Here is a 72,089-nt window from a genome sequence, read left to right on the forward strand (position 1 = left end):
AAGCCAAATTCACTTCGGCAGTTTGCTACCAAATTACTTTTTGCTAACTTTGTTTTCTTAACTTTGTTTGCTGTTTTGTTGTTTGCTGTTTTCTTTTATAAATGGCTTCATATTACAGCAGTGGTTCTTCCAAACAACATTCTTCTAGCAAAGCTGCTGCTCTTGATGAATTAAAAAAGGCAAAACAAACCATTAATCTCAATGATGAAGCTATAAGAGAGTTGGAGGAAAGATTACAAAGACTTGAAATGAAGCAAGCTAGGTCCTCATATTCTACTCATGGACAACATCATTCACATAGCCCTTTAACAAGAGGCTCTTCCAATGATCATGGACGTGAAGAAGAACATAGAAGAAGGAGACCTCAACCCAACTTTCATGGATTTAGACCACCTCATGCTCATGAAGATAAACGTGAAGATGGCTACTACCGAAATGCAAAGGCTAGGCTACCTTCGGTCCAGCTTCCTTGTTTCAATGGCTCTAGTGATCCTAATGTATATTTAGATTGGGAGGCTAAGTGTGAACAAATATTTGAGACCCATAAGATCCTTGATGAGCACAAATATAAGCTAGCCACCTTAGAATTTAGTGATTATGCCAAAGAATGGTGGCGTACAATTGTAATGGACATTATGTATCGCAAGAAACCTCCCGTGGTTTCTTGGAATATTTTGAAAGAGTATATGCGCGCGAGGTTTGTTCCTCCTTCCAGGAAGGAACACTTGTTGAAGTTCTAAAGGCTTCCTCAAGGACATAGGATGGTAGATGAATATTTTAAAGATTTTGAAACAACTTTGACTAAAATGAATATGCATGCTAATGAAGAGTCAAAGATAAAATGGTTTATACATGGTTTAAGAAGAGATATTAGAGAATTTATAGAATTAAATGAGTACTCTTCTTTGAAGCAAGTGCTTCGCATAGCCATCAAGATGGAATTATATCTTTTGAAAACCACGTCTACAAAACAAGTTTCTACTACAAATTCTTCTACTCCTAAGTCACCTACCAAAACTTCACATATAAAATGTTTTAAATGTTTAGGTTTTGGGCACATAGCTCTTCATTGTCCACAAAAAACCTTAATGACAAACAAGGTAAAACAAGAGCTACCTCACCCACCTCCCTCACGTAAAAATGAAAAAGACAAAGAAAGCCAAGTTGACATGAGTCTTATCCTTTCACCTCCAAGGTGTTTTCCTTCCTTACCTTTTTCATTACCTAAGGTTTCTATTACAACACCATCTTGGTTAAAAAGTGTTAGGGATGATTTCATACCTCCTAATGGTTTTCACCATTTACGAGGTCTTTTTCCAAAACATATCGTCATTCCCAAACAAATTTTTCCAACTTGGTCGATTTCTAGAACCTCCTTTTCTGAAATTCCTTTGTTTCCAAATGCTAAGTCATGTTTACCTTTTTCTTCCACTTTTAAGTGTAAAAATAAACTGACTTTGTTATATGCAGGAATTCAGAATTCGTGGACGAATTCTCTCCAACTCGAGGAGTATGATGAGAATCCAATAAAGGAGGCTTTTATTAATGAGCAATTCTCTTCTCCTTCCTTTCTTCTCTTTTGTTGTTCATGTTTTGAGTTGGTGTTCTTGAGATTTTTGGTTCGGCTTTAAGTTTTCTAGCAGCTGTTCTTATTCTTCTTTGTGTTTGGTTCGGTACATTTCTGTTTCCAGCTTTCCTATTCAGTTTTCTTGGCTTTAATTTCATTTTGTTCGGTTCAAAGTTGATTTCATTCAATTCTATTCGGTGCCTTTGGTTTTTACCTCTTTTTGTTGGTTCAATTTGACAATAATTGGAACTTCTATATGAGTTTGTGTTTTGGCACTAGTTTTGGTGAGTTCTTGTTCATAGAACCTTGATCCATTTCTATGATAAAGTGTCTAGCTCTTAACCAACTCAAGATGATTCCTAAGAATGTCAAGAATCATTCTAATTGTGCTAGTGGAATCATATCAGCCACCGACGCTTTGTTCACCGTTGGATAGAGCTGAAATTTTGTCAACAGGTTCATACTTCGAGTGAATTCAATATGACCGTTCAGATCTTTCTGAAGTTGTTTGAACAGAGAGAAATGCATCTCACACTGCAGCAGCGTTCTCAGCGTTTCTAGTGAGGACGAAAACTTTCGGATTGCTGCTGTTTCGTCCACCGTTGGATTGGGCTGAAATTTTGTCAACAAGTTCATACCTCATGGTGCTTCAATTGGACAGTTCGGATTGTTTGAACGTCAACAGAACAGTGATATATAGGTCGCGTACGGTAACTGCACTTTGTGAATTTTTCAGGTTTTGTTTCATCTCTGTTGTATTGCTATTTGGCTGGTTATTGAGCACAATTTGTGCTGTGATTTGAGACTCTCTTGTAACCATAACTTTGATCATAGTGGAGCTTGATTGACTGGCTTGTGCCCGTGGTTTTTACTTCTCACATTGAGAAGGTTTTCCACGTTAAAATTTGTGTGTCTTCCTGAAGTGTGTTTTGTGTTGCTGCCATTATTTGTTAATGCTCCTCACAAATTCTTGCAAGTTGGGGAAATTATTATCTGCTGTTTATTGCTCTTGTTGAGATATTATTGTTATTTTGTTGAATTTCCCATCATCCACTACTATTACTTTTTAACTTGGATGAGGTCATCGAATCAAGCAATCATTTATAAAGTTATGTGATTTCGTGACAAACAACATCAAAAAGATAAGTCCATCTACCTATTCCTCCGGTACATCACATGAATCAAGTCTGTGTTATCCTATAGCTTATTATGTAAATTGTGACAATTTTTCTATCATTTTTGTCAATTTATTATAGCAATAAGTATAGTAGATCGAGAACCAATGTATTTTTATGAACCATACAAGATGATGATGGTGGGAAGCAATGACAAATGAAATTTAGGCTCTTTTAATAATGGTACTTGGACTCTTACCAATCTACCTCAAAGAAAATGAACTCTTGGCTACAAGTAAGTCTACAAAATCAAGTATTACTCAAATGGTACCACTGAGGAATTGAAAGTGATTTTAGTCATTTTAGGGAGGCATTAGACCACATAAACCTGTGTCCCAATGATAAAAATGGTTACTTTACATACTAGGTTGGTTATCACTGTTGCTGAAGATTAAGAACTTCACCAAATGAATATTCACAATGTCTCTTTGCATGGAGACCGTCAGAAAGATGAGTACATGAAAATGCCTCTTAGGTTCATGGTGCAACCAAGCCAATGTTTAGACTTCTTAAGGAAAATCATGGCTTAGCATTAACCAAGGGTCCTTTGTTTCTGATTAGGCGCCACATATAGGTTTTTTTACCAAAATGGTGTACTTTTTTTGAGATTTACCTAAATGGGCAAAAGATGAAAAATTATAAGAATGGACAATTCTTAGTCAAAGTTCTCAATGGTGTAGTCAATATCAATTAAATTCATTAATTCCCCTACTTTTCTTCTTTTAATTAGAGTTTCCAACCGGATTGACAACTTCAGTTTAAATAAAATTATACATTGGATTGACAACTTAGGTATATTTTATCTCAATTGAAATTTCCAATTCTGATGCAAGTTTAGTTGATTTTTTGAAATAATTAATATTTTTTGAAATTAAAAGATTTGTATAATTGTACTGACCAGTCCTTGGGCGTCGTTGACCGCTAGTAATGATAGGGCCACGTAAGTGGGTCCCACGAGCGGCGTGAGCTAGTGTCTCACAAAGCATGTGAGCCAAGGTGCCGAAGAGTGGTCAGAGATCGATCATCAGGATGTGCTGATGTGTCCTCGGCAACATAGTGATAGCGATGAGATATCGAACATCGGTGACTCAAACAGGAGAGTTGGGCCACGAGAGGTGGGTCCCAGACCATACACCAGTTATCAGTTAGGGAGAAGCCTAGATCACGAGGGGTCCATGCATGTGGTGTGGATGACGTGTTCGGGCGTAACATGAGTTAAGAACCACTGGAAGAGATACGACCTGTGAGGGTCACGTTCCAGGGTGAAACTACAAGCATGACACGTGAACAGCTAGGGCACTCCCAGGATGGATGGCCCCAGAGATTAGGTGCACGAGGTGGTACCCAGGTGGTCATCCCGTCAGAGGTTGCACTCTAGTAAGGGAGCCTTATGCATTAGATTGCCCTAAGAGTGGGTGATAGCAGCGCTAAGGCACATCCTCAGTAACCCTAATTGCGGTTAGCGGAAACAACGGAAACCCTAGAGTATATAAAGGGTAGTATTAAACCTAATAAGGCACGCAAGTTTTACACGAATACACAGACAAATTTCACAGAGCTTTTTACAGCTAAGTTTCGATGCTTCCTAGCCCTATACTGACTTGAGCGTCGGAGTGCAAATGGACTCTAGGACACCCTTTGTCTTTTCATTTTCAGGTGTTTGATCGAAGAAAGGCACGGACGAAAACAGGGATAACTGGGCGTGTGATAGTCGTAGACGATAATCGAGTCAACCGGTAGGAACAATAATAATAATTTAAAAATTATTTAAAATTACATGAAGTGAATAAGAATAAGAATATTGAGAAAATTTTTATTTTTATAGATAATTAATATTAAAAAATTAAACTAAATTTTGTTTTCACAAAAAATAAAGTTACCTAAAACTAAGTTGGATTTAAAATAGGTTGTGTAATAAATGTAAAATATTTAGTACTTTTTAAATATTATTAAAATTAAAAATATTTTTGTTGTTTTTAAAAAATTGAAATTATGTTCGTGAAATAACGTTTATAGTTTATACATTTATAAATAAAAAGGGTAGCATTTAAACAATATTTATAAAAATGATATTATACATTATTAGAAAATAGAAATATAGGAAAAGTTGTCCTCTATGAGAAGTTGTGCCACATGGTCGTCTTCTTCGTTGTCTTCGTGGTCGTCCTTGTGGTTGTTGTTAGTGCCTTCGATTTCATTGTCATCACTCTAATTTGCGGACACTTGTGAAGACATTGTTGGTTGATAATACTGCATAGATGACATTGGATTGTAGGCAGATGGGGGGTCATGGTAGAGGTTGCAAAAAGGGATTTGACGGGCCAACAAAAAATTGTTGTTGAGATGGAAATGTTGAGTAGTTGAAAGGTGGTTGACGGAATGATGATTGGAATGACATGTGAGATTGATCCCTATAACATGCATCTTATGCATCCTCCGAGTCCACCTAACGTAAGCAAAGGAATATTAAGAACTTTGTTTTCTTATCTCGAAAATTAATACAAAAATAACATACCTTTTCCCGAGTGGGAAACCAACTCCTTGTTGAACTTCTTCATCAGTCAATAGTTGAAGTTGTGGAGAAATGCATGTTAGGCGTTCCCATGCCAACACTGTAAAAGCAACGTACAACCTCCAATATTATCTTGATTAAAGTCTATTACGTGATCGAGCGCACGATACAGAGAAGCCAATACAGCTGACCCCCACCACTAGTAATCCCCGTGACAACCTGTCCATCAATAGGTAAAGCCAATATTAATTCCACATCTTCCAAAGTAACAATTGTTTCACCGAGAGGAAAGTGAAAGGTATGAGTCTCTATTCTCCATCTTTCCACTAACGTTGTAATTAGTACGTGGTTGAAGTCAATGTGCTTAAATTTTAACAAATGTCCAAAACCAGAATGATCAATTAACTATTTGACTCGTTGGTCAAGTATATCCTCATGCTTTAGTACCCAACTTGCATGTCTTATGGGTCTCAATAGTCTTTCATTACCTTCCCATACATATTTAGTAACATGTTTGTCTTGGAGTTGAAATATAGTCATATTCGCGGGAAGACGATGAGATGCCATAAAATTCTAATAAAATGATTCCTGAAAATACAACCAATTTTTAGAGTACCTTTATAGATAATTCCTACTAAAATCAATAAACATTAATTTTCTTAAATTAAAGATAAGAAAAAGATATTTACATATATTAATTAAAGAGTACTGAATATAACATATTAAAGAGTACTGAATATAACATATTATAAAAAAATTATTGAAAGTAATAAATTATGTACGAACAATAAAAATATAAGAAAAATAAAATAAAAATATCTTTTTAGCAATTGTTTGTCAATGTTTGAATTGTTAGATGGTTTTTTTTTTCACTACCGGCTCGAAGGAGAAAAAAATTGATAGAGGGATTTGATATCAATTAATTATATTAGCTTTCTTTTTTTATAAGTTGATATTGATTAAATTTCATGTTTTAAACTATAATTTTTAAATTCCTTTAACAGAATATAAGTATTCAAATAAAAGTATTAAAATATAACATATATTACATATTAAAATTAAAGTTTCTGCATGGATAATATGTGGCCACCTTACACTTTGGTCTTCTATGTTAGGTCAAGAACTAGGCCTCTTCTGCCCATTGCCTATATCCCACTAAATGGAGAACAATTCATTATTTATGCTTGTCTCTGTTCCATCGTCAGAGATTCTTATTCTACACCTTACTATTTATAAAATACTCATACTCATTCTCTATTCTTTAAACTTAATCATCAGCTATAATGGAAGACATTGTATGAAAATAAAAAAAATATTAGTTGAATTTTGTTAATGTTTTAAAAACAAATTTTAAGTAGTTAACTTTGTTTACAAATTTAAAAATATCAGTACATTAGAACTAAATTATTATAACTAAATTCTTTTACATGTAATTTTCCCTCATATATATATATAGAACTAAATTTTAGTCAAAACCAAGATATAATTTTCTTTTGGAATGAAGAAGGGTTCATGAGTAATGTCACCATGTAATACAAAAATACATACAGATCCATCCACAGAAAATACAAAAACAATTTATGAGAGCTAAAATATACTGATAATCTTTATTAGCATGTGTTTGCTACTACAATTAATTAAATAATTAAAATATTAGAGAGAACTTACCTTTGTGATTCAATGCCACCCTTAAGCACTTTGGAACAGACTCTATTAAATAGATTTGCTTGAGAGTTTGAATAAATGAAAGTTTGAATTCAAACTTCATTTCCAAAAAGAATCTCTGCCATGAAAACTATAGCCATGTGAGCGTAAAGCTGGAGAGAAAATAAAGCATTGCTTGGTGGTGCACGAAATTGCAATTGAAGTTGCCAATGGTGTGTGAACTTTTTTCATTTGGTGCCTATGCAAAGTTATCAACCATGAAGGCAACTTTCAATATAAGTTGCCAATGGTGAATGCAACTTCTTCCAAAGTTGCCAATGATGAAGTCAACTTCTTTGTTATGAAATTGGAAAAAAAACATTAAACAAAGTGTAGCGTGGAGTGATGGCTTTCTGTCACACACTTGACTTATGAATACAAATTTCAAAAATTATGTTAAAATTATATTGTACTCATACAGAACATTTGTTATATAATGAAACAACAATGCAGCTCTGTAGCCTTGCACTCCTTCTTTGTTTTACACTTTTTCTTGTCTTAATTCCTGCATCCAAGTAAAAAAAAAATTAAGGACAAGATTTGTGAGATATATTATTTTCTCCTTCTAGTATAAAGTTCAAAGAAAGTTGTAAAGGTAATGTAAATTTTCCGTAACATTCTTCTTTATCATGTTTTTTAAAAATGCAGATGGACATGTGGAATGTCGGTGGAACGTCACTAAGCCGACATGAAGAACCAATAATTAGAAACATCGTGGACGACATAAGTGAAGACGAAGATAACTACGATTTTGATTTGGATGATGAAGATCAGTTCAATAGATCTTCACAATATATTTCGTCTGGCAGTCAATCCGGACATAACATTGATTGCGACCTCAATGAACACATATCTTTCATGTCAAAGGAGGAGACATTGAATGCCATAAAACGATACCACATAGACAACAGTTACAAATTTGTTGTCGTGGAATCAAAGCCAGATAGATATGTGGCTCGGTGCATACATCATGATGGAGGGTGCGAATGGAGATTACGTGCATCTTTTAGTAAAATCCGAAGTCAATGGAAGATAAAAAAAAAATTGATGCACAACATAATTGTTTGTCAACAAATCTTACGGCAGACCATGTTAATTTGGATTCAACCCATATTGCGTCCATGGTGCTGACTTCAGTAAAAGCAAACCCTTCCGTCCCAATTAAAAGCTTAATTACAGAAATAAAAAATCTGCATGGCTATACTATCACATATAGAAAAGCTTGGTTGGGAAAACAAAAAGCTCTTGCTTTAGCATTTGGCGATTGGGAACAGTCCTACAATGATCTTCCTAGATGGTTGGAAGCAGTAAAAGAAAGCAATTCGGGGACAATTGTGCAGTATATTGCTTCTCCTTGTATGGTTGATGGTGTTCAAGACAATTCTTGTTACACGTTGGATCACGTGTTTTGGTCTTTCAAGCCTTGTATCAATGGTTTCAATTTTTGCAAGCCCATTGTACAAGTTGATGGGACATTTCTAACCGGAAGATACCGTGGAACATTGTTGACTGCAACCGCTCAAGATGGGAATCGAAACATATTTCCATTGACGTTTGCGATTGTTGAAGGCGAGACGCCAATTATTGCGACAATATGTGACACCTTAGCCGAATTTGTGCATGATTACTGATAGAGGAACCAGTATAATTTCAGCATTACAATCCGAAGAAGTTGGATGGGAAGGAGAAGACCTTGTTTCTGTGTATTGCATACGCCATATCGCATCGAATTTCAACAAAAAAATTCTAAAATGTTGAGCTCAAACGACAGTTAATTAACATGGGTAATGACATTCCTTACCTTCTTTCACAGATAATTACGACCTTTTACCATTTAACTAATTTCATTTACTTCTTTATGACAGCTTATGAGATGAAACAACCCATAGTATAGAAAAAGCTATCAGTTATGCGATCTGAGTTCAAGCAAGCATTTTTCTGGATAGATCGCATACAATTAGAGAAATGGACTCAAGCATATGATGGGGGAAAGAGGTATGGTCATATGACCACAAATCTAGCGGAATGCATTAACTTCGTGCTTAATGGAGCTTGTTCCTTACTGATATCCGCTTTGGTTAAGGCAACTTTTGAAAAAATAAAAACATGGTTTGTTGAACGAGTCTTCAAAATAGACACCATGTTACGCGCATGTCATAATTATTCAGAAGATATCACAACCTTACTTAGAAAAAATCAACAACATTCGACTATGTGTGTTTGTGGAAAGGTTTAATGCAAAAAATTCTGAATTTGATGTCCAAGAATTAGTCACCCCCCAACATGGTCGGTGACCTCAATCATATACAGTTAGATTAAATGATTGGTGGTGTGATAGTGGCCACTTCCAAGCTCTTCGACTTCCTTGTCGTCATGTTACTGCAGTTTGTTCCTCTTGTCATTTACAAATGATGACATTCATTGATCCAGTTTACAACCTCCACACGATTAGAAAGGCATATCAAATTGAATTTCACCCTGTTCGAAACGAGGATTATTGGTCTACTTATACCGGGCCAAATTTCATACCAGAACCCCACATGCAACGTAAAAACTTGGGACGACCAATTACAACTCGTTTGCATAATGAAATGGATCAATCAATTCAGAACAAGACAAAAAAATGTTCTTATTGTCGCAATGAAGGTCACAACAGAGAAAAATTGTCCATTTAGACAGTAAAGTCATCCTTTGTAATGTTGTTCTCGTCAAATATTTTAATATCATCTTCTTTTAATGACATATATTCAATAATTTAATTTATTTTTAATACATTTATTTTATATAAATACATGTATATTATTACTTTTTACATATTATATAATTTATACTTTCATATATTATATAATTTAAAAATTTATACATAAATTATATCACATTTTTATAAGTGTATTTTTATCTTTAACAATATTTTTAAAATACTAAATATTTTTAATTTATCAAACAAATATTTTTAACCCAATTTATTTAAAATTATTGTAAAAAATATTCATTTTAATTATTCAACTTTATATATCATTTTCTTAAATAAAAAAATAAATAAATTTTGGTATTATTTATAAAATAATTTTTTAATTATATATTTTTATTTTTAAAATATTAATTATCATTTGTTTAAACCCTAAAAATAAAATCAAGTGAATTTGCCAATTGAATTGACAACTTTAATTGAGATAAAATACACTAAAGTTGTCAATCCTGTATTCAATTTTATTTAAACTAAAGTTGTTAATCCGGTTGTCAACTTTAATTAAAAAGATAAGTGCGGCAGGATTAATGAATTTAATTTGTGTTACCTACACCATTGACAACTTTGAAAAAAAAAATTGCGTAAATCTAAAAAAAAACTACTCCCTTTTTGTAAATTCCCCCGCATATACTTATGTTTTACTATAGGTTAGCTTTCTTATAATGTTCATACATTATCTCATTAGGTAACCCCGGACAGAACATTGAGATGTTACATCATGTGTGGTTCATTACTTGAAAGGAACCTCGACCAAGGTATTCTCCAGCGTCGAGAATGTGATTTGAATCTATATGGTTGGTGTGAATCAGATTAGACAAGTTGCCCACTTAATCGAAGATATCTACAGGTTGGTTCATATTTCTTGGTATATGAAACATGTCAATGATTGTTGGAACAAGGTTGGTCTGTGATTGCAATTTGCATTTGTACTGGTAGGCACCGGACGAACACACGTGGCCGACCGACCGAATGCATAATAAATGTAAGGGCATTTATGTGACAAGCTAAGGTGGTTAAGATACACCTCCGAAAAATAAGGAATACGCGTTTAGAGAAGATATGTTCTCCGGATATTCCGGGGCACGACTGGCAAGACTCATCCATAACCATTATGAGCCCAAGGGACAGAAAGCCCATTAGGCAATCCTATAAATACTGTGCTCAAGCCGCCAAAGAAAGGTACGTTTTCATCCACTTACTGAATCACACTTAGAATCTCTCTCACTTACTTGAGCGTCGGAGTGCCTTCGCAGGTACCCTCCCCGCCCGACTGAAGGAGACACCAAGAAGTAACGACCGACCGAAGGAGAAGAAGATCGACACGTCAACAATTATATTACGTCAACCGACCGTGCCTGGATCCATCTCTCCACTCAGGTACATCACTCTCCCTTTGACTACTCCATAGAGATGTGGAGGTCATGCCACAGATCCTTGCATCTTCTCCTTCTAAAATTGCAGACAAGACAACTACGATGGTTAGTTAAGATTTAATAAGTTTCAGCCTGTTGATTATAATAATTTCATATCATCATCAAACACTTTACATGAATTTTAAAATATTTTGTTACAGACTTTATTCTTAGAAAATAGTATATAACCTGATTCTTATTCATTTATGTCCAGAAAAAGGGCCATAGGTGAAAGCAGAACATACATTCACATGAATAATAAACTACTTTCTAGAAACAATAATCCAATTATAACCAAATTATATATTTAGATATCACATAAACAAAGATAGGAATACTATATCTTCAATTTACAACATATATGCGCATTATCCCCTCAAGTTGAAGTTGGTGTGTGCAAGTTTTGGAATAAGAACTTTTTTGTTTCAAGATTTTTTTTTTATATGGTTTTAACCATGGAGGTATTCTATTTCAGTAAAGAATCGAAACATTGTGAATTGATTTTTAGTTTTTGGTGAAGAAAAATGATACATTGAATATACGATTTTTTTTTTAAATTTCAAATTTTGTATATCTATTTTTATATTATCAATTAGAGTGTTAATATATCATTTCTCTCTCTAAAAAAAATAATATATTGACAATTTTGTTAGTATACAATTTTTTTTTTCTAAAATTTTAATTTTTATATGAAATAACAAAAATACTCTTCTTTGTATCACCAATTAGTATCATCAATTAGAGGTTATATAATTGAAATAGAGTATAATATATCATTAGTTTTTTCCTAATTGACAATTTTATAATTTTATTAAAGTATACCATTTTCATTTTATTTTTATCTCTAAAATTTCAATTTTTTTATATAGTGAATATATCATTCCTCTTCATTGAAACCTCACTCTACTCTGACTTCAACCAAATTATTTTCTAAGCTCACACTTCGATTCAAGGTTCAGCTTCAAGCGCTGCTGAACCTCTGTACGTCCAGAATCTGCAGCTTCAGGGTTGATCCACTTAAGTGTTGCAATTCGTCGAACGGGTACGGCGGGAATGAAGGTAGAGGTCTTCAGGAATGGATTGAGCAGGTTGGTGAGGCTCTATCAACGGCATTTCCATCGTGGGTGACAATTGGGTGCATTTTGGGGTTCTTTCGACCAAGTTACTTCAGTTGGGTCAGTCCAAAATTGAACATTTTTGGTCTCACCATTATCATGCTTAGTATGGGTATGACCCTCACTCTTGATGATCTTCGTGGGGCTCTTTCCATGCCTAAGGAAGTCCTCTCGGGTTTTATTCTTCAGTATTCGGTTAGTGTCTTTATTTGCTGAGGTTATATCTGCAAGTAGAGGACATTTTGAATAGCCTGGAATTTTTCTTTAACTAATCATATCATACTACTACTTAAAATTGGAAGTGAATGGTTATTGAACTTCTGAAAGTGGCTTATGAAGTTATGACCCTTTATAAACTCTTTTCATCAAATGATATTGAAGTTTGTCAAAAAAATCATAGCAAGTAACCTCTTGTGTGATGATTAATCTGTATACTCAAACATGTTACTTAAGGGGTTGTTTGGTTTGAGAAATTGTTCTCTTTTTCTTTTTACTTCATCACCTCTGTCAAAAATTTGTATGGAAAACTATGAAACAAATTAAAAAAATGTTCTGTTTCACTTTTTCTTCGGAAAATAGAAAATGTTTCCTCAAACTAAAAATTTGGTTATTTATTTGCATTACCATTCATCTTGATGAAGCATCTTTGTGTGAATTGCGTACAATTTTCAGGTGATGCCAATATCTGGATTTCTTGTAAGCAAAATCTTGAATATTCCGTCACATTATGCAGCAGGTTTAATACTAGTTGGGTGCTTTCCAGGCGGTATGAATTTTAATCTAATGAATTATATGCTTTTTCTGTCCACACTTGACCTACTCTAACCAGTCTTTATTTGGTTGCAAGCACTGCTAGTAATATTGGCCCTCAGAACTGCTGTTCCAATTAATGCTTTTAATGGATTTGATGAGCTAGGCAATCTGATTACCTATTTGTTTTGCTAGTGGAAATGTGGCGCTTTCTGTGATTATGACAGCTGCAAGCAGCATTTGTGCCCTGGTTAGTGTATTATAATTTTAGTCCGATTGTTGGTTTCTATTACCATATTATTGAGACATACTTTTGAAAATATGTTGAGGATATATATATATGTCTTTCAATGTGTGAATGAGAACAACAAGAGGAGTTGATGGAGTGTTTGTCAAGGTATCAAAGTCTAGGGGGATTTTAGGGTAAACAAACATTTTTGCAGCACTTTAGCCTCCTTAAGAGATCGTGGTGAGCAGAAAAGGAGATGGTGACAAAAGGGTAGATATATCGTACCAGGTGTTTCAGGAATTCAACTGCAACAATTGTTGGAATATTTGAACTTAACGAAAAGGTTGACCACATTGTTAGAACAGTAATTTTAGTTGGATTATCTATACAGGAGCCTCAAACCTTGTGATGGGTGACTTGTGTATTTTTGGGAAATGTGAGAAAAATTAAATACTGCCCAGTGGGATTGTCATGTGGAAAACAACAGCAACAAACCAAGAGGAGAGTGCTCTGTTGTCAAGTAGATTGAAACTTGACAATGTGCTTTATGTCCCACAATTAATACGCAATTCAATTTTTGTAACTCAATTAATTGATCTAGGAAATTGGGTTGTACAATTCACTACTGATATTTCTGTCATATAAAATCAACTAACGAGGAAGGTGATTGGAGTGGGTGAAATATTGGATGAGCTATAGTGATGAAAGAGAAGGTCTTCACAATGAAGGGTAATTCGTCGTTTGAGTTATGACATCAACTAATAGGGCATCTGTTGGAGAAAATATTAAAGATGATTCCGTCTAAGTCATTATTATGGGAAAAATAATAATGCTTGTGATGTATGTCTGCGTGCACAGCAACTTAGATCTCTGGTTTGTGAATAGTGTTAATAAAACTGGTAGGACTTTTGAACTTGTTGATTTGGATTAGTGGGGGCATTACAAGGCTTATTATTCGTGTGGTGATACCTATTTTTTTTAGTAGATTTTTCAATAGGAGTTTGAGTTTATTTACTATATAATAAAAAGGAGTTGAACTAGGTTACTCACTTTTGTTATTCATAATAAGGAAAATAAATCCATCTGAGAACTCATCAGCTCCTTCATCTTCCTCAAATAAACAAAGTTTTTGAATTGTGAACATTTTTTTGTGCGACAGGAATTTTCTTTTAGCAGTGATAGTGGGAAATACGAGTTCATGAGAAAAGATCTAGGATGAGGAGAGTTGATGGGTAAGGAAATACGAGTCCTAGAAGACAATGAGACTTGGGTAATGGAGACTCTTCCACCCAGAAAGAAAACTCTAGGGAGCTTGTGGATATATAAATTTAGGTATAAGTCCGATGACAACATAAAGTGACTCAAAAAACAAGACTTATGATCTATGGAAATCATCATGAAGGAATTTATTTTTGTATTGACATGGATTATGTTGTTGCTTTATTTTTTGTATTGTTGTTTATGTACAAACTTTGGTTAAGAACTAGGCTTTTTGTACATGGGTTGGAGTACCCAAGTATTCCCATTTATATTATTCTTTATCGCTGATTAAAAAAAAAAAAAAATCATGTGGAAGGAATTACATTTGCTCCGGTGGAAAAAAATAGTGTCAGTTTGTTGTTGTTGTTGGAAATACAGAGGTACATCAAGTGGATATGCATAATGTTTTCTTCATGGTTACTCAAGTGAAGGGTTTTATATGAAAGTTCCTCCAGGTTTCAAAAATACAAATCCTAACATAGTTTAGAGTTTGAAAAGTTGTTGCACGGTGTGAAACAAGCTCCCTGTTGGTTTGCAAAACTATCAACAACATTGAAGTATTATGGATTTGTGCAATCCTATTTAGATTATTCCTTATATGGGTTGTGCAAGGAAAGAACTCATATCAACATGTTAGTTTATATTGATGACTTGATTATTACATGATAAGGTTGCATTAACAATCACCTTGGCAGGTGCTTTCATGTGAAAGAGATTTGAAATATTCTTACAGCTAGAAGTAGCCTGTAATCCAGAGGAATTTTTCTTTTCCAAAGAAAATACAAAATCGAGAAAATTTCTGAAACGAGTTTATTGGGAGCAAAGCTTGCAACATTTCTATGGAACACAATCTCAATTTTGGCCCTTAAAAAGGGTGAATTCCTTGCGAATCCAACGTCTTATAGGTGATTTTTCGGGAATTTGATTTACTTATCTGTCACGAAACTTGATCTTGTTTATTTGGTTCATATTTCGTCCCAATTTATGCAATAATCTCATACGGATCATTGGTAGGAAGCTCTCAAGGTTGTGAGATATTTGAAAGAGGAGTCTAGGACAAGGAATATAGTTTGTATTGATAGTGACATAAGTCTAGATGGAAGACCAAGTAACAAACAATGTTTAGTGAGTATAAATCAATAGCGTTTAGTGACTTAAAACAACTTTTAGAGGGCTTTGGGACCGAAGGGTATAAAATTGTATTGGGATGGTCAACTTTCGTTGTTGTACGCTATTTAAGATCTAATTTTTTCATAAAAGAACAAAGCATACAGAGGTTGACTATCATTTTGTTTCAAAATGTGATGACTAAAGGGATAATTTGTTTGCCATGTGTTTTCAATAGTGTTAAATTGATGGACATCTTTACAAAAGGATTGGGGAAAGTGACAAGTGCTAAATTGTACTAACTTTTATAATTAAAAAGGCATGTAATTTGTGTAGAATATGTACAAAAACTAGTGAAAAACATATCAAGAAGCCTCCAACTCTAGCTACACATGAAGGTAAAGGGGGAAAAGAAGGAATTTGCAGAAATTCTTGCAAAAGAGTGAAGAAAAACAAGCAAACAAGGATGGAGCAAACGAACCAATCTTCTCGGCGCATGAAGAATGACTCAACAGATTGAGTCCAGAAAACAAGCTCAATGAAAAAACACTCAAAATGTTGACCACGTCTACATATGCTGAGCGGATGAGGCCAGTACAATCACAAGATTCCAAAGACCAAAAGGTTGAGTGGGAACCAAAAGGACTGAGCAAATTAGCTTACTTAACCATGAAAAAAAACCCAATTTCGCTCAAAAAGGGCTCAAGCCAACATGAACCAAGTTTGGGAAGGACATTTCGCTTGAAGCCTAAGCCAAGCCAACCTTGCTTCATGCTTAAGAAACCTCAAGGTTGGAGAGGATTTGGAGCGAATCTCTAACAAATCCCTGACTAAGGAATCTCAAGTAGCCCAAGAATTGAAGATTGAGGTCCAAAAAGATTGCTTAAGGATGAAGAAAGCCAATCCGCAGATTGGCTTGTGTTGAGCGGATTATGAATCCCCTTGAATCCCTAGATTCCCATTGAGACATTAAGAATCAAGAGGCCTTGAGACACTTAGGTGAGTGAGATCCTTAGAGAGACTTAGATAAGGAGGTTTTGCTCAGAGAGTCTGAACTTCAGAATCTAGTCAAGTCAAGAAGGCCAAAGCCTCTAAAGAAGTAAAGACCAATCTCTAGAGAAGGGAGTCTAGAAGCCAAGCTAGCTACAACATTCAAGGATCCGTGTTTATTGTAATTTAGTTTCTCATTCTGAAATGATAGGTGCCTTCAACCGAATTCATGTTTTTTTGAATTTTAGGTGAACTTTGCAGAAGCTTTGTGGAAGGAATGGATTAAGGAGAGCTCCAATGAAGCTATGGTTTCCTTGTAGGTGCATGAAGAGTAGGGAGAATGATTGGTTTGGCCTCATCACTAGAAGAGATGAAGTAGACCAAAGATATTCATCCTAGAGAGGTTTAGACAAGGTAGTGTTTAGGCTAGCAATTTGGCAACATAACACTCATAAAATGTTCTTACTTTTCATGAGCCAAGCACCTCAATTTATAGGAGAGAGAGCCGAACATTTTGGAGCTAAAATTTGAAAATTCAAAATAAAACTCTCCAATGAGAATGTGCCATATGGACTCATGCTTTCCATGTATAGCTCACACCTTCCATGCTAAATCCTCTCCACTCCTATGCTGCCATGTGGACGTCCATGTGCTCCATGCAAGATAATTTTCATCCTCTAATATACCCTAGACATTTTAGGGTTACATTGAACTCAAAAAACCCAATTGTTATCCTAACTAGTCACTTTTAACCCTAACTAGACCTATTTTACTATTGGCCCAAATACAAACGCAAAAACCTATCCTATTTGGCCCAAATATTTGGTCCGATTATTTTATGCTACTAGGCCCAATACATGGCCCATGAAATCCTAAACAACTTTATACAATTTATTTAAGCTAAAGTTTGGCCCAAAAATAATGTTGACTAGTCATCCGAAACTCATTTTTTTGTGTTCTTTTGACCAAAACTTTAGTTTATGTTTTGATGAGTTGGAGGTCTTATTGGATATGTTTGTACATTCCTTCATCCTAGAGTTGTCCTCTTGACTGGGCCTACAAAAATAAACAAAAGCCCAATTAGACCCATATTTGCAAATAAATCCATCAACAGATTCTAGGTTTTCATCCTCCTTATTATGTGGTTGGGGACTCTGCTATCATGAACTATATTGTATTATTGCTATTTACAATTCATACATGAAAACCAACTTTTAAACATGTATCACTTCATTATAAAAGATAATCATACTGTGATATGATTACTTTCCTGTGAATACAACAACCCACTATAATACAGTTGACTCGGTCCGCTTGCCAAGTAAAAGTGGGAAGATTTAACCGAGCTAAGAATTGATTTATACAAATAGACCCCACCAGAAAGAAAAGAATGTGTTTCACATTATTCTGTTGGGTTTAATAGTGCCAAAGTTCAAGAGGGGGGTGAATTGATCTTTTAGATGTTTCTCGCAGAATCAGTATTTATCACAGTGTACAGAAAATAAATCGATTTATTTGAAATTGAACAGATTTATTTTGGCACTGTTTGTGTTTGAAAAAACGTTTATATAGTCAAGTTAATCACAAGATTATGCAGATCGATTTTCCAGATTCACACACACTGATATAATGAAGAAAAACAGTGAATCACAACACAGCAAGCTTCAATTTTAAGCAAGTGATTAAGGTTCAATTGATAGCTTGACAATTACTTGAGTAACCTATTACAATTAACCTGTTCCAGTGGCTTTTAACAAATTATAGATGTTCTTTTCAGCATCAACCAGTTTTTCCAGAAATTAAGAACAGTATGAACCGAGCCCAGAAATAACAGATTTATTATTGATTGAACAGATTTATTTCTTGGCAGTTTTAACAGATATGCAGAAATTTAAGTGCAGAGATTAAGGGAGAATGAACACAAGGCAATTATACTGGTTCACTCAACTGAGCTACATCCATTCTTCACCTAAACCAAGGTGAAATTCACTAAATCACAATTCAAACAAACACAAATCCCACTGTTCTTGAACCCTACAAGAACTTAGGTACACTTGCTGAAAAATCCTATTTCAGCACACACACTCTTCAAGAAACCCTATCAAGAAGAGTGTACAACCAAACTTTACAAGAAAAGAAAAGTGAAACGACTACACCTGATTGAGGATGCAGAAATCTGCCTTAAACCAGTAGAACAGATTGCTAGAACAGTAGCAACACCTCTCACCAAGCTTTTGGAACCAAACAAGAACAAACACTTTGAGATTTTCGAAATCTTTGAAGAACATATGCTAATTCCTTGTAATCCTCAATTCTCTGATGCAAAACTTGTTTTTACAATTGTATGATCGATTCTTAAACTCAGAAACAAGTTTTCATTTTATAGAAAACCAACTTATAATAGATATTTGAAAAACAGTTAAAGCTGTTATAAAATGAACAGATTGAAAATAAAATGAACAGATTTATTTTCAAAAACAGTTAGAGAATTTGTTATGAGAGGAGACTTAGTGATGGAGATCAAGCTCAAGAGAACATGATCAAGAAGATCAAGAAGAGGTAGAGGCACAAATGGAAGACGCCCATGGAGGTCAAAGCCCACCTCAAAGGCTTACAAGAAGCATGTTCAAAGCTTTAGGAGCTAGGGGACATTTATTTTCTCTTTTTGTAATTTCTTTAGTTGAAGGTGCTTAGAGGGAAACATTAGAAACCTCTATTGTTATAGCATCTTTTAGTCTTTAGTTAGGAGCTTTAGAGGGGGGGGGGGGGGGGTGTTAGTAGATAGGTGTAGAAGTAGAATAGGAGGTGCCAAAGTGAAGGAAGGAGTCACACCTTCCTCATGCTTGGGTTTTGGCGCCGATTCTAGATGATTCTTATGAGGGAATTTTTGAATTTGTGTTGCTTACATTTCAGCACCTTAGGCTATAAATAGAGGTGCTCTCTTTGTAAAATTCAGATTTGAATTTTAGAGAAAAGAAACTATACTCAAATTTTGAGTGATCATTGGAGAGCTTTTGAGCCTTCTTCTCTAGTCTCATCTTGAAGGATTCATGGTGTCCTCAAGTGGCGGCAGCACACTCATCTAGGAGCAACCATCCTTCTAGTGGCGTGATCATCCAACCATACATCCATCTTCATGAGCACTCTCTTCTCCTTCCTTTCTTCTTTTGTTATTTCCTTGTCTTAGCTTGTTTCTTTGCTGTTTTTGGTTCGGTTTTTAAGTTTTCCAGCAGCTGTTCTTATTCTAAATTGTGTTTGGTTCGGTTCTTTTCTTTTTCCAGCAAGTATTTTCAGTTCTATGCCTTTCTTTTACATTTTGTTCGGTTCAATTTGCTTCCCTTCCAATTCTATTCGGTAGATTTAAGTTTTACCTCTTTTTGTTGGTTCAATTTGACAATAATTGGATCTTTTATATGAATTTGTGTTTTGGCACTAGTTTTGGTGAGTTCTTGTTCATAGAACCTTGATCCATTTCTATGATAAAGTGCCTAGCTCTTAACCAACTCAAGCTGATTCCTAAGAATGTCAAGAATCATTCTAATTGTGCTAGTGGAATCACATCACTTAGTCAGCCATTCTGGTGCAGGGACAAAACTGAAAATCGTTTAAGATAGCCATGGCACCAGAGTAAAAAAGAATCTATTCATTTACAGATGAACAGATTTAATTTTTCAAAACGAAAACAGAGAAAGCTTAACTATTTAAAATACAGTCGTTTTGAAAGGTAGAAGACTTAGTCAAAATACTTGATGCACAAAATCTAATTTTCTCAAGACTTAGCCAAGGCATCAGTTTAAAAATGAATCTGTTTATTTAGAAAAGAACAGATTTATTTTTATGCAGTAAACGTGTTTTTTGTAAAACATGTGAAAAACAGTTTAAGAAACCTTATGCTTGTTCTTATCACATGGCCAGGGTAGGAGGTGAGCTACTCAGCAAAAAGCTCACTCTTAAACAACCCCAAAACACTACCTAAGACACACTTAAAGCAAAAGGAAATATACATGAATTGTACATAGAAATCTTCATCAAACACATGACTTGAAGGGGCAGCAACCATCTTCAACATATTCGAGTTCTAGATCTCCAACTTAAGGGAGTGTAATGATATTATTCAGACATTCTTTCAAAAATATTTTGAGAATATAGTGCATATGTATGCATATCTTTCAAGAATATCATTCCTTAATTTAGTCTTTGTATTTTAGATAAAAATATGAGATTAGGAGGACTTTAAGGAGAGGAAGGATTCGCAGCAATGGTGAATGTGAACACTTGATGAGGAATTTGTCAATTTCCTCATATTCGGTGACAAGAGATAGTGGAAGGCATTACAATACAATCAATTATAAGTGGCACTATGTAGATTTCTCAAGCTCAATATGATACTTTTGATGAATTCTATTTCTCTAACCTGAAGCGGTTGGTTAGAATAAGTCATTTTAATACAATTATTCTGAGGAATAGGATTTTGCATGAAACATGGCATCAGGTGATGGATTTCCTATGAGCTCTTCTTGGATGTTTGTTGAAGATGGTGCGGAAGCTTAATGGAAGAGATGAACAAGGTCCTCCTAAGAGGTGTGGTGACCTTGAAGGTGCATGAAGAGTGTGGAAATGGAGAGATTCGGCCAGCCCCTTTGAAGGTGGTGAAATGAAGATTAAAACCTAGAAGCTAGGCAAGGAGTAATGTATGGCACTAAATTGGCAGCATAACAATACTCTATTCAATCTTGAAAATACAAGGTGTAGACTCCTCCTTTTATAGGCTAAGGAGGACCATAATGCAACCCTAATGCTAATCAAAATGAAATGCAAATTACATCACATGGAGCACATGGCCGGCCATGTGGAGAAACATTCTAGAATGTGACCAAATCTTTAGCAAATTTAGGTCAAGTCTCATGGAATCAAGTTTATGCTATTTACACCACAACTAATACTTAAGCTATCCTTAATGGGCCTTCATGTAGCATGTACAAGTTGTTTTCTCTCCCATCCATAGCTTGGCCCAAGTCTCACATCCGTAGCTTGGTCATGGACCTAGTAATAGGTCCTAGACGCTCTACCCTTCCTCCTAGACGCTCTCCCTTTAGACGCTCCACCTTGTGCTAGACGCTCTTCACTTTGGCCTAGACGCTCTTGGTTTGGCTTTGGATGCTCATGTCTTGGCTCTTGTCTTTTTATATGAGATTGTGCTTGGCCCTCTTCCATCATCAGGTCTTAGCTTGATAGTAAATGGACTGCTGTAATTTAGCTGCTGCTCGCCTTTTGGCTCTCTTGTATTTGTATAATAGTTTTAAAAATTACACACAGTATCATATAGGTGTTGCTGGTTTTGTTTTTCCATCAGAACAGTTTCAGGTAATTTGCATAATAAATATTTCCATTAAAGGTTATAAAATATTATTAAAGTAAACCTCTAAATTTGATTAAAAAGCAACACCTATAAAATCTGTTAAAAACCACATAATGTCTAATAATTCATTAGCTTTATAACACTTATTACAATGATCTGCAGAGATTCTATAAATAACTTCATATTGTTTGTGGCATTCTAATCTACTTGGCCTTATTGAGTTGTTCAAATAGGGGGAGGGTATGATTGACCAACACTTTTTGTAAACTTTTCTCACATTTGCTGAAAAATTAACATTGCAGGTAAATATGTAAATGCCGATGCTTCTGGCTTCTTGATTTCAACATTGCAAGTAAGCTTTCCTTCTCAAATTAAACTTTTCTCCATTTCTAATTTGTTTCTATGCTCCTCATTGTGACTCCCCTCCTTCTCAGCAGGTTGTGCTTTTTCCAGTGTTGTCTGGTGCATTTCTAAATCAGTACTTCCAACCTCTTGTTAAACTTGTCTCTCCATTGATGCCACCCATGGCTTTAGCAGCTGTAGCAATTTTATGTGGAAATGCTATTGCTCTGAGCTCTTCATCCATCCTTATGTGTGGTGGACAAGTGATTTCAGCCTCCTCTCTTCTTCATGCTTCGGGTTTTTTCTTTGGTTATGTACTTGCAAGAATGGTTGGGCTAGACGTGTCATCATCACGAACCATATCCATTGAGGTTGGCATGCAGGTAAAGTTTGCGGTCTATAATTACAATATCATTCATAGGTTATCATGTATAATTGCAAGAATGTTTGATGCACCCTTTTGTGGTCATTGCTTCAAGTACAAAATAATTTACCTATCTCTCCATTTCATAATGCAGAACTCACAGCCCTTGGGGTTTTTCTTGGTACCACACACTTTTGGAGATCCCCTAACTGCAGTACCTTGTGCTGTTTCAAGTGTGATTCAGGCAATCTTTGGGAGCATGCTTGCAGGAATTTGTAGACATTCTGTATCTGCTGAGATGAAAGACTGAAAATATGTAACTGACATTGTTTCATTGTTGACTTGTAATAGTTTCTGGTCTCATAAAAATTCATCCTTTTCAATCGTGAAGGCCTTAAGTCAGGGTGTACATGGATTATTGGATCTTCAAAAATTCAATCCAAATTCAAATTATAGATCAGATTTAAAATTCAAATTCATATTTTTTAAAAATAATTTAGATTTTTATAAATTCAAATCCAAATATTTGGATTGGATCAAATCCAAACCCATATTTTTTATTAATTTATATAATATTAAAAAATTATTAGTATAATGTTTTTTTTTTTATGATAAAGATTAGTTATTAACTTTTTAATGTTAAGCTTATGTTTTTAATTAGTTATTAGTTTCAATATTTTATAGTAGTTTAACATTTGTATATTTATGCATTTATTATTTATTTAATATATATTTAAATAAGTAAGTTTGATTTTAGGAGAAATATTTTATCCTGATTTCACTTTCAACTATATCTATTTAGATAAAATATAAATTAAATAATTTAATACGTTTAATTTAACAAAATTCGCACTGCCCATATTTTAATTTTGATAAAAAATATGCTTAAGAAAAAATTACTCCATAATTTTTATTAAGATAAAACATTCTCTCATTTTCTATTTTTTGTTTTAAAAATTATTTCATTTTTAAAATATTAAAATAAGTTGTATAAAAGTGATTAATTTTCATTTATTTGATGTCAATTCAGTAGAAAAAGTTTAATTTTCAAAATTCTAAAATAAATACTCTCTTTAATGAAAAACAAAAAATTAATATTTTTATTTCATGTATCTCTTTTTTTTCTCTATATTTTTGTAAAATAAAAAAAAATTGTTAAAATTTACCTGTGCCTCGTGTTGAAATAATTTGTGGGAGCATGTTTGGTTAAACAACCTGTGAGTGTGAGGGACTACGTGAAACTTTGTATTACATTTCACATGGTGACAATATACATTGGAAATTTGAATTTCCATTTTTTAAAATTTGTATAAATAAAATGAAAGTCTGATCTGAAAAAATTTATAAAATATGGATCAAAATAAAAATCAAATTTAAATAAATAGATTTTTAATGAATTAGAGCAGTTTGTTTTAATTAGATTTTTTTTCACCCTTAACCTTCACTCAGTTTGTTCGAAGTAACTATTGTAAACATGGTTGGAATTAGTTTTTTTATTAATATGCTAAGTTGGCCTAGGAACTATGCATTAATTAGTTTCGTATGTGACAACTCATTTATGTCACACCATTTAAGGATTAATAGCAAGGTCAAAATTATATATTCAATAAAATAATGATTAAATGGAAAATTATTATTTTTTATAAGAATCAAGTTTAACTAAATATTTTTTTAAATAAATTATTTTATTTTATTTCGTTATCCTAGTACTTGTCTCAAATAATGTGTAATACTTTGATCATAAAGTAATGATGTGAGTTTTTTTTTATTGCTACTAGTAGTAAACCTCTTATAAACCTTACCTTTGATAAAAAAAATGTAAAATGATTATCTATTTTTCTTTCTAACTCAAACTTGAAGGTTCAACTTACTTAGAAAAGGGATTGAATGGAGCACACACTCAATTTGTGAAATATTATAGTTTAAAACAATAATCCAAACAAAGAGTATAGGGAGAGAGATACACAAATGTTTATACTGATTCATTCACCAACAAGAGCTACATCCAATGCCCTTGAGTAACCCACTCAAGAGTCTTTCACTAACAAGTATTCTTACACCTCTTCAGGTCACTAATATTCTATACCTCTGCAGGCTACAAATATTATTAACCTCTTTAGATTCATTTAGTATTCTCAACCTCGGTAGGTTCTCCCAGTATTTAAACCTTTGCAGGTTCTCCAAGTATTTTCTACCTCTCCAGGTACAATGTCCTAATTTCCCTCTAAGACCAAGGACCTCTCAATAATATAAGAAAACTCTCGTTCAGAGAGAACAGTTAAAGCTCACAGGATATAATTCAATTTGGCGAAGGATTTACAAAGGTTTTGTACAAGACCCAATCTCACAAGTTGCTCTCAAATAACAAATATGGAATGTATGCTCAAATCTAAGATACGACTACAAAGGCTTTTCTGTACACTTGAGTATTTCGTATGATCACGTATGTACTTCTTTCTTGTGTGTTTTTCACCCTTGTTGTCTTTATATAAACTTGAAATATGAACATTGTAGCTTTAGAGTTTCTTATATCTTCATCTAGCCGTTAGACGCTTAATATAGAAACTTTTTCTTTGAGTGTTCATTGCGTTTAAGGCTCTTCAAAATCTTTATTTATCTTCTCCAAATATGAACGTTAACATTTGAATTTTCATTACTTCATAATTTTCTCAATCTGTCACGTTGTTTTTTCTTCTTCAATGCGCTAGATGCTTGATATAGAAACATTTGTTTTGAAGTTATCTGCGCTTTTCAATTCTCTTGAAACATTTCAAAATGTTTCTTTAATCATATCTATGTGAACGTTGAGGTTGAATCAATTCGACCTTCGAATATTCTCTTCCTTGTTTTGTTCACCATCTTTAACATGCTAGATGCTCAATAAGAAAATGATTACTTCTTTGTAGTCTTTGTGTCTTTGTACTGAATTTGTCCTTCAAATACTTTATTCATTTGTATGAACTCTTTCTGTTAAGTTTTTACTAACTTTGGACTTGATGTTTCCATTATGCACTTGTTCATATTCATCTTCGTTGTAGATGCTCAATTTAGAATGTTCTGATATTATTTTTCAAAGCGCTTTGTCACGTGTTTATTTTTTTGATGAATTTTCTCTCTAAATATCTTTACTCGTATATCCTTGATATGCCTTTGATATTTATCTGTGTGATTCTTATGTGTCAGTTTTATCACTCTTCTATAAGACGCTGAGAAAGGAAACATTTGCTTCCAACATTAAGTGTGTCTTCAAGTCCCTTCAACAATTTCTAGGAACAATACAAGTATAAGTGAACAAAATAATTAACAATTTAAATCATGGATATCATTGAACCAATATCTTTGAATATTTTGTGAATTATTTAAATGTTTCTGTTCTCAGATATTTCATAGTTAATTTTGTGTTCGAAATATTTTATCAAGTTAATATTGATTTAAATCGTTGAAGCACAATTAGTTTTAACCTGGATGTTGCCTCATTAATAAAATTTCAAAAAACCTTTAGAAATAATTTAAACTATGTTTTTCGAAAACTCTTAGAGTGTTATACTGTTTAATTGAACCCATTAATTTATTTGGAAAACATGTTTTCCTTAATTTAGAAATACTAAAGAAGATTTTAAAATCATAAACACAATGTCATAATATATTCCAAGAATGTAAAAGATTAAGCATGAAGACTTGCATGTTTAATGTGTTTTGTCTATTGTTTGGAGGTTGCTTGCATCGTTCGATGTGCATAGTTTCCAGCGTGTGTCTGATGCTTTGAGCATATGCATCTGCTTGGAACTGCTCAAGGGTTTCCATCTTATATGAGCTTCATAAGTGTTTACCAACACTTGGATCATCTAAAGAGAACAAACTCAACTCCATCCTCTGATACTTTTTCTAAAGCATTCTCTCTACAAGCTTTGTCTAATAAGACTTTGTCTTAACGCCTCTTCATCTTATGTGATACTATTTCATCTTATTGTATTTTTTGCACAATGGTCTCTCTTTTCTATGTTCACTTTGACTATATTATCTATTTCACGAGTAACCATTAAGATTGGATCATCTGATCAATGTTTATTATTCTTTCGTCTAACAACCCTTTTTTTGTTGTACGTCTAGTGAGTCTTGCTCACTTCTCTCCTTTGTTTTTGTTTGATCTTATGTTACAGATGAATGAGCTTTGTTATATCACAATACACCTTATAATGTTTGTTATCATTAAAATATATAGACACTTAAACATGAAATCATCTAATGAGTATTGTTTTGTCTACTGACTCAACAAAACTTATTTGTAGTATTTACAAAATAAATATATTTTGATTTTCGTTTCTATAAAAGGTATTATCTTTTATTTTTCAATATTTAAAATTCATATTTTTAGTAAGAGTTTAGTCCTTATAATTTTTTAGTTTCTTTAATATGAGTTTAGTCCTTATAACTTTTTTAATGTTCATGATTACAAACTCTAAATATTCATTTTATAGCCTTACATGCATGGAAACAATTATTTGGTTGTCTAGACACAAAGAAATTGTTTAGGTTGAGTTACAATTAATAAACTTTTAGTAAAGCTAATAAATAAGACTACTTTTATTTATATGAATTTTAGTTTGTGAGTTTTGTGTTTATCATCTTTTGTTTGTGTGATGTACAATAAATATTATATTATTTCTTTGGTTGTTTTTGGGTTCGTTTAACACTAAGTGCACATCAAATTGGTATCAAAGCCTATTTTAATATTTTTGTATTTATGATTAATATTATTTCAATAAAGATGGACATCACATTCAAGATCAAGAAATTCATAAAAAAATAATTTCAACCTATGGAGAATGAAGATGAGAGTCTTGCTCAAGCATCAAATGGTGTGAGCACCACTTTCTAGAAGCACATGACACATAGAGAAATAGGTTATGGAGTAGATGGATAAAACAATCATTGTATGATCCTTGTGTCATTGTCGAATGAAGTTCTTTATTAGGTTGCATAAGAGAAGACCTTTGCAAGACTATGGCTGAAGTTGGAAAAGTTGTTCATGATAAAGTTCATCTAAAACAAGCTCTTATTGAAGAGTATTTTTTTAGCTCCATATGCAGAAGGGTACGCTAGTTAAGGTTCATCTTGATGAGCTCAATTCAATCTTGATGAAACATTGAAACATAAATATCAAGGTAGAAGATAAAGATACAACAATAATTTTGATTAAGGGTGAAAAAATGGGTCAGCCTGACCCGCCGTTGGCTCGCCAAGGTTGTACTGGTTGGAAATAGTAACTCACCCTATCATATGGCAGGCTGGCGAGTTGGCCCACCACTTTTCAATTATTTTATTTTTTTGTATTTTTTTTTGTTTAGATCTATTTACTTGGTTATAATAATGGATATCACTACAATAAAAATACAACAAAGAGCAATAAAATTAAATTAAATTTTAATATTCTAATGAAAGAAGGTTTAATACCTAACTAAATAAAGTAAATATCAACAATACTTCAATGAATCAAATGATGTATAAAGAAATTAATGTAAATAAAGTTCTATAGAAAACATTGGCCAACACCAATTTTTTATTCCAAAAGCATGAGACCCCTATTTAAAAGTTCCAAAAATAAAAAGGGTGGGCTGGCACACTAGCCCGCCAGATTGGCTGGTTCAAAACGTGAACCCACCCTGCCTAAATGATGGTTGGTCCGACCCATTTTGCCTTTCCTAATTTTGATGGTCTCTCTCCTACCCTCCTACGAAAACTTAGAGAGTTCTTTAAGCATAGTAAAAGATTGTATAACGCTTGAAGAGGTTATGTCTAGCCTCTATACGAAGATTTTAAATCAATGTCTGGTTCAGCTCCAAACATAATTTTCTTTTATTTTTTCTTTCTTTTTAAGAGCTTGTAACTCTTTTTTTTTCCTGGATCTTTCTAAAGTTTCTTCTTTTTCTTTCTTCTCCTTGTCTCTCTTTTATTTTTCTTCCTTTTTCTGGGTAGAGCTTGCACCTTTCTTTAAACACTTTTTCTCTTCTAACATATTCATTTTTTCCATGAAAATTTTTTCAGTCTTCTCGAAGCTTCTTATTTTTATCATATTTTTCAAAATGTTTTACACTTTCCCTTTCATTTGAGTTTCCATACCTTGATTCCTTGTGGACTTTTTCCTAAAGTAGAATGAACGAGGGTAGTAATCCACATTAGGGGTTATCAAAGACTCCTTCACTTGGAAAATAAAGTTCTTTATAAGGTTCTCCTAACCTATTATACCCTTCCCCGTGTTTACTTCTAGATCTATCTTCAATTTTAAAAAAATGGGCAAAGATATCTTTAAGTTCAAATTTTCTTTTTTTAATATATTTTTAAGTTCTTCTCTAAGGTTATTTCTATCTTCTAACCTAAGACAACCATGGAAACTACTTCTATGATTACTCTTTTTATTTTGTTTAATTTTGAAAAGTAAAAGTTTAAAAAATGTTGAAGGGTTAAAGGTTTTCCGAGTTCACTCCCAGGAAAGAAAGGTGAGTCACTAGGACCACTTAAAAACCAAATCTTTCCTAGCCAAAGTTTTCCTCAGTTAACATTCACCAATTTTCCTTGATGGAAAATCAATTTTAATTTTCTTAAGAAAACAATGAGATTTAAAAGAAGTGAAAATTGTAAAGAAGAAAGTACTCACCTGTCGTAAGTGGGGCTCATTGAAACCTATGGAGGCACACTCGTTATCTAAGCAAATTGAAAAAAAAAATTAAAGTAGTTGAACCCTAAGTAAGGCTCATTGAAACCTATTGATACAAATTGACAAATCACTAAGGACACAACAAAAGCTTCCCAAAAGGGTCAGTCATCTCAGTATACAAAGCAGGGCCCCACCAAACCTCAAGAAAGCATCACCAGAAGAAGAAGCTATAAACCAGAGCACCTAAAGTTCTTCTTGCTAGTCTTCTTAAATGTTTAGAATATGTTGTACATAAGTTGGACTCACTTGAGGGGTCCAAATAGTAGAATAAACAAGAGTAGGTCCATATAAATAAGAGGTGAAGTTATAAAATTGGGCCATGAGAAGTCCATTAGGGAAGGAAGGAAACCCTGGGTTCTAGAATGTGTAGGAATGGGCGACTTTGACCTAAAGTCCAACCCTAGGTCGTCCCCTTGCATAGATCATCCTACCCCTCTCTCTTCTTGATCTCCAAGGCTCCTCATTCTATAAATAGGAGGTTTCCCCCTTTGTAATCACAAGTTGAAATTATAGTAAAGAAATTTTGCACAATTTTTGTGTGAGTATTGAGTGAGTGAGTCTCCTCCAATTTGGTCTTAAACTATGGGTTAGAATGCTCTCAAGTGGCGGCCTCCCCTCACTTATCTTGGTGGTTCCACCCTATCAAGTGGCGTTCTTCTTTCATCATCTCTTCCATTTATTCATTTCCTTTCCATTCTATCATAAATATGTTCTTAGTTTTGCTTCCTTGAATTACATTCGGTCATTCCTTTTCTCTTATGTTCCTTGTTTAATTTCCGCACCATACTTGTCATTATCTTCACCATATAATTGTGTTTTCCTTTTGCCTTTGTGAAATGAACATTCATGTCTACTTAACCACTTGGTTAAATTAATGTCCAGTGAGAGTTTTTCTTAGGTTTTCACTCTTATTTGTTTAACAATCTCAATTCTAATTCTAAAAGTGTCACCTAAATGAACAATCCTAAAATCAACTCACATCACATATGGACCTTTGAGACATCTACACAAATCATTAATCCACTATTTAATAGAACAAGTAACTTTTACAAAACAATTAGTACAAAAGAAAAGTTGCAATCTCCTGGTGTTTGCATTCCTTCTTCACTTTGTGTTTAGCTCTCTTTCAAATCCAACTTCACTTGGAAGCTTCTCTTTAGTGAACTCCTCTTGCTTATGCTTTGGCCATGGGACTCCAATCAAGAATTGACTTTTTTCCTCCCTTAAACTAAATTTTCTTCTACAAAAATGTAATCACTTCCAAGAGGTCAACAAAAGTTCAATTTTGGAAAGCTAAACTCAAAGGCAATTAGGTAGTGACAAAACTCAATTTTTTTTTATAAAATTGACAATAATGAAATTAAAGTACAGAATAAAGGTTAGTACACCAAAAGAAAGCCTAAGAATGGTTCTAGAGTATATTACAAACCAAAATAAGACTAGCGTACTTCTGTAGTAATGCTTGAAAGATTTATATAATTTTTGTTTTATTGATTTTGACCTTGAAATTTTCACCATAATTTTTTAAGGCCTTTATGATCTAGTCATAAGAAAATTTGAAGAGAGACGCCACTGGATTTGTCCAAATAATTTTTTTTCGAGAGCAAACGCGTACCGTGTTCAAAAATTTTCTAGCCCTTGCATTCGGGGTTTTATCATATATGATTTTTTTCTATATTGAATTTGGATGCGTCGTTTTAACAAAATATTTACCATATATTGAAGTGCACAAACCTAAAATTTTACTCAAAATTATTAAATCAATTTCTCGGAATAATTTTTCCAGTCCAGTGTAATTTTCACTCAAACTTCTAGCGAGAAGGAAACCTAAAAGAGTTCACGAAAATTGAACAAACTAATCAAGAAAAAAGAGAATCATAACTCTAAGAAGATTATTAATCATCTATTAATAAGATATGGAACTCAAAGTCAGAACAAAAATCACACAACGCAATACCAAAATTTATTTGAAGCATTTTATCAAACAGATTGCAAACAACAGGTAAGAATTTCATCAAACAAGTTATGACAATTAAAGGGTACACATGACCTAGAACATGAATGGAATGTATTATAAAATGAAAATTAAACTGTTCTAAGAATAACCGATTAAAATTGAAATAAGACTAAAAAATATTTAAAGCAACACACGGTCATGAAGAATAACACCTATTTTTGTGAGTTTCAGATGGTCCAATAAGAATACATGCATTTGAACCGAATAAGGGATGAAACAACAATTGAACCGGTGAAAGAACTTCAGGAAATGTAAAGATCATGTATACAACACCAAAATGTATAGAAAAAAGAAATTTCAACTCAAGTATGAAGACTTAGCTAGTTGGAGCATGAACCTTGTGCTCTTGATACCAGTTGCTCACTTTCTTCCTAGCTCCAAGTTGAATTAAGGAGAGGAAGAGGACAACGGCTAAATGCATAAGTGTATGATGATTATTGGAGTTGAAGAAAGTGATTGAAGGTGGTATATGAATCTGAATTCAAAAGAGGAAGCAACCAGTATAAATTATGTGTCTATTTCTCTCTCTATTTTACTTGTTAGACGTTGTACTGCTTTGTTTTTTATGTACTAAATTTGATTTCATGATCCATTCAACCCCATTTTGAAGCCAACTTTCCCTTCAGTTGGTGTTGATGTAATCAACTGTTATTTGATGAATACAGTGACTTATTGAAGATTTAGATATGTATAGTGTGTCTTTAATTTGATTTGTGTGTAAGTTTCTCTCTAGTTAATTATTTTTAATTACATGTAATAAATTTATTTCAAATGTTTTGAACTTAGTGATAAGATATTTTAATCAATTAAAAGATGTTTTTAATTCATTAAAAATGTTCTTGTTTGAAATGGCTCCAGAGGATATTTTAGCCTATTACATCGTCGATTGAATCGGTTATAAATTACTTAAAACCATGAGTAGTTCTGATTGTTTATTTTAATTTGTTTAAATGAGTTTTTAATATATTAAAAAAAATTGCTTTGAGAATGATTTTTATCATTCTCTTTTAATAGATTGAAATAACGATTTAATTCATTCACAAGTGAAATAAACATATTAAAACACAATTTTAATCCATTAAAATTTATAGGAGAATATATATATATATATATATATATATATATATATATAATTCTTATTATTTTTTACCAAATTTGAAAACTTGAGTTTTAAATATTTGAGAGAGTCTTACTAAGCCAAAAAAAAACATTTCTGCGAGCTTTTCTTCGAGTGGTTTGTAGATTATTCTCTTTGTGTGAAAGAGAAACTTTGTTGTTTGTTTAAAAATATTTTTTTTTTGGTTTAGGTGATTTTTTTTTTCATTGCATTATTCAATTTTTGTGTGGTTTTGTTGTTTCTAGATAGGGTTTCTAGCCACAGTGCAACAACAGGGTGTTACTAAGGTTGAAAATCACTTTTATAGGGTTCAAGAGTATAATTCTTGTGTTGTTTGTATTGAAAGTGTGTTTGTAATAAAATTTTCATAGTTTAAGCCTAGATGGTGTGGTTAAGCAATTGGAAGTAGCTCTGTGAACCAATATAAAAGTTATGTTTCTCTTCTTCTCTCTTTCCTTTTACTGTTGCCAGTTTTTTTTATCTTGTTCATGGTGCTAACAATTTTTTCAAAAATAAAAGTAAAGTCAACAAAATTTTGAAATTGATTAATTCTTTAAAGATTCATTTTAAAGGTTTTCAAAATCAACGATACTTCAATTCATCCCTTTTTTGAACTCAACCTCTTTTTCTAATTGTCCTTGAAAATGCTTTCTGGGTCTTGGTAAGGGAGATCAAATTAACTTTTGGAATAATCTTTGGTGTTATGCAAGATGTATATATTTCATTGTAGGTGTTCCTTATTAAGAAAATATTCACCTTACATCTAAAGTTTCTCTTGGTTGGAATGGTACTAATTGCAACATTTCCTCTAATCTTAATAGATTACCTAACATTCATTATGAAGAAGTTGGTTCCCTCTTATTTGACTGATATCCTGAATTTGGTGTTGGAGGATAATATCATGGATTTCTTCTCATTTTATTCTCCTTGTGACTAGCGAAAGTTGGTTGTCTAACTCTATCCCTCCTTCTAAATCTTTAGTACTTTGGAAAGTCTTGCATAATAGGTTTCCTTCCGATAAGAACATACAAAAAAAGGCGGTTATGTTATGTTCCATGTGTACTTTGTGCAAAAATCATGAGGAAGATATTTGTCATTTATTTTTTGATTGTCCTTCATAATGTCTTTCATGATTTGACTAACTCATAAGTATCATTATTTAGTGAAATTTCATGCAAAAAGTTAGGTGTTTATTGATTTTAATTGTTGATTAACCTATGACTCGACTCTAATTTGAAAAATTAAAATTTAATAATATATTTTGGAGTTATGAGATTATTAGAGTTATTCATTCCCAATATTGTGTTATGTTCAGGAATTTACAGAGAGATGAAGCAAAGGAATATATTATGAATAGAAATGACCATCATGAGTGGCTAATTTCTTTCCTTTGGGATTGAATGTAATCGTTTCAAACTCCTATGGATTGAGGTAATATTTATCTATAACATTCTACTCTTATTTGATATTGTTATTTTCATTTTATGCTTAAAGATTGAATTTTTATTCTTAATTTAAATCCTTGGAATTGACTAGGAAGTATTTTTGACGATCTGACTTAAATGAAAATACTTGATGTGTTTTAATCCTATGAATAGAATATTATATATCAAATATTTTATAACATATTTTCTTAATGATAAAAACTTTTGCTAAATAGTTGAGGAATCAATGTTTAGGAGATGATCTTAATAATTTCATATATGAGGAATCAATTTGAATGACTCTTTTTGTTGCATCAATATCAATTAAGTAATAATATTATATGTTTTTATTTATCAAAATTTAAATGAGTGAGAAAAATTAACTTTAATCCCAATTCTATCAATCAACTTTTCATAACCATTTATTTACTCTATTTTTATTTAAATTACAAGCAAATTTTATTTAATCAATGGTCATATACCTTGAATCAATTTACTGCACACATTTCAATATCTAGTGAATGTTACACATTAAAATTTTAATAGAACTATTCCTTGTTAGTTTGATATCCGTCTTTGAGATAAATTATTACTTCTGACTCGGTACACTTGTCAAAAAAGGTCAACACTCACATTTATCATTCAAGAATGATCTCTTTTCTTAAATCTCTAGGGAGCCCCTTGGTAAAGCACATTCGACTTGTAACTATCACCTTTTCCTTATGCATGATCTAGAGGAGGAGGAATCATGTAAGGTTTCAAAAGATCATTACCTTACACTCGACCATTCACACTGTTAAATGGTGCATTCGTATGTCAGGTAATGCTTCCAATAACAATATGCATAATCATAAAACTGCTAAAGGTTGGATCAAACTAAATACGAATTGTACTGCTAAAGGCTCTCCGGGTTTGGTTGCTTGTGTTGGGATCTTCGAGGGAGTAGAGGAGATTATATTGGCAGTTTCTCTCCATATCTGGGATACAAAAGTGCTTGATTGCTTAAATCATGGGTGTCATTCTTACCGTTGTGTTTTCTAATTGTGTTGGTTATAGAATACTCTTGTTGGAAAGTGATTCTTTGTTGCTTTACCAAGCTTTTCTGGTTGCTAGTGTAGTTTCTTGAACTCTTAGAGGGAGATGGAGGAAATGTTTGAAGATCTGTGAAGACATGAAGTTTAGGGTTTCTCGTACTTCAGGAAATCATTGTGCTGACAAATTAGTTGGCCTTGGCGTAAAAAAATTAGATAAATTTTATACGGTATCATGTTTGTATTAGTTTTGATTTTTGCATAACAGGTTCCAACTCCCGTTATTTAGGATTTAATTAGGAGTGTGTTCTTCTTTTTATATGGATTTGGTGTGACCTCCATGTTTTGTAACTTTTTTCTTTTCATTTATTTAATAAAATTTTCATGTGATACATATGATTGGTGAATTTTGAAGTGTCAAGCTAAGCTAGCTAAGATACCAAAGTTCATAGTGATTTCTAGTATGAGTTTTTTTTTTTAAAAAAAAAAACAATTTATGTTGTGATTTATTTTATGGAGAAAAAAACTTAGACTTATTGTGTTTAGTAAAAAAGAGATAATAATTAATTAATAAAAATAGTGGAATGTTACATTGGTTATATAACTTTTTTAGAGGCTTTTTCTTCCTACTTTTCTTCCTACATAAAGTTATAGGTAATCTAAAAAAATATCCCTCCCTATGGTTTTGTTGGAAACACTTCAAATTAACTAACCTCAAAGTTTATGTATTCTTCGAATTAAGTAACCTCGTCAAAGTTTATGTATTTTAAAATTCAAAAATTAAATTTAGAATTTGTGTTATGAAATGTATATTCTAAAATTATTTATTTTCAATATTTTTTAACATTTTTATATTGTGCAATCACTTTTAAACGGTGAAATAGCCACAATTTTTGGATTGTTTAATTAAAAATGTATTTTTTTCTTATATTACGAATTTTACCATTTTTTTTATTATAAAATGTATTTATGAGATATTTTGAAAACTATAATTATTATAAAATCAAAAAAGGTAAATTGATAATTTTAAAATATATGTGGGGTTCGGGAAGCAAACCCTATTTTGAAAATAATATTCTAAATAAAATGTATTGGTCGGTACCGGACAAGTTATATATATTAAAGACGCTCAATAAATGACAACAATGACAATTATGGAAACTCCCTACGAATTATGATTATGTCCTATAAAATCCAGGTGACATTAATATCCAATATACTAATATACCTCACTATAGATTAGGGATCATGTTATAAATCAGTTAGCAACAAATATTTGATTGATTTGGCCCATCACAACAAGGGTCCATGACTAAGCACTATAAATAAACTCTTTACAAAGGTGTAAGGTACGCTTTAATCAGCTTTCACTATACACTCTTTGTACACAGTACATTTTTCAGGTCAATCCTAATCGAGCATCAATAATTAAAGGAGGAGACTTAAAGAGAGGAGCGAGGAGGCAAACGTCGCATCAACAATTGTACAAATTGTTCCAAGTAATATATAGGTCTACTTTATCTATACAAGTACATAAAATTTAAGAAATAAAATAAAAAGAATGACCCGTGCATGCACATAGTCTCATAAATGGTGAAAATTTAACATTCATCATAATTTTTAAAAGATAGTTTAGTTTATTTATATGAACATGACTCAATATTTCACATTTGACTTTTATAATTGAAATAAGTAAAAATATATCCCTTAAAAATAAAGATGCATAATATAAAAAGTTACAACTTAATTTATTCAATTTCACAAACAATTATTTCGATAAATTTAAATATTTAAATTATTTATTCAAAATAGTAATTAAGTAAAATTTGTAAATAATAATACACATTTTGCTTTCAATTACTACAAAATATTTAAATTTTACATATAGATTATTACATACGGATACAGATTCGTAGGTAAATATAGCATTACATACGAATATTATTTGAGTTTTTACCTGTTTGTAAATTTAATATTACATATAAAAAATTTGTATGTAATATTGTCTACAGAAAAAAATCATATTTAATGTGACATAGAAAATGTTCTATATACAAATTTTTATATCTTTATTATTATTACTAATATTATTAATATTTGGGCTCAGCGAAATCTGAGTTTTCTAAACCTTAAAGTGGTCATTTTACTACTCCTTTGTTTTGTTGTGAGTCAAAGATGAATTTTGGGGAAAAAGACATCCTTTCCATGATATTTTACATACAATCTATTAATTTTTTATGTCTAATTTGATATGAAGTTTAAGAACATTTAGCAATTATTACCTTCGTGATTGAACAACCAGACATTTTTTCAATACAAGTCTACTTCCACTTATCAGGAATTTAAGCATTCATGGCATATGGTTTATAGGGATGAAAATTAGTGAGGTTGGCTCTCAAGGCCACATTTAGTGGGACCGTTGGAACAAATTTAAAGGACATTTGTTGATCACAAACTTGTATCACGCACTAGTCAACCCCATCTTCATCATGCTCTGTCATTGGGGTTAGACGAGATATAACGACCTATTCGGTATGCTAAATACAAGCTTGCAAATTCTACTCTGATCGCTGTGTGGTCCGATCTTGGTTCAATAAGGCAAGTTGCTCGTGGAAGACTTTCAACTCAACACGATGCTAATTTTGCAAGAGCTCCATATCCTTATCAAATTTTTCCTGCATGTTAGTTATTATGTTTTGGAGATTTTGCTTTTTTATGGAATGAGAGTTTCCTGTGGGCTTTGAGGGCATCGATGGTTGATGGATCCATCTCATAATATGATGATGTTGATGTGATAATCCTACTTTTGATTATATGGTTATATGGCAGAGCATATAAGCACGATAGGGGGTAGCCTTTGCCCCCCAAGCCTCCGTCGTAAGATCTACGGTTTCTAAAGCCTACCCTTTTTTAATGTGCAAGGTAATGGTAGTGTAGTACGTGAGTAGGAGGAAAAGAAACTCACCCACGCTACCTTGCAACCAGTAGAGAATGGACTCTAGTAGCTTTTCATGGAGATTAGACATATTAAAATTACGTTTAGTTTGAGTATATTATTTTGTCTTCCCTCTCTCGAAAATTATTGATCAAGATCCACCTATGAGAATTAAAATAAGAAAATTTAATAAGTACTTTTTAGAGAACCAATATGTATTTATTAACTTTGTACCTAGACTAAAATATCTAAAGATAAGTTTATTACTAAGTACTCGTCACTTAGTTAGTTATGTTAGAAATGTAGGCCTTAAACAAAATGGGGGATAAATTGTTTTTGAAAGATTTTCGCAAATGTTGAAGGTAGATTGAAAGCCAATGAGAAATCAAAGAAATAGAAATAAGTTCAGCCAATTTCAAAACTGTTTTTAATGTGATTCCATAAAATCAACCAGTTGTTTTTGCGAAACAATCGATTGTTTTTATCAGTAGTGTTAAAAACAAAGCAAAAACATATTTAAGAAAGAGTAGGGATAGAGAGATCAATACAGAGAGTTTATATAGGTTCACTCTTTACCAAGAGTTACACCCAATCCTTAGAAATCTCTGAGAATTCACTAAGCAATCAAACACCTTGATTACACAACACACACCAAAGAGGTGATCTTGAACCCTTCAAGAACACACCACATTTGACAAAACACAACAGATTTTAGAACAACCTCTGAATCTGCACAACATCAGTCTTTACAGAACTACAGTAGTCAAGAGAGAAAGGAATGAGTACACTTGGGTACAATCTCAGATTGAAGTAAAAAGAATACAATGCAATCCTATTTCATTCTTAGGAAAATATCCAAAGCTTGAAGCAATATTGGAAAACTGTTTTGAAAGTGTTATCTTGAATCAATAACAACCATGAGCGTATAACCACTTATTTATCTTCAAAACAGTTGTTAAAAACATTTTATGCAAGAGCCAAAAACAGTTTTAAATCAATTAAATTAGATCAAATGAACTTAACAGAATTATGTTATTTTCAAAAAATCAACCGATTGAAACCATGAAACAATCGGTTGAATTGGCTTGACATCAAAGTCAACTAATTTCAAGCTTTTTTCAAATCATTTTCAAAATACTCTAAGTGTAAAACAACCAATTGAATCGAAATTTCAACAGGTTGATTTTCCACTTTCTTTAGAAAACATTTCTTTTCCAAAAGAATTTGAATCAAACAACCTTGGTTCATAACTCTGAGTGAATTAACAAATTCAAACTACACAAGACACACATACAACCAGCAACAGAGTTTTCAAGCAATACACTTACATTTGGAAACATCAAAACCTATGTTCAACCAGTTATAATCAAATTAATTACGATATATATATATATATATATATCCAAGTTGTTCAAATTACATATATCTATTTTTGCATATAAGTTATTATACGTATAATTTTATAGAGAGACAATCATCACATATATAATAACATCACATTAATCAAATTTACTCATGTAAGGTTAAATATTAAATTCTTATTTGATCACGTTTCATGTATAAAACATATAGTTTTAATTTTGAATTTTGTTTTGAATATTGTTTAATTTAGTTTGGTTTTAAATTAATTAATTAAATATGTAATTGATTTTTTTTTACTTTATTAAATCGTCTATTTAGTAAAGGTGGTTTGGTTACAATTAAATGTAAAACCAAGTCAAATCCCAACAATCCTACCAAACAAGATAAAATCAATAAAACATAAAATTCTTAAAAATTATAAAAACAAATCATTTTTATTTATATTTTAACCTTTCAAACACGATACTTGATTTACATATTAAATCATGTTTCAACTTATCACTCCAAACACTCTTAACTTTGTAGTTATGGATGATTAATTTGGTAGGGAAAATTTTATGGTGGTGGATCACTACAAGGAAAATTCAATTTATATACTGAAAAATTTCGTAGGTAACATCCAAAATTCATAGGTAAATCAGTATTACCTACGAAAAAAAAATCGTATGTAATTTGGGCGTAGGTAATTTACCTACGAACAGGAGTGTCTGTGGATAATGCAAACATTAGTTACCCCCACCAACTCCAATCCGTAGAGTAATTCAATATACTTTATTTTTAAAATTTTAATTATTATTTGATTTATTTTCAATTATTATTTACAAATATTATTTTATTCCAATTTTTATGATTAATATTGACAATAATTATATATGTTATGATAATTGTAATTAAAGTTAGAACTAAACTGTAGCAGGTGTGAGTCAGTCAAGTTTTGTTGTCATATTAGGATTATTATTATACTTATTAGTAAGATTATCGATATTAATATAATTAATAATATAAAAATTACTACCATTATTTATATTATTAAATATTATTAATATTACTAATGATTATTAAGTATTATTAATATTATTAAATATTATTAATATTGTTAAATATTATTAAGTAATGTTAATATTATTAACATTATTAAATATTATAAATATTATTAACATTATTAAATATTATTAATATTATTAACATTAGTAAATATTATTAATATTACTAACATTAGTAAATATTATTAATATTATTAACATTAGTAAATATTATTAATATTTTTAATATTATTAATATTTTTAATATTTTTAAATATTATTAAATATTATTAATATTGTTAAATATTATTAATATTATTAGATATTACTAATAATATTAAATATTATTAAATATTATTAATATTATAAAATATTATTAAATATTATTAATATTATTAAATATTATTAATATTATTAATATTATTAATATTATTAAATATTATTAATATTATTAAATATTATTAATATTATTAATATTATTGAATATTATTAATATTATTGAATATTATTAATATTATTGAATATTATTAATATTATTGAATATTATTAATATTATTGAATATTATTAATATTATTGAATATTATTAATATTATTGAATATTATTAATATTATTGAATATTATTAATATTATTGAATATTATTAATATTATTGAATACTATTAATATTATTGAATACTATTAATATTATTGAATACTATTAATATTATTGAATACTATTAATATTATTGAATACTATTAATATTATTGAATACTATTAATATTATTGAATACTATTAATATTAATGAATATTATTAATATTATTGAATACTATTAATATTATTGAATATTATTAATATTAATGAATACTATTAATATTATTGAATACTATTAATATTATTGAATACTATTAATATTATTGAATACTATTAATATTATTGAATACTATTAATATTATTGAATACTATTAATATTATTGAATACTATTAATATTATTGAATACTATTAATATTATTGAATATTATTAATATTATTGAATATTATTAATTATTAATATTATTAAATATGATTAATATTATTAATAATTATTAATATTATTAAATATGATTAATATTATTAAATATTATTAATATTATTAAATATGATTAATATTATTAAATATTATTAATATTATTAAATATGATTAATATTATTAAATATTATTAATATTATTAAATATGATTAATATTATTAAATATTATTAATATTATTAAATATGATTAATATTATTAAATATTATTAATATTATTAAATATGATTAATATTATTAAATATTATTAATATTATTAAATATGATTAATATTATTAAATATTATTAATATTATTAAATATGATTAATATTATTAATATTATTAAATATTATTAAATATTATTAATATTATTAAATATTATTAAATATTATTAATATTATTAATATTATTAAATATTATAAAATATTATTAAATATTATAAAATATTATTAAATATTATAAAATATTATTAAATATTATAAAATATTATTAAATATTATAAAATATTATTAAATATTATAAAATATTATTAAATATTATAAAATATTATTAAATATTATAAAATATTATTAAATATTATAAAATATTATTAAATATTATTAATATTATTAAACATTATTAATATTATTAAATATTATTAATATACTGAAATATTATTAATATTATTAATTTTATTAAATATTATTAATATTTTTAAATATTATTAATTTTATTAAATATTATTAATATTGTTAAATATTATTCATATTATTAAATATTATTAATATTATTAAATATTATTAATATTATTAAATATTATTAAAATTATTAAATATTATTAATATTATTAAATATTATTAATATTATTAAATATTATTAATATTATTAAATATTATTAATATTATTAAATATTATTAATATTATTAAATATTATTAACATTATTAAATATTATTAATATTATTAATATTATTATTAACATTATTAAATATTATTAATATTATTAAATATTATTGAATACTATTAATATTATTAAATATTATTAATATTATTGAATACTATTAATATTATTAAATATTATTAATATTATTGAATACTATTAATATTATTAAATATTATTAATATTATTGAATACTATTAATATTATTAAATATTATTAATATTATTGAATACTATTAATATTATTAAATATTATTAATATTATTGAATACTATTAATATTATTAAATATTATTAATATTATTGAATATTATTAATATTATTAAATATTATTAATATTATTAAATATTATAAATTTTTTTAATATTATTAAATATATTATTAATATTATTAAAAATGATTAATATTGTTAAATATAATTAATATTGTTATAAATAGTGTTAATATTATAAATAATATTAATATTATTTTTTAATAGTGTTAATATTATTAATTTTATTATTACTAATATTATTAATTTATTATATTATTAATATCATTAATACTATTAATATTTCTAATTTTATTATTATTATTAATATTATTAACATAATACTAATTATATTATTCTATTAATATTATTAATTTTATAATATTAATAATATGTTATATTTATTAGTTATGATTATTATTTTTTATTATTATTATTTATAAATATTATTTATGATGTTATAATTAATTATATTAGAATAATATTTTTAATATTATGTATATAATTATTATGATAATAGTTAGTAGGTAATAGAGATCTGTGGGTAATAGAGATTCGTGAGTAAAAGTTTAGGTAATAAGATTCATGAGTAATAGTTGGTAGGTAATGTTAAATTTACCTACGGATTTATATCTGTAAAAAATATCTGTAGGTAATGCGGAATTTACCTACGAATTAAAATTCGTAAATAAAAATTTGTAGGTAATACTAATTTTTTTTTAGTGAATTTGGATATTTTTCATTTTTGTTTGGTAAGGAATTAATAAGAATTTAAGCGAATGATTGATCTTCTTTTATTTCATTTCATACCTGCATTTTTTTATATAATTTTTGGAATAAAGTTCCAAATAGCTACGTGTAATCTATAAGATAAAGTTGTGGAATATATTACTATAAAAAAATTATTAAATAAAAAATAATTTATTATTATATTAATTAAATAAAATATTATTTTAGAGATTAAAAAATTATAAATATTTATTATTAACAAATTTATAAATTAATTTAAAAATTAATATTTAATTAAATATCAGGATTTCAACTATCAACTTTAGAACTTAAAGTAAAAGAGTAAAAATATTGATAATTAATTAAATACTAGTTTAAAAATTAATTTTAAATTTTTTTTAATAATAAAATTTATTTTATATATCAATAATTTTTTAAACCTAATATATAATTTAATAACAAATTAGTTTTTAATTTTATATAATTTAATAAAAAAATTAATTTTTAATTTTAGAATTAATTTTTATTTAATAATTTTTTTTAGTATTTATATGTGTTTTTGGAATTAAAAACTCTTATTATATAAAGGTATAAATCATTTGCTTGGAAGTGGAAGTTTCTAGTACTCTTCTGAGAGATGAATAAGCTTCCAGAATTCATGAGAATAAGTTTGTATAAAACAAAAAATTCTGGAGATTATGTTAAAGTGGAAAATTCTTGTTTGTAAAGTGTTATGGCATGCACACATAAAATTGATTACGTCATAGATGAATGGCCCAAATACGATCTTCCTTAGATTCTGGTTGCAAAGTAGAGGCACGAAAATGTTGCTAAGATTATGACAATAAGTGACTTCAAATAAAATCTACAAAGATTTCGTTTTCTGATCCACTCATCCATTTCTATAATTGCCTTAATGGTAAAGAAAAGGCAAAAGAAAAAAAACAAAACTCCACAAAACAAAGAGAAATAAAATAGCTATCCAAACAAATGAATGATAATTGTTTATTTTGTCAAGTGGCTCCAATAATAATTGCAATACTATTAATAGATATGCTTTCTCTATACGCTTATAATTAAGAATTTATATAATTTCGTATATTTAAAAAAAATATCACCTTAATGTAGAAACAAACATAACCAAATAATATGAAAATAATTCCTCCAATAAATTACATCTTATTTGTTTACTTAAATATATTTATATTTTTAAAGAAACAAAGCCTACTTTAACCATATTTAAGGATAGCCAAGTAAAAAGATAGATTTTGACCATTTATATATATATATATATATATATATATATATATCACCGTATAAATATTTCATTTTACATTATAATAAATAATGAAAAACTAATGTCTAAGTATATATTTTTTAAATAATAATACTATTACATGTTTACATATTTTAAAAAAATATATAAATTTTATAAGTTTTTATTCTTATTTTGATAAATCCATTAGGTTAAAAATGTCATTCTAATTTTGGCTGTTAAAATAAATTGATTTCTTACAGGTCAAGGTTGTTTTTTTTTTACTTTGTGTTGGCGCCAAAGGTTGTCCGTGTGTAGTTTATGTCCATACAAAAGGACACGCAGGATGAAATGTTTCAGTTTATCCATTCGTTTCCAAATATTTCAGTTCTGTACCATACCACACCTTACCCTCTTCTCTCACTCTTCGTTCACCATTTCTCCATCTTCATTCACTGTGTTTTCTCCATTCCTTGGGGTTACATCCATAACCACACCTTCCCTTTTGCTTGTCTCACTCATCTCCTCAGCCACCAAACTCAATCATGTAAGTTCTGGCCGCCTAATGTTAATGCATTCATTAGTATGTTGTAAATGTAATTACTGTATCATTTCAAAGAGAAATACACACTGGTTTTTCACCTTAATTACCTGTGGCAATCGATTACCACAATTTCTGATCTGTTTCTGACAAATTTGAGCTCGTGTTCAATTTGGTTGTCAATTTACCATTCAGTGTTAATGAAAGCTGTAGAGGGGAGATCTTCTTCTGGGTATGGCAAACCTCCATGGGTATTTAGAGGCAGGTGAGTGTAACATTTTTTTTTTTCTATAGTTACCATGTCTTGCTCTGTGTTTGTTTGTCACTGAGGGTAGGGGTTTAAGTTTAACTAACTAGTTCTGTTTCTGATATATATCAGTGCCTGGTATCAACTTCATCTTGTGAAGGCAGAGAAAGCTCGAGCATACATTCCCAGAGAATTCAAATTAGTTGAAGCTTTTGGGTAGGTATACTTGTACTTGCTTTAGAAGGGTTACTACAAAACGGAGAATAAATTTCAACAGTGATTAGTTTTCCAATTGCTCCTGAGATTAATCAGTTTGTGAGTTAAAAAGGCAAGTGATTTTCTGCTTTATTTCCTAATTTAGTCATATTCTCCTGGCTTCAAGAAGAAACAGTTCACTTATGTAAAGGAAACAATGTTTGAAAATTGTCTGGTTGGAATTATTTCAAGAATTCAATTTTTTATAACGTGTATTATTTTATGACTTGTAAGTTCCAACACTTTGATAGGATTGGTAAACTATTTCATTTACATATAAATTTTTTCAATCATAAAAATGAAAGAATTCAACACATGAGGTTGAAGAGTAAGGTGGAGGTGATTATAATAGGACAACTTGGATTCAATTTTGTTTGAGATTACAATACAAGTTGGGGTGATATTTATAAGTTGATTTTATAAACATAAGTTTGGTTTAAAGTTGACCTTATAATATATACTCTTAGCAACTACAAATTAACATAAAAGTTAACATAACTTGTCAATGATACTTTCAGTTCATGCAAATACACACTTACGAAATTGTATCTGACTTTTGTCTATTGTAATATAAAAGTTTAATTTGAAACTTGTGGTTTCCGAATTCAATCCTTATATGCAGATACACTCTTGGTGGTTTCTTTCTAGCAAGTTATGAGGACAGTCCAGTTGGTGTCTTTGATGAGGTTCTGTTATGTTTTAATCTCAGTTTTTGCTTCAGATGTTTTTTTGAAACATATTTTCGTAAATTATTGATTGGTGCAATTTGTTGCTGACATTAGAACTTTGTGATGGGTAGCAGCTTGTTGTGATTGCAGGACTTGTATGGAACCGCCCAACATCCTGCGCGTATGTTCCCACTTTTCATCTTTGATGATTATACTTATTTTTGAAACTTCTTCATTCTTCCATATTATTTAATAAATATGGAGAAGAATAGCATTGAAATGGAACGTGGTTCTAGTTCCAAAGTCATATGAAAATTGATTCCAAAACATGGTTTTAACCAAATTGGATGTGGTAGCTTTCTGCATGTGATGCTGCTGCTACCTACTCTTTCCCCAGTCAAATTTGATCTTGTTTGTGTTGGCCATGTTATCCAAACAAGCCTATGGTAGCTCATTATATTTACAGGGTTAATTAAAATCATGTTATACTAAATTTAAGGATTTTTTTTTAAAATTTTTTTACTTGACAACAACTATCTAGTTTACAACTGTGATGTGTCGTATGCAATTTTAAAATTGCTCTATCTCTTACATGGAGTTTACATCTCACTAAAAGAATTATTTTTCTTTTCATTTGTAATCTTGTACTGTCAACATATCAGTACTATTTTTTTAGTTTGATGGAAGTGAAAAACAATTTAATCTGAATGTAAAGAATATAAACATAATTAAACTTTAGTTATTTTTAACTGTATAAACAGTGGAGACATAAGAACTAAACTCTAAAAATTAAAATGAAAGATTGAGATAAATATAGGTACCAAATACTTAATTCAACCTTGTTTTTATAATATAGTAGCTTGCCCAATCAGAACATGGATAGCTGATGGGATTAGGTAAGGTTCATGCCTTGGAAAGGAGGAACTTTATTCTTACATCTGTTTTTCTAATGTGTGGCTATGTGTTTTCCTATTAAAATAACATTATATAAAAAATATACAAAAAGAAAATAATATTTAATATTATCTATACACTTGCCTATGTAAATTTTCTGTATAATGAATGTCCTTGTTTGTGCACTTCCTTTAAGTTGCTACCTAAAAAATAAAGTATGACCCTTTAAGTAATTAGGTGGATATAATAAATGTATTTAATACTCCTTAAAACATTATAAACATTCTTATATTAATAATGAATAATTCAAATCATCTTATCTCTTTTTCTTAATTACTATAAAGTTAAAACAATTAGTTTTTTTTTAATATTTTTTAAACGATTATAATGCATGTATTTTATGCAATCAGTATTAAAAAAATATCTAGAAGTTGTAGAGGATATAACCAAAGTGTTCTACAGATGTTAATATACTAATCTAAACAAAATGTAATAAATGACACAGAAACTTTCATAGATCATACATACTTTATAATAAAACCTAGACGCTTGCATGAGAACATTATATTTTAACTAGCCATGATGTCATAATACCTATAGGTGATTCAGTAGACTCAGGCCTATGTCTTATTCTTCATTATTCTCAAACATTTTTTTCTTTTAGAATTGTTTATTAGTCCAAATTCTTGCTTGCATCAGATTAAGCACTTATTTAGCATAAACATGGAGCGATTATGCAGGATTTTTTTTTTCTTTTTGATATATCAAGATGTTCTTATAATTGTATTTTTTTTTTTTTACCAAAAAGATGGGCAACGAGGGTGTACGTGAACAATGATGAAGCTTGTTGTCACGGAAGAAAGGTAGGAGAAAACTCCTATATGCATGCATACTAAATAACGTTTAACAAATTGCTGAATTTCACATTATATGAAGTTGAAGTTAAAATATTTTAAATATATTTTCCTTTCTTAATTCTCTAAAATATTTTTGAAGGATAAAACTGTGAGAGAATTAAAAGCTCCAAAACAAACCATATATGTATTTTTCTTGATTTCACCATCTATATGTAACATTCTATTATGGTATTGGTTTACCATTTTGGTGTAACTCCCACTTTTTTGGCAGGAGGTGGGGCTTCCAAGCCAGATGGCTAGATTTTCCAAGGTAATTGTTTAGACCTAGTGCATCATTGCACTTCAATCTTTTAGAAAGGGCTTGAGATTTTGTATGTCAGTTATGAGGATTTTATCTAAAACTTTAGACATTAAGCCAAAAGTTGTGTGCATAACACTAATACTTGATAAAGTACTAATCAATAAAACTAAACTTAGGAATTCTCTATGTCTAGGACATTTTGAATATTTGCATATTTAATTTGGCTGTTCTTCAAAAAGACAATTACAGCAATCTCAAGACAACCGAGGGGCAGAAAGAGTGAATTTCTTAATAGGATTGGAATTGGTGCCAAATTTTCTGGTCCAAAGGATCCCCTGAATGTTCAAGTAACCAAAATCAAATGTGTTGATGCAGAAGAGACATGTAATATTAACATCAGTCTCACCAGTCCTGGTGAGTGTATTTTCTTTTTATTGGATTTCACTGCCCTCTGAGTTTCCTTAATATTATTTGAAAAAGATACAGTTTTGGTCATAGTACTCATCTCAATGCCTCTTGTTGGTTTAGTTGCTATCAAATGGTTGTTGGTATACATTTTCTTCAATGCTCTCCTAAAACAATTAATGAGTAATTCAGTGTACACTAATTTGGGATCACTAAAGAACAAACATTTCCCCCTAGAATTATTCAAAAGGCTTGCCAGAGTGTGAGGGTGAAATTGCTAAGTTTCACAACAGTTTTTCATTGTGTTTGATTTATTTAGTTTGCCCTCTAACTATAATTGACACCATAAGGACTTTACTGATGACAACCATGTTGATTGCAGTGCCTTCTTTGAGCTTTGGCCTCAGGTTAGGCCCAACAATCAGAATGTCACTTCCAAGTTTTAGGTAAATTTTTGCAGCAATCCATTATATCCACATTATGCTACCAGAGTTTTGAGTTTTCCTTGACTAATGATCATCAATTTGTTTCAATTTTGCAGTGGAGCTACAGAGTATAATCCTAACCTCCTCAAATACTCTTGCAAGATTGAATGCAGGCTAGAATTTAACTTCTTACACTTAAAAAAGTTCTATACAATCAACCAGTTATAAATCATTGTTACCATGCTTATCATAGAACAATCTTATGATAATATAACAAAAATGGGTTACTTTTTCTTTTAAACTTCAGAAAGCACAAAGAGATTAATCAATATTATGCCTTTTCACCCTGTCTTCTCAATATTGAATAGGGTGCAAGCATTGAAGCCATTGAAGGTTTCAGGATCATTCACCTCAACAAATGATGAAGCTGAACAAATTTTAGAAGATCATGGAAGCTGTAGCCTGGTGGCTGAAGATAACAAAACTGATGCACAAAATTTCAGCACTTCTGTGATGCTATCAAAACCCTTACTAGCACTAAAGTTTAGTCAAATGAAGATGCAGGTTGAAGCACCCCTTGTGCTTTCCCAGTGCTCAAATTCTTTACAAACTACTGTTAGTTCTGTTCCATAGGTAGCAGCATTGTCTTTCAGTGCAGAAATTATTTGTTTCAGCCTTTTAAACTGTAACATTTATTTATCTCATTTCCTGTTTTTTTGCTTTTACATAGGTATATTTTCTCTCCTCCATTTTCTCCTACCGAATGATCCTTTTGTTAATATATATTCAATTTTATATTTTTATTCCAAATTGGTTGACCAATTTCTAGCTACTATGATTTTTTGCTGATAAGTTTGCATTTCTTTTGGGTACTAGAAACTACACAAAAAGTATTTATGTCTCGATGGTTTTGAGGGTGTGACTGACTCTCATTCAGTTGTGCCTTATAGCTCCAATTTGGAACCTCAACTTATGTCAACCATCAAGATAAATTGTTCAAACTTCGTCAAAATAGCATAACACTAAGTACCAAGAATATTTTGAAAAATTGTGCAATAGCCTTGGGCCTTACACTAGAGATGATCCTCAATTGTTTCATTTCCGGTCTGGTCCCAGAAATCAGACAAGAGATAGTTGTTCTTCAACCTACCTCAATCACCCAAGCCATGCGCCTTACAAAGTTCTTGAAATCTAAATCCATGATTCAAGGAAGTATAATCGAATCCTCATAATTCCCCAACCATCCCCACTTCTTTTACCACCACCACGCCCCCTTTTCCAGCCTCAAACATCAACCACTACACCCACCTCTCTGGCTATAAAAAAAACTTTCATCCTCCCAACTACAAGAACATAGATCAACTGACTTATGTTACAATTGTGATTAAAATATTTTCCTGGTCACAAATTGATGAAGCCCTGAGAGATAGAGAACCCACTAAGCTAGCCCAACCTTCTAGAAGATGACTAAGAGCATGACACAAGACCTAGGGCTAGGTCAGGATCACTCCATAGCCAGTGCCTCAGAGCCTATCATTCCTCATAGGACCACCAGGAGCAAAACCCATATGATGGGAGCTGAGCACCAGCTAATCTCTTTATTTTTAATTTCAGTAGATTAGGGTGTACATAGCATAATATGGGGTGTACTTAGCATAAATTGGGCTCACTTTGGGGGTAGCAAATAGAAGAATAAACTAAGAGTAGGGTGTACTTAGTAAATTGGCCCACCTTTCATGACATGTGCACCTAGGTTTACGGTTTCTTTGACCTACCTTCTAGAAGGTTTCTCACAAATGACACCCCTACCCCTCTGACTCTTGTTACCCAAGTCACTCTCTCCTATATAAAGGGTGTCTTGCCTCATGTGTTTTTACACAGTGAATTTTGAAAGTAAAGAAACTTTGTCAGATGTTTAGTGAGTTGAGTCTCCTATTATCATTGGGTCTTATCTTGAGTGCTGTCCAAAATCTACCCACAACATAACCCTAACTGAGACTTTACTTCCACCAATAAACTCACCTAACACGGTACTGGATTCATTAGCACAAGCCACGCGTCCTCCATCTATAGCTTACATTGAGCCTCATCACAAACAGTGTGACATACCTTCACGTGATTTTATTCAGGATTTAAAAAATGCAGTTGGCACGCACCCACTTGTCCCAAGGTTCCAAAACCCTCTGCATTCAACATAATTACCTCTGGGCTCCAAACCCATCCTAGAACCCACTCTCACCCCTCCTTACCAAAAGCACACTCCCACACTACAACCAACGTGACCCAAAAGACTACAACAAGCCTAACAAACATTCCCACTCCATATATTCCCACCCTCTCACTTCTAGAACCATCCACACACCACAAAAACTACATTGGCCCACCAACCCCCACCAACATCAAACCATCAAACACCTTCCCGCATTGCCACCATAAACCCAAGGTGGCCGAATCATTTTCCCCATAAAATACAACACCAATTCTCAATTACAATCCATCAATAACCACACCACCTCATTTCACTCTCCCCATCCCAAGCTCCTATCCAACCGCATCATCAACCACGACTCACTTACCAAGCTCATCCAACAAAAACCTTGAGGACAAGGTTACTTTGTCGAGGCCAACTATTGATACCAGACTTACAACTACAAGGCCCATTAGAAGGGATCTAGGCCCACTTGGTTAAATGACTACATCTAGAAGGATTTGTTTTTGTCTTTTGTGAGGATTAGACAGAACCTTTTCTATTATGCTTTTTTAGTATGTTTTAGCACAACTGTATATTAGGGCAAGTTGGATGACTTTTCAAGGGGAATTATATACTCTATGAGACTAGGAGAGAGACATGATAAGTGCTAGATTTTAGTAATATTTCATATTAAATATAGGCACTCACTACAAAAAATTTGTGTATAGTGTGGCGATTATTTTCGTATAAAATGGCATTTATAACCGCTACAATATACGTGTGTGGCAGTTTCCCAAACCGCCATAGCATTGGCCACCACAAAGTTTAATTTGGCAGTTTTACGCTACCCACCGCAACACCTGCCACTTTAACACTATGTTTAAAGTGGCGGTTTTTATGTGTAAGTAGTGTCAGTTATAATTGTCGCAATTTAATTCATTTAAAAATATTTTAGGGCCATTATATACGATATAATGTGGTGTTTTAACTGACAATATTATAATAAAATTGCAAAATAATACGTTGGTTTTAATTGACGTAATTTTAATTCTAAATAAATAAAATTTAACCACCAATTTTTTATAATCTGGTTTTTACAATTGAACTAAACATAATATATTTTTATAATAAAAAATAAAATACTAGTAAAATGAAATAATGTATAAAGTTATAAGCATCCATTTATTTCATTGAAAATTAAAGCACACGTAATATTGTTCAAAAGTTGAATCATAATTGAAAATTAAAATACATAATATTGTTCAAAAGTTGATACATAATTGAAAATTAAAATACATAATATTGTTCAAAAGTTGATACATAATTGAAAATTAAAACACATAATTGTTCAAAAGTTCATACATAATTTTAAACTAAAACACACATCCCTAATCAGTTTTGCTTCTAGCACTTGATCCTATTATTTGATTAGGTGATGGAACACTACTTTCAATATCTGATGCTTGAAATAAATAATTTTTAAGTTAATGAATTTGAATGTTTATAATTATAAAATAAAAAACACCAATAAATATTTAAATATATAAACTAGAGGAAGCATAGTTCATTCCATAAGATTTCATTTAAATATTCCTAATCCAAGAGACATCTCGCATGTGTGTGAGTATTATAATATCAAGAAACACCAAACATATGCAAAACACACCTCAAGTGTCATGGATACTTGTGACATTACACTGTAAATCTTCTCACTGTCGCCTCAGTGAAACCTTATCCTTGAGAATCACAATATTGAGAAAATTCACATTTGCACAAACCTGCTCTGACCTGGTACACACAAATACTTGTTTTTAACATGAGAACATATAGAAAGGAAATAAAAACCTTGCAACAAATAATTAGTTATCAATTATTATAATAGAAAAGGATGGAGGCAGACAAAGATATATTTCTTTAGATTTCTACATTGTCAAATGCGTATTAGTTAATTGCATTTTAGGAATATATATCTTTGTATTTAATTGCATATTTTATGTAAGAGTGGTGCAACTAAAATAGTTTTCGGCGTATGCTTCAGATTGGAGGGGTCTGGAGAGGTCTAAAAGAAGAAAAATGAAAAGGTTCTAGGATCATATAGACAATGTCAAATGATCGAATTAACCAAAAAAAGAAAATAAAAAATAAAAAACTGAAATGTGCATATCAAAAGCCCAAAAATAAAAAATAAAAAAATTGCAATCTGGATCTTTAGAAGGCAAAGACAATAACACAACCAACATAGGGCAAAGACAATAACACAATTTTTTTTTTGTAGTGATGGTTGAACTGAAAATAATATTTTTATTTATTGATGCAACTAAATGGATTTAGAAAATAGAATGAATAGGTATGTATGTATGTACAAAGGAGGTTGTTTTTTCCTAATTTGCCTTTGTGTAGTTGGGAAGAAAACGAAAGGAGTAACTGGCATGGCAATATATGAGTAGCATATATGGATAGAAATTAACAAGTGGAAGACAGGTGTATCCATTCATGCATGCTAAAGAACCATTTTCCATGCTCATAAACCAACAACCTATGCTTTCCCTATGCACTATACCCGAACATGTATATTAAGTTCATGTAGTTAAACTTTCCAATGATGCTTACCTCAGTCTGAAACTCATTTTCTCTTTGGTTTGTTTATTGCCATAACTTGATTATCTATCAAGACACCCTTATACACTGTACCACCAACACCCCTTTCAATCTCTTCACTGAAATCTTTGGGTATAACATAAATTAACAAGCTAAAATGGTTAAATTACAATTCTAGTTAAATAACACTAAAAAATTATGTCAACCCCAACCATAAAGTATTACATGAGTAGATAATTTACTCTTAATTCAAAGAATAACAATAACACTTACCCATGTTGATGAAGAACAGATAAGAGAGGCTTTTACCAATGGAGGAAGATGTCATTCACCCACACATTTAAAGTTCTTCCTTTTAGTCTTCTCAAAATTAAAAGAAGACATAAAATAAAGAGAGGATCAAGCCTAAAGCCAAAGAAGTCTACAAGCTTTCAAGAATGGGCTTCAATTAAATATCTCTCTTTATAGTTTCTTTTGTATAAATTTGTAAATAATATAGAATAGTGTTTAGATAGGTGCTAAGAGGGAAACCTAAAGAAACCTCTTTTGTAAAGCATCTTTAGGCTTTAGTTTAGAATTTTCTAGAAGGTGACTCTTCATGAGTCACTATAGGCGTTAGCTTAGGAGTCTTTTGGTTAGCTTGTGGTACAAGCTTTGTAAGCCATGACCGACCCTTGCTCCTATAAAAGGAGGGCTTAGGTCCTTCATAATTCAGAATTGGAATTTGTAGTATCAAAACTCTCCCAAATTGGTGATTGAGTGTAGTGAGAACTTGTCTTCTTCTCTTCCTAGTCTCATCTTGAGTGCCTTGGTTCTCTCAAGTGGCAGCATTGCACACTTATCTTGGAGCATTCACACTTCAAGTGGCGTGTTCATCAACCAAGAACTACAACCACATAAGTCTTCTTTCTTCTCCATCTTCTCCTTCCATTTCCGTGCTTATATGAACTCTTAAACATGTCTTAGGTTCCTTTCTTGCTTTCTATTCGGTGTTCTAGCTTAGTTTCTTGTTTCAATCGGTTCATCTTCTTTCTCCTTTGCTTTTGTTCGGTGCATTTCATTTGTGAAGAATTTCAATCGGTTCCTTTCATTTCTTAAGCAATTTAATCGGTTCATTTGTATTCTAGCACCTTTTAATCGGTTCAATTGACAAGAAATGGAATTTCCATGTGAGTTTGGTGTTTGGTGCAAGTTTTGGTGAGTTCTTGAAACATAGAACATTGATCCATTTCTATAAAAGTGCCTATTCAATCTCCAACTCAAGTTGATTCCATAAAATGTCAAAGAATCATCTATATCTAGCTATTGGAATCATATCATGTGGTATCATGAGTTTATGTTTCTTCTTGTTTGTGTTTTGAGTTGTGTTGCACTTTTAATTCAAGAACTTTCAATTCTTGTTGTTTCATTTTGTTTTTAGGATATTTTTGAGTTTTCTTGCTGTTTTCCTTTTGCTATTACATTGTGTTTGTGTCATTTTAATTTTTGAATCCATACAAGTTTTGTCATAGTCATGTTTTTCCAAGAATGTTATCAATTCCTTGTGTTCCTTTTATTGTAATTTTTGTTTCTTGCTTTTGTGTAATGCAATTTTCTGAGTTTGTTTCTTGTTCCTTTGATGCATTTTCCTTTTAGTTTTTGAGTTCATACTTGTATTTTAGATCTATACAAGTTCTTATACATAATTTCTATTATGTCTTTGCTAGTTCTTAATTCTGTTTTTCATTCCTATTAGGATTCCTCTGTTTTCCAGAAATGTGCTAACTGTTTTGCCTTATTGCAATTGATTTACTTACTGGAATATTCTGAAATTCTGGATTTGTGTTCGTCAAAGTGTTATAAAAGAGTAGAAAAAAGAAGTACTTCAAAATTCAAAGTACAAAAAAAATGATAAATCAAAAACAAAAAGTGTGTAATTCTGCCGAAAAAAATATAGTAATCTGGCAGTGATTTTAGAAAATTTATCTCAATTAATTGGCTTACTGTTTTTGAGTAATTCCAGTGCCATTGTTGAGCTAAGATCTTGAATTTTCTGTGGTTACAATTTCATTATCCAGTTCGCTTTATATCATTCCAGATAAATCGGTGAACATCAAGCACAGTTTGCACAAATTTTTTTTTCCAGTAGTTCTGTTTTTGTTTTCTTCATCTACTCTAGTGCTTTTCTTTAGGTCTCTTTTGTGTGCCTTCTTTTTCATTGAGTACCTTATTTTCTTGCTTGTCTTTTCTTCATTACTCTTTGAGTTTGTCATACGTCTTGTATTCCTTTTGTTATAGCCTTTTCTTGTTTATACCTTTTCTTGTTTGTCTTTTATTGTTTCTTTGGTTTTGCGGTGATTAGCTTTGAGATTGTGTGCTCTTGCTTTGACATCTTTCATTTGAGGTTACTAAAGGCCTCAAATTCAGATTGGTAAAGGGGAGTATTCTTTCTTTGGAGTGTTTTAAGTGACACTTCACTTCGGCATTTGTTCTAAATTTTGTGTTTGCTAACATTGTTTCTTAACATTTGTGTGCTCTTTTGTTTGCTGCTTTTCTTTTATAAATGACTTCATATTCCAGCAGTGATTCTTCTAAACAGCATTCTTGATGGATTTCCTATGAGCTCTTCTTGGATGTTTGTTGGAGATGGTGCGGAAGCTTAATGGAAGAGATGAACAAGGTCCTCCTAAGAGGTGTGGAGACCTTGAAGGTGCATGAAGAGTGTGGAAATGGGGAGGTTTGGCCAGCCCCTTTGAAGGTGGTGAAATGAAGATTAAAACCTAGAAGCTAGGCAAGGAGTAATGTATGGCACTAAATTGGCAGCATAACAATACTCTATTCAATCTCGAAAATACAAGGTGTAGGCTCCTCCTTTTATAGGCTAAGGAGGACCATAATGCAACCCTAATACTAATCAAAATGAAATGCAAATTACATCACATGGAGCACATGGAGCACATGGCTGACCATGTGAAGAAACATTCTAGAACGTGAGCAAATCTAGGGTAAATCACATGGAAACAAGTTTATGCTATTTACACTACACTTAATACTAAGCTACCCTTAATGGGCCTTCATGTAGCATATACATGTTGCTTTCTCTCCCATCCGTGGCTTGGCCTAAGGCTCCCATCTGTAGCTTGGTCATGGACCTAGTAAGAGGTCCTAGACGCTCTCCTTCTCCTTTTAGACGCTCCCCCTCTAGATGCTCTTCTCCTTGTGCTAGACGCTCCCCACTTGGCTCTAGACGCTCTAGATTTGGCTCTTGTCTTTCATGGGGTGTTGAGCTTGGCCCTCTTCCATCAATTCTCCTAGCAAAGCTTCTGTTCTTGTTGAATTAAAAAAGGAAAACCGAACCATTAATCTCAAAGATGAAGCTATAAGAAAGTTGGAGGAAAGATTACAAAGACTTGAAATGAAGCAACCTAGGTCCTCTAATTCTATCAATGAAGAGCATCATTCTCATAGACTTTCATCTAGAGGTTCTTCCAATGATCATGGCCGTGAAGAGGATACTAGAAGAAGGAGGCATCATCATCATTCCAATGAAAGAAACCATCACCGTGACCAAAGACATCACCATGACTCCAAGTCTCACATTTCTTTTATGAAAATTCCTACCTTTAATGGGGATAGTGATCCTAATGTTTATCTAGATTGGGAGGCTAAATGTGAACAAATTTTTGATGTCTATGAGGTCAAAGAAGACCAAAAGGTTAAGATGGCCTCCTTAGAATTCATTGATTATGCCATGAAATGGTGGCATAGTGTTGTAAAGGACATTATCTATAACAAGGGTCCTCACGTGGACTCTTGGGACACTTTAAAGGAACGCATGCGCCTTAGATTTGTGCCATCACACTTTAGGAAAGACCTCATGTTGAAGATCCAAAGGTTTCAACAAGGCACGCTAAGTGTGGATGCTTATTTTAAGGAGTTAGAAACGCTTTTACTTAAAATTAATTTGAAAGAAAGTGAGGAAGCTATGATAGCTAGGTTTATAAGTGGCCTAAGAAGGGATATTCAAGATGTTGTTGAACTTCAAGAGTATTCATCTTTGGGATCTTTGGTTCATCTTGCAATGAAGGTTGAAACCCAAATTGCTAAGAGAAAAGCTTTTAAAAACTCTCCCAATGATGGTTACTACAACAACTCTTGGAAAAATAAAAAGTCTTTTTCAAAATTTCCTTCTAAAGATTCTTCTTTCACACCTAAAGAGTCTAAGCCTTCTACTTCTACTCATATATCACCCATTAAATCGTCTAGTAAGAAATGCTTTAAGTGTATGGGTTATGGTCACATTGCGGCTAATTGTCCTTCTAAAAAGAATATGTTTGTGCATAATGGCATTGTGATGAGTGAGCATGATTCCAATTCATCTAGGCATTCTTCACCTTCTAAGCCATCAAGTGAGATTGAGAGTGAAAGTCCTTGTGAAGGTGACTTATTGATGATAAGGTGTATGTTGGGCACAATTCCCAAATCTTTGAATGATACTCAAAGGGAAAATATTTTTCACACCCGTTGTCTTATCAACAACAAGTTATGTTCCTTGATTATTGATGGGGGTAGTTGCACTAATGTGGCTAGTACAAGAGTTGTGGAGAAGTTAGCCTTACCCACTATCTCTCATACCAAGCCTTATAAGTTGCAATGATTAAGTAATGAAGGTGAAATAATGGTGAACAAACAAGTCCTCATTAACTTTGCAATAGGAAAGTATAAAGATGAGGTTTTATGTGATGTTGTACCCATGGAAGCAACTCATCTTCTTTTAGGATGGCCTTGGCAATATGATAGACATGTTTTACATGATGGCCCTATCCAATACAATGTCCTTTTCCTTCCAAGGGCGCAAGGTTATCTTAAAACCCCTCTCTCCCAAAGAGGTTCATGAGGACCAAATAAAAATGAAAACTAAAAGAGAAAATGAGAAAGAAAAAGAAGTAGGTACGAAACCGAGTCACACCACTTTATCCACTAAATACATCATGTTGACTCGTGCTATGCCTCAAATGGAACCTCCAAGTTCTTCTTCTTCTTTATCTTTTTCACTACCCAAGGTTCCTATTTCAACACCAACTTGGTTAAAGAATGTTAGGGATGATTTTTTTCATACCTCCTAATGGTTTTCACCATTTAAGAGGACTTTTTCCAAAAGATATCATCATTCCCAAACAAATTTTTCCAACTTGGTCTGTTTATAGGACTTCCTTTTCTGAACTCCCACTGCTTCCAACTTCTAAGTCATGTTTTCCTTTTTCTTCAACTTTTAATTGTAAAAATAAACTGACTTTGTTATATGCAGGGATTCAGAATTCGCGGTCGAATTCTCTCCAACTCGAGGAGTATGATGAAGAACAGATAAGAGAGGCTTTTACCAATGGAGGAAGAGGTCATTCACCCACACATTTAAAGTTCTTCCTTCTAGTCTTCTCAAAATTAAAAGAAGACATAAAATAAAGAGAGGATCAAGCCTAAAGCCAAAGAAGTCTACAAGCTTTCAAGAATGGGCTTCAATTAAATATCTCTCTTTATAGTTTCTTTTGTATAAATTTGTAAATAATATAGAATAGTGTTTAGATAGGTGCTAAAAGGGAAACCTAAAGAAACCTCTTTTGTAAAGCATCTTTAGGCTTTAGTTTAGAATTTTCTAGAAGGTGACTCTTCATGAGTCACTATAGGCGTTAGCTTAGGAGTCTTTTGGTTAGCTTGTGGTACAAGCTTTGTAAGCCATGACCGGCCCTTGCTCCTATAAAAGGAGGGCTTAGGTCCTTCATAATTTAGAATTGGAATTTGTAGTATCAAAACTCTCCCAAATTGGTGATTGAGTGTAGTGAGAACTTGTCTTCTCCTCTTCCTAGTCTCATCTTGAGTGCCTTGGTTCTCTCAAGTGGCGACATTGCACACTTATCTTGGAGCATTCACACTTCAGGTGGTGTGTTCATCAACCAAGAACTACAACCACATAAGTCTTCTTTCTTCTCCATCTTCTCCTTCCATTTCCGTGCTTATATGAACTCTTAAACATGTCTTAGGTTCCTTTCTTGCTTTCTATTCGGTGTTCTAGCTTAGTTTCTTGTTTCAATCAGTTCATCTTCTTTCTCCTTTGCTTTTGTTCAGTGCATTTCATTTGTGAAGCATTTCAATCGGTTCCTTTCATTTCTTAAGCAATTTAATCGGTTCATTTGTATTCTAGCACCTTTTAATCGGTTCAATTGACAAGAAATGGAACTTCCATGTGAGTTTGGTGTTTGGTGCAAGTTTTGGTGAGTTCTTGAAACATAGAACATTGATCCATTTCTATAAAAGTGCCTATTCAATCTCCAACTCAAGTTGATTCCATAAAATGTCAAAGAATCATCTATATCTAGCTATTGGAATCATATCACATGTGATAGTTGTTATCCTAGTAAATGCATCCAGAGAACCAACGCTCTATACCAGGATTTCAGCCATGCGACCATAATCTACACACTTTAAAAATATCCCTGCTTGAGTTAGAAAATGATAAATGAACAAAAAAACTTTGTTTTTTTGTGTCAAAGTAGTAGTTGAAAATAAGGCATAACTGCTAGCTAATAGGTTTATCAACACTAAAAGATGGATTATAAGAAGGATATAAAAGTGGATGATGGCTGCAATAAATTTACGCATAGAGAAAATTGTTTCAATTTTCTTCTTTTTTAAATATGTACATTACTTCAATTTAATAAGAGTCTCTCCTCCATTTGTCTCATTTCCTCTTCTTTTTGGGAAAGGGATCTCCTAGTAGTCACCAATTCACCCATAAGGAATTCCTTTAGGGGAGATTGGGGTTTTGATGACTCCCTTGAAGAAAGATGAGCAATATTTCACAAGTGAACAAAGAATTAGTGAAATAGAAGTTAGAAAACACTCTCTCAAGTTTGCGTCACTTTTGGTGAAAATAAAATCAAGAGGGTGAACACTAAAAGTACTCAAAAAGAATTTTATGCTCTCAAAAAGGTCTATCTTGGTGTTGAAAATATTCTCAAGTGAAAGAGGACAAAGCCAAAAACACTTGATCTCAAAGAATCACAACAAAACTTAAGAAATTTGAAAAGACAATCAAGAAAAAGTCAAAACAAGAAAGCTAAACCAAATTTTGGGAAAAGAGATTATGACAAAACTTGGAAAGGAAGACAAACAAGAAAAAGGCCCACAAAAAGACTTTAAGATACTTACTAAACTTTTAACAATGAAACTTTCTTTAGAAATTTGTCAAAGCAAAAGGTTAAAATTTCCACAATGATGAAATCTATTTGCCAATCAAGATGAATCCAAAATTTTGAAAATGTTCTTCTTGAAAGATTGGAACACACAAAGCTTGCGCAACTTATTTTTCTCTTCTCTTCTTTTTTTTCTTTTTTATACTTGTTTTTGGATTATGGAAATGAAATGTCCATACTTTTGATCATGCATATTTTCATACAACTCCAATTTTCACAAAAAGTTTTGGATTCACAATAATTGATCCCTTGAAATCTTTTGTTTGGAACTTAAATCTACTTCTACTAAAACAAGTTTCTAATTACTTATAAACTTTCACAATTAAAAGCAAGTAAGTAGAGGCAAAAATAAGGACTCCTATAAAACTAAAGAACATATGACTTAAGGCAAAGAGGCAATAACAAAAGAAGACATAAAGGAACATTCAAAAAGCGAAACAATGCTATTGAATAAGGTAAAGACCGAATTTAAAAGCGAGAAAGTAAAGGGCTGAATTTAAGTGCTAGAAAGTAAAGACAATGAATTAAAGATGCAAGAAAGTAAAGTGCCAATCAACTCTAAACAAGATAACCTAAAAAACCAAAGCTCTATTATGTGAGTTGATTTTTAGATGTTTTCATTTATGATGACACTTTTACTTAAGGTTGAGATTTTAGCAATTAGAGGTGAGGACCTAAGGAAGATTCCCACTAGACTCGAACTTAACCAAGTGGTTAAGTAAGTGTGAATGTTCACTTCACATAGCCAAAGATGAAAAACAAGATATAGTGAGGATGAGATGCAATTTGCGGAATTGAATAAGGCACAAGGTAAACATCAATGGTGGTCATGGCCTCCCAAATGATGCACCATACTTATGATTATGAGTGAAACAAAGAAGAGAAACTAAGAGACAAACACATAAAATGGAATGGAGAAAATGGAAGGAAAATGGAATGAGAAAACTTATGATGGTGGGTGGGAAATGTCACACCACTTGGAGGGTGATGTGCTCCAAGATGAGTGTGTTGGCCGCCATTTAAGAGCTTCCCAAATCACTCAAGATAAGACCTTAAACCTAAGAGGACATAAGCCTCACTAAGAGCTCACACAATTTGCGCAAAGTTTCTTTACTTCATTCAAATTCAACTTGTCAATACAATGAGGGAGACCTCTTATTTATAGGTGAAGGAGCCTTGGAGAACAAGAAGAGGGGTATGATGGACAAAGGAGAAATATGGTGCGGCTAGGGTATTGATGGTCTAAAAAGTTCTAATGCAGGGAAGGAATGCTTACAAAGAAATGTAGTAAAGGAAGCCTTTCTTGATACTAAAGAGCAAGTAGACCTGTCAAAATTAATTGAGGAAGTTATACATCATCACAACCAAAGATAGAAGAGGAAGATAAAGTCCAACAGGAGGTGTCTGAAGAAAAAGATGTATATAGACCAGGTGATACAATCCAAGCCAATAAGGACATGACCAAGGACTCACATATGACCATTCAACATTATCTAGCCGACCTCACCAGAAGAAGAAATGGGCAAAGACCAGAACATCAAATGTTCTTCCTGCTAGTCTTCTTAAGAATTAAACAAGTAGTAAATAAATTGGACTCACTTTAGGGGTCCAAAAAGCAAGATAGGCTAGAGTAGGTTCATATAGCATAATAGGGGAGGTGTGCTTATCATTTGAGCTTGTTTTTTTTACCTAGTTTATAAAAGAACAAGCCTAAGCTGTTGTTTTTACTTAGTCAAACTCTAAAGGTAGCCCCATTTTTAGGTTTCCCATCCTACCCTTGCTTCTTATTTTCCATAGCACCATCTCCTATAAATAGGATGCCATACTCCTTGTATTTTTCATGTTAATTTTGAAGAGAAAAGTTACTCTGCACAAATTCTGTGAGAAGTGTGTGAGGTTTGAATCCTCTTGGTTAGGTCTTATCTTGAGTGGTGTGAGACTCTCAAGTGGTGACCCTTTACTCATCTTGGTGGCTATCACACCCCAAGTAGCGTGAATCCCTTTCACAACCACTCCATAAGCTACTCTTCTTCCACTCTTTCCAATTCATTTTCATTTCTTATATGTCTTTATTTTTCTTTTTCTAAATGCTTATGGTTCATCATTTGGTTCGGCCATGCTTATATAAAATTGTTGGATTAAAAGTTAGCCAGAATAATCAGAAGGTAGGGTTCTTTGGGATTTCCTACTTTAATAACTGCTCTTTTTGAAACTCATGGGGTTGAGGTAAACCCGTCAATAAAAATTAGACCTCCAATTGATCTGAAATTTATTGTAAATAATTGTACTGCTACAGAAGAACAAGCATCACGAGTTGGTGATGTTCCCATTCATCATTCATCAATCCATCACCTTGGTTCATCCTCATCCTCCAGCGAAGATAGGATATTGGAACAAATGCAATAAATGCAATTGGATCAAAGAGCCACATGGAAGCACAAACATATGCAGGAAAGTGCAAATCATAGAAGGATAATGAAATTACAACAAGATATATATCAAAATTTCCCTCAAGGGCAACCCAATCCTTATACGCCTCTCGATCAATTTGTAGCCTATGTAACATGGCCTAGGCACCGGTTCTATTATTCAGGGGGGCAAATCCAACAAACTAAGCAGGGCCATCTACAACTGTAGATGAAGACTTTAACACAAAGTTGGATGACTTCTTAGGAAGAGAGGATTGAGAAAAAATATGGTTTTATTTTTCTAGTTTTCTTTTCTTTTCTATTATTTATTTATTTTTATTTGTTTATTTGCTTATTTACTATTTTTTTTTCTTTGCTTATTTTCTTATTTATTTTTAAATGGCTTGTATTATTATTCTTGAATAATTTTATTTGCTTATTTACTTAATTTGTTATTTTTATGTATAGAATTATTTTTCTTGAATAATTTCCAATTTTAATTTGATTATTGAGTAGTTGTCTAGTTTTATTTTTCTTAAATAAATGAGAACTGCAATATTAAATTTGAATTGTGAAAAAAAGGACTTTTTGTTTAAATATTAAATAGTGAAATGAATTAGACACAAGTTGGAAAATAAAATATGATTGAATCTCTATTCAAATATAATTAAAATTGTGATACATGAAAATTTAACAGGACGATTGATTAGAACAGAGAATGACAAAACAATAAGGAATGAGACCAGTTAAACCAAGTGAGTGCATGAACCTTAAACAGTTTTGAGAGTTTTACTAATGAATTGACAGTTGTGATTGCTTAATTTTAATTTTTGATACATCGTAAAAGAGCACGACGATGATTGAGGCATTTGTGTTAATTAGGAACCCATGGCCAAATAGCCAACCTTTATCTTATTAGAATTAAAATTTTTATATATCCCCTTTGAGCCAAGAATTTGTTGTTATTATTGCACCTTAAACTTTTAATGATATATTTTCTTACCCTTTGGAATGTTTAAGGAATGAGAACATATATGCAAAATACATAGAGAAGGGAATGGTTTGTAATAATTGTGGAAAGCTCAAATAGTGGAAAATAGGAAGAAACTTTTGTTATTGATAAAAAAAGAGAGAAAGAAAAAAAAAAGAAAAATTCATGTTGAAATCATGAATAAGTAGAAAGAAAATGAGGAAAAGTATGAAGTCAAAAGAAAACGGCGATTAGATAACACATATGTGTTATAATTAGATTGTAGGTATGTTTTTTTACATATTTTGTGATTATAATTTGAATAAGAAAAAAATATTTCCAAATTTGTGTTAATTTTAGGATTCTAGGGAAAAATGGAGAAGAAAGGGAGAATGGAGAAAGCTAAAAAAGGAACCTAGAATGCTCTAGCACTCGCCCAAGCTCACCCAAGCCAGAAGCTCCCAGAGGATCTAGCCTAGGCGAGATTAGTCTAGTGACGTTGGGCCTGTTTTCGTTTAAGTCGCCCAGGCGAGCCCAATCACACCCAGACGAGAAGTCACTTAGCCCAAGCTCAACTAGGTTAAATATGAGGCGTGAGGCATAACCCTAAACATCAATTGGGAGAATAGGAGGTGATAGAAACCCTAGAGGAGGTAATCGTCAAGGAGAAACATCCAGAATCTTCTTTTCTTGCTTTCCATGTTGTAATGCCCAACATGAATGGATATCTACCTTTTGGGATTGGGAGTAATCTATTCAAACTCTTAGCATTGAGCTGATATTTAAATATAATATTTTGTTCTTAATTGATGATTGATATTATCATTTTATTTGTAATGCTTGTTTACCATGATCAAGATCCTTAGATTTGACTGTAAAGTACTTCTAAGTTTCTGACCCAAATTATAATGTTTAGCATATTTGACTGTTAGGAATAGATTTGAGATGTTAATTGTTATCAACATCTAATCGTAATGATAATGAGTGTTTATAAATATGTGAGGAATCGATATTTAGGAGATTTTCTTAATAATTTTATATACGAGGAATCGATATAAATGACTTTTATATGGGCATCAACATCAATCAAATGATAAAATATTACCATTTTAATTCAAAATACAAAAGAGTAAGAAGAATGAACCTCAATCCTAATTTTCCTAATTGAACCAACAAACTCTTGAACTTGCTTTCTTTACAATTCTTGCAATCATAACAAACTCCCAACAAACTTTATTATTTTGTTTTTTACTTAGTGAATCTTATACTTGATTATTCAACTATTCCTTGTGGGTTCGATATCTGTCCACAAGGAAAAATTATTACTTTTGAAAACGTGGTGCACTTGCCCTAAAATAGTCATCAAGACATTGGTGTATTTTTCTCTTGCCTTTTTTTTTTATCCTCTCTTACTTTTCCTTTGCTTTGGTGTTCTTCCTCGTCCCTGTCTAATCTTTGTATCAACAACTCTCTCCCTTTTAGAGAATTTCATCCCTAAAATTTTTACGTGAGAAAAAAAATGTGAATATTATTTGAACTTAACAATGACAACTATATTTAATAGTACTATTTCTTCATTTAAGTATCTCTATTTAAGTAACTTCTTGGGATTCAAAAATAAACTAAAACACCTAAAGAATAAAATTTGCATAAAAATACTTATGATAGTAAAACATGAATATGTATTAGTGTGTGTAATCTTTGATTTATACGTAAATTTATCTTTCAAAGTTGTTTGATTCTTGTTCACTCAAAAGAAAATTGATTTAAAATTGTTTAGAATTTATCTTGGTGACAAGATAATTTTAGCTGATTAAAAAATATTTTAATCCATTGAAATATTCTTATCTAAAGTCCAATGTAGTGAATATTTTAATAGGTTGAAAATACGATTTAATCAATTTTTTTCACATCGCAAGATTAGAACATGTTTTTAATCCATTAAAACTCACATTCTTTTAACATGAATTTTGAAATATGAGTTTTCATACCTTTTTCAAAGGATATTTTCTTGAAGCTTTCTTTGGTGTTTTAAGGATCAATTGTCTTGATTGAACAAATTTGTGTGTTCACCTAATATTCTCTTTTCTTTATGTGTTCATGGTGTCTTAGGTGATATTGTTTGAATTGTATTTTTCCACTTCTTGTAAGGTTGTTATTCTAAATAGGGTTTTCAGAACCATCTTAGTAATAGAGTGTTACTAGTGTAGTTTTCTTCTCTTATATGGTTCGAGAGAGGTGTTCTTGGTGTTTTTATTGTATTATTTTGTTGTTGTAAAGAATTGTGGTATAGTGGAAACTTGACTAATGTAGTCAAGTAACTGGATGTAGCTCCTGTATGAGAGTGAACTAGTATAAAACTTTTGTGCATCTAGGATAAGTATCAAATGTTCCTAAATTTTATATCAAATTAGGAATGCATAATGAATCATTTAAATGAAAAATATCATAAAAATAATGTTTTTCCCTCATTCGTGCTTGACTCAAAAGGGAGATGAAGAAATACATAAATTGATGGAAACTTGCAGAAAAAGGATGAAAAGAACAACACAACAAAGGATAAAAAAATAACCAATTCTCTCAGTGCATGTACCTAAGGCTAAGCAGATTGACACTAGAGAGCAATGACAAGAAAACCTCAAAAGCGTTGAGCGTCAAGCGAATAAAAGCTAGAGATGGATCAAATTTACAGAGTTTGGGAAGTTGAGCAAATTTAAAAGGCTTTGAGTAAAAAGAATCCTTCATGGTGAAGAAAGCTCAAATTCGCTTGGATTAGACTTGGAATTGATGTAGAGCTAAAACGGGTTTCTTCAATGTTAAGAAAACCCAAATTGGCTTGGGCTTGGCTTGAAGCTAAAAAAGGTTTCTTCAAGGTTAAGAAATAAAAAATTGGCTTAGGCTTGGCTTAGAGGTAAAAAAAGGTTTATTCAAGGTTAAGAAAGTTCAAAGTGGTTTGGGCTTGGCTTGGAGCTAAAAAGGTTTCTTCAAGATTAAGAAATCCCAAAATTGGCTTGAGCTTTCCTTATAGTGAATCGCTGCAAAACAAAATTGAATACTTGACTTGAGTTATTTCATCCTAATGCAAAAGCAAGCTATTGAAAGTTAAAGAATTGATTAAGGTAGTTTCTTGTTCTAGATAACCATGATTAAGGGGTTGACTTGGTTTTTCCATAAGGAACAGTGAACTTGGATAAACATTGCATTTGTAAGTAATAATAAGAAATATTACAAAGCTACTTCAATCTCAAGTGTCGACATAATTTTTTGTTTGTGATAATTTATATCTCACTTATATAATGCACCCATCTAGGTCATAGCCTCTTAATGGAGGTTGTTCTGACCTCAAGTTCATTGAGATAACATTGTTAGGGTCAATCACCACCCAAGTATTGCCTGCTTTGAAACTTGGAGCTCCATTACGATTTTATCCTTAAATAATACATCGGAGGGTTAAGGCAGGAAGGTGTATTTAAATTGCGTTTGTCCTCGACTACTAAACAATAAGACTATTGGGCATATCGAAACTAATGTTAGTTACATTTTAGAAGCCTACAAACCTTCAAAATCTACAATTTAATTTCTTCTAGTAATATATCACAACAAATATTACCTTTGATACACTCGTGCTTACAAACCTTCAAAATTTTGTTCTAGGTGATAATATCTACAAGAATAAATAATATAAAACTTAATTTCATTATATTTTTTTTACTTTTAATATAAAATGATAATATACAATGTTTTTATTCTAACTTTTATAGAATAATTTGAGGTGATATGCCTTAACAAAAAATAATGTACACTTGGAAAGTGCCACTCTTAAATGGGGGACATTAGAATTGATCCTGCCGGTTGACCTAGCGTAAGAGCGTTGCCTCGTCTCGAACCTCCTCACCAGCTTGACTCCACGTGGCCTTCAAGTCCACACCGCAGAAAACCTCTCTGAGAACCTGAAAACACAAGGTGGCGCCTCTGCGGCCGGTGGCGCTCCGACGCTCAAGTCAGTAACAAGAACACCCAAAACTCAGAGAAAATATGCTCTGTAGAACCGTACTAAAGGCACACAACCCTAGCAATGAGCCGTAATGAAAACGTACCTCTGCCAATTCTGTTAAGTTTACCTTTATAGCTAGGTTTCTTCTCTCTCCAGGCCGTTATGCTTTTGGACGCGTGGCTCGCATCCAGCCCTGCACGTGTCGTCATCTGGGCTGGGATAGCAGGTAGCGCCCAGCCCTACACGTGTCATCATCTGAGCTAGGATAGCTTGAGTGTCATTTCTCTATTGCATCCAACCCTACACGTGTCATCATCTGAGTTGGAATAACAGGTAGCATCCAACCCTACACGTGTCGTCATCTAGGTTGAGGCAACTTGAGCGTCATTTTTGTGTAGTAACCAGTCGCGCGGCTAAGTCCTCTACTCAAGGAGTAAGCTAGCACGCAATATGCTCTAGAACACCACCTGACAAGGCGAGTATCGGGTGCAGCAAAGTGCACCATCTCTGTGATATCGCTTGTCGCTAATGGCACCCTCCTTATCGCTGCGCCATGCATGTTCTGGCTGAGGAAACCCTGCCACCAACGAATGTCCACTCTGGGAATCCTGTCGCTGATGGGCAAGCTGTTCCCTTCAACCCACACGCCCTTCACACCCTATGTTGGCGCAACAATCATCTTACTGAAATTATACGCTTGAACTTACTCTTCTGAGCCTCCAGCAGCTTCAACTAAGTTTACTGGGAGGTCCGGCGATGTGCTCCTCGCGGCGACGTCAGACCACCTGATCTCCCATTATCTAACGCGTCGATGACACACAAACCCGGCGACAACCGACCATGTTCACTACAGAACGCCAGTTCCATGAACCGGCGACTATGCTCACTTCTGAACCATTCATCTTTCTCTTGTCCACGTGTTCTGCTGAGCACGCCCCACATAGTCATGTGCTAGACACGTCATCACACCCGATGACCTGGTCGATACACAAGCCCCCCAGTCTCGAGCTGCGACTTGTTCAACGAGAAGACTAAAGAGATTTAAATCTGGCGACCTACGTGGCTTTGCGCGTTGGCGCTCGTACTGTTCACTTACTTGACACTTCACCAACTCATTCGATCATTCGACACGTGGATTCATCAACGGCCATTATTCATTGTCGTTTGCGCTTCTCGTAACGTTCGAAACTCTTCGGAACTCTTAAACACTTCGCGCCATTTCACTGTTTCATTATCTTCTACCTCTCTTCAGACTCTAGAAACGCTCCAGCGAACGCTTCGATTCCCCCAACCACCATCTTTCTGAATACTTTTCTGATCATCCAAAGGTAACTTTTTTATCACTTCTACTGATATTTGCTGCATTTTAATCGGTTTGCAACATCCATTAACTGTCTGGAGCATACGTTGTGGGATGTTTTCTCTTTTTTGCGTTTAGGGTTTCTGAAACCTTTCTCTGCCAGCCCCCCTTGTTCTTCCATCTCCCTCTCTTCTGTCGAGTCTCTCTGTTTACGAACTCTCATATCTTCCCTTTTCGTCTTCTTGCAGCTTCCTCGATGGCTCGTTCAAAAATCACACCAAACCCTCCTCCATCTCCTCGCGACCCTCCGACGAAAACCCGTAGGGCAAACCCTTCCTCCTCCCGCGACCCCCCAAGGGATCCTAACGTCTCTTCCGACCGAGTCGCGAGACCCGCGTCTTCTCGACCTAGCCAACCACAACCAAACCCACCACAACCCAGCGCGATGGTGAGGTCTCTTCCAGACTACAAACGACTATACCCGTGGGCTTCCGCAACCCTGCTGGGTGAGACTTCATCCATCAACACTGATCGCGATATCCTTCGTATCAAGAAAGGTGATGCGGATCACCTCTCTTTCAGCAAAGAGCATGATGACAAAGTAGTTGTGCGCCCTTGTCCTCCCGGTGAGCCAATTTGCACCGATAATCAGGGGAGAGACGACGCCCCTTTCTGCTTTGTCTACGCCACCATGTTCTAGAAGGTCAAGCTTCGGTTTCCCTTCACACGCTTTGAGAGGGAGCTCCTGACCGAGCTCGACATAGCCCCCGCCCAGCTTCATCCCAACAGCTGGGCGTTCGTCCGGGCTTACCAAATTATCTGCGCGCACTTGGGACACCCGACCTCGGTGGATGTGTTCCTGTACCTGTTCGAGGCGAAGAACCCGGGCGATTGTCTATGGGTTAGCCTCAATGGGGTCGCTGGGAGGTCCATTCTCTCCATCTTCCAGCAATCGTATAAGGACTGGAAGGGGAAGTTCGTGCGTGTTTGCTGTAGCGACCAAGACCCTTCCCTTCTCGACGGGTTCCCCTTGTATTGGGTGAACAAGGGGAAGAAGGAGTCGAGCTTCAGGAAGGTCAGGGGGCCAGAAAAAATGAGAGAGCTCGACAAGGACCTGTGCGGTTTCTGGAAAAGAGCCGCCTCCTCCAACGTGATTCTGCCCACTGCCTCCATCATCGCCTACGAGTTTCTCGAAGGCCAGCTCGACGTTCACATAGGTTTGTCCTTAAGCCCTTGAGTTCCCTTAGCTTACACTTGCATCGCCCTGTCTTTACCTTGACGTTGCAGTTCTGACTTTTGTGTGGTTTTAACTTTCTCCATGCATTGTCTTATCTTTCTGTGCATTGTTAACTACTGAATTCTTGTGCTGGTTGGTAACTGTGGGTCACTAATGCAGATATGATGCTGGGAAAGGATAGGATGGCTGAGCTACGCGCCATAGCCAAGTCCCACAAACTCGCGGCGGGCTCCCAAACGGTCCCAAACTCTGTTGCGGAGATCGCCGCTGCCCAAGGCCAATCTCCGCCGGTGGGTCCATCCGCAGCTGCTGCTCTTCCAGCCCCCCAGTGCAAGAAACTACCCCTCAAGAAGGCCAAGAGGAAAGCCCCCAGGGTAGTGTCAGACGAAGAGGCGAACGAAAGCACCGAGGACGGGCTAGTCTGCAAGAGGAAGAGGGGGGCTGTGATCGAGCCCCCAGCAATTGAGAGCGCCGCCCCAAACTATATCGAGAACCCCCCCCTCCCCAGCGCCTCCACGCCTTTCGAGTCCGCTCGGGATGTTCTTGCTTCGAACGCCTCAGTTGCTGAAGCCATTCCTGAGCAACTTGCTGATACGCAAGCCTCTTCCCAAGTCGCCGAAGAACTTCCTGCCTCACCACCACGCCTCGAAGCTCCCCCCGCCATCCAACCTTGTGAGGGTGGTGGTGAGAACCAACCTCCGCCTCCTCCAGCAACCTCAAACCTCCCAGCCCCTCTTTAGGAAGCCTTGAAGTGCTTCACTGTGCGCCTAAGTGCCATGGTTGACGATTGTCTTCCCCAAATCGTCGGTGAAGGGCTAAGGGACTCCTTGGAGAAGTTCAAACTTGATAACCGGGTCCATCAGGAGGTGGCGAGCACCGCGAAAGCCGAAGCCGAGAAGACCAAGTGCGACATGCTGGCAAGGCCTCGAGTTTTCGCGGGTCGAAAACGCTCTCAAGGACGAGCTTCAAAGCGTGCGCAAGGACAACAAAGAACTGCGCAAGAAGCTTCACGACAAACTCCAAGACGCCGTCGAGCTGCAGAACAGGATCGTCCCTCTGAGGGAGAAAATTGCTACGCTGGAGGAGGCAAAGAGAACCGACGCCGAAAAGATGGCCAAGCTGGAGAAAAGGTCGA

The 72,089-nt window shown here is 32.6% G+C and overlaps 2 protein-coding genes across 3 annotated transcripts; both read left to right on the forward strand.

Annotated features, from left to right (window-relative positions):
* Nucleotides 1-12,010: 12,010 nt before the first annotated feature.
* Nucleotides 12,011-23,095, forward strand: LOC137835221 (probable sodium/metabolite cotransporter BASS1, chloroplastic). The gene is made up of 5 exons (XM_068643620.1): nt 12,011-12,429; nt 12,907-13,000; nt 22,232-22,281; nt 22,367-22,654; nt 22,790-23,095. The coding sequence occupies exons 1-5, from the start codon at nt 12,334-12,336 to the stop codon at nt 22,943-22,945; spliced, it is 684 nt and encodes a 227-aa protein (XP_068499721.1). The 5' UTR covers nt 12,011-12,333; the 3' UTR covers nt 22,946-23,095.
* Nucleotides 23,096-44,798: 21,703 nt separating this feature from the next.
* LOC137835222 (protein NEOXANTHIN-DEFICIENT 1) lies at nt 44,799-49,837 on the forward strand. 2 transcript variants are annotated; one of them, XM_068643621.1, is made up of 11 exons: nt 44,799-44,981; nt 45,171-45,240; nt 45,355-45,438; nt 46,100-46,163; nt 46,280-46,326; nt 47,848-47,902; nt 48,168-48,206; nt 48,437-48,611; nt 48,985-49,048; nt 49,144-49,200; nt 49,396-49,837. In XM_068643621.1, exons 2-11 carry the CDS (start codon nt 45,176-45,178, stop codon nt 49,658-49,660), a joined length of 915 nt encoding a protein of 304 aa, XP_068499722.1. In that variant the 5' UTR covers nt 44,799-44,981; nt 45,171-45,175; the 3' UTR covers nt 49,661-49,837. The 2 variants fall into 2 exon arrangements, with proteins under 2 accessions (XP_068499722.1, XP_068499723.1); XM_068643622.1 differs by having other exon boundaries at nt 49,144-49,155.
* Nucleotides 49,838-72,089: the final 22,252 nt, after the last annotated feature.

The sequence above is a fragment of the Phaseolus vulgaris genome, chromosome 5, assembly GCF_000499845.2.
Source record: "Phaseolus vulgaris cultivar G19833 chromosome 5, P. vulgaris v2.0, whole genome shotgun sequence".
Classification (NCBI taxonomy): domain Eukaryota; kingdom Viridiplantae; phylum Streptophyta; class Magnoliopsida; order Fabales; family Fabaceae; genus Phaseolus; species Phaseolus vulgaris.

Excerpts from the sequence above, each read along its gene's own strand:
- LOC137835221 (XM_068643620.1), top strand. The coding sequence starts at position 12,334 with ATGCTTAGTATGGGTATGACCCTCACTCTTGATGATCTTCGTGGGGCT. Across the intron at positions 12,430-12,906 it reads GTTTTATTCTTCAGTATTCG|GTGATGCCAATATCTGGATT; the intron begins GTTAGTGTCTTT and ends TACAATTTTCAG. Across the intron at positions 22,282-22,366 it reads TCTTGATTTCAACATTGCAA|GTTGTGCTTTTTCCAGTGTT; the intron begins GTAAGCTTTCCT and ends CCTTCTCAGCAG.
- LOC137835222 (XM_068643621.1), top strand. The coding sequence starts at position 45,176 with ATGAAAGCTGTAGAGGGGAGATCTTCTTCTGGGTATGGCAAACCTCCA. Across the intron at positions 47,903-48,167 it reads CTTGTTGTCACGGAAGAAAG|GAGGTGGGGCTTCCAAGCCA; the intron begins GTAGGAGAAAAC and ends CTTTTTTGGCAG. Across the intron at positions 48,612-48,984 it reads CATCAGTCTCACCAGTCCTG|TGCCTTCTTTGAGCTTTGGC; the intron begins GTGAGTGTATTT and ends TGTTGATTGCAG.